Source organism: Oratosquilla oratoria, chromosome 5, assembly GCF_046742065.1.
Source record: "Oratosquilla oratoria isolate Oo_2021 chromosome 5, ASM4674206v1, whole genome shotgun sequence".
Classification (NCBI taxonomy): Eukaryota; Metazoa; Arthropoda; class Malacostraca; order Stomatopoda; family Squillidae; genus Oratosquilla; species Oratosquilla oratoria.
In genome coordinates this window covers 71164359-71229358 of record NC_134781.1, presented here as the reverse complement: position 1 = coordinate 71229358, position 65000 = coordinate 71164359, and the positions used below count along the sequence as shown (strand labels likewise).

General features: G+C 40.1%; 2 protein-coding genes across 5 annotated transcripts; both read right to left on the bottom strand.

Annotated features, from left to right (window-relative positions):
- Nucleotides 1-8809: 8809 nt before the first annotated feature.
- On the bottom strand, nucleotides 8810-26377 carry LOC143025542 (putative pyruvate dehydrogenase E1 component subunit alpha, mitochondrial). 2 transcript variants are annotated; one of them, XM_076185388.1, is made up of 8 exons: nucleotides 26217-26376; nucleotides 19076-19144; nucleotides 18011-18226; nucleotides 15345-15486; nucleotides 12715-12920; nucleotides 12247-12402; nucleotides 11064-11312; nucleotides 8810-9542 (listed from the first exon to the last, which is right to left on the bottom strand). In XM_076185388.1, the coding sequence occupies exons 1-8, from the start codon at nucleotides 26265-26267 to the stop codon at nucleotides 9354-9356; spliced, it is 1278 nt and encodes a 425-aa protein (XP_076041503.1). In that variant the 5' UTR covers nucleotides 26268-26376; the 3' UTR covers nucleotides 8810-9353. The 2 variants fall into 2 exon arrangements, with proteins under 2 accessions (XP_076041503.1, XP_076041504.1); XM_076185389.1 differs by lacking the exon at nucleotides 19076-19144 and having other exon boundaries at nucleotides 26217-26377.
- A 13900-nt stretch (nucleotides 26378-40277) lies between these two features.
- On the bottom strand, nucleotides 40278-51171 carry LOC143025541 (uncharacterized). Of its 3 annotated transcripts, none has more exons than XM_076185385.1 (5): nucleotides 50900-51171; nucleotides 49055-49177; nucleotides 46454-46571; nucleotides 44818-44931; nucleotides 40278-40509 (listed from the first exon to the last, which is right to left on the bottom strand). In XM_076185385.1, the coding sequence occupies exons 1-5, from the start codon at nucleotides 51029-51031 to the stop codon at nucleotides 40457-40459; spliced, it is 540 nt and encodes a 179-aa protein (XP_076041500.1). In that variant the 5' UTR covers nucleotides 51032-51171; the 3' UTR covers nucleotides 40278-40456. The 3 variants fall into 3 exon arrangements, with proteins under 3 accessions (XP_076041500.1, XP_076041501.1, XP_076041502.1); XM_076185386.1 differs by lacking the exon at nucleotides 50900-51171 and adding an exon at nucleotides 50387-50472; XM_076185387.1 differs by lacking the exon at nucleotides 44818-44931 and having other exon boundaries at nucleotides 50900-51123.
- Between the last annotated feature and the right edge of the window lie 13829 nt (nucleotides 51172-65000).

Genomic DNA, 65000 nt, shown 5'->3' with positions numbered 1-65000 from the left:
CCGGTGACCGAATACCATCCACTTGGGGGCTGCACTTAGAGATGGGAGTGGTGAGTTTTGAAAATGAGCAGCAGGGAGATGATTCTTTCTGAAGTTCATCTCACAGAGATGAACCCACATCATCTTTAGTCCCGCTACCTATGTAATCACAATAAGGAAACGCAAAGTTGCCCCAGAAAAGATATGTTAAGTTTGCATAGAACCTTAATGAATATATCCGGATAGATAAGGTGATATTATCACCGATGAAGAACATATTAAATCGAGTGAATCATAGTTACCATCGTACACCACAGACAACCGAAAACTCTTTCTCTTCGACATGACTCCGATCAGAACGACAATCCGAAAGCTTCTCCTCGATCCGGTGGGTGAAGACCAAGGCTTCTCAGAACTGGAGCAATCATGACGTCTGAGTGACCTCACAGGAAAAAGTCCCCCCCCCCTGCCCCCCCCCCGATCCTCCATCCCCCCTTCACCTCACACATACATAAATTTACCGGACATTTCAGACTGTGGAATGCACACACAGAGATAGAGTTGTCAGGGTATGTATAGAGACAGAGAGAGAAAGACAGACAGACAAAGAGTGAGGCAAACAGACAGACACAGAGAGAGAGGGGGAAAGAGAGAGAGAGAGAGAGAGAGAAGGGAGAAGGTCTGAGACAGAGGTAGAGGCAGAGATTGAAAGTAAGACTAAGAATGTGAGTGTGGGTGTTTGAGAAAAGGTATTTCGTCAGGATTAGCCGCCGTTTCTCTCCTTTGGGAACAACAGTACACAGAAGTCGTCGACCTGTAGAAGCGTTAAAGCCGAGGAGGCGTTATCTCACTGGGCAATTTTTCCTCCAACAGTTGGAGCAGATTTGCAGCCCGCAGCTTTCGAGAAGGAGGAGTCTGATCTGCTGAAGGAAAATTATTTTTCTCCAGGGCAGTGGACAGGGTGCAGGGATGACCCGTCATCTAGGAGGTGCTAAGATGGGAGGGAGGGTGGAGGGGTGGGGAGTGTTTCGGGGATGGAATGGGTGGGAATGATTTTATGCCTTGTCCTTTTTGGCTACCTCCCTGGTAAGGGGGAAAAAGCCTTGGTATATGTATGTATGTACATCAAATGGCATTCTATGTAAGTTTTTGAGAAAACAAAATAGTTTGCCGTAGTGATTGCACGGCGGAAAAAATTGCTGGAGGTTGCTGGTACTGCCGATTAATAGGAGGTTGGAGGAAAAATAGCCCAGTGTGATAGCGCCTTAGGGAGGAGAACTAAACGGAGTGATCGCCATTCTCTTTTGAATGGACTCCAGTCACAACAAAAATAAACAAGCAAATAAATAAATAAATAAATGAAAAATTAATAATGATGATAATAATAGTTATAATTATTTGATAATAATAATAATAATGATAATAATAATAATAAACAAATAAATAATGATAATAATAAAAACGTTGAGTGCCTCTGGGCCGTAGGGGTGTCACGAAAGTCCCTACAATATTGTCTGCATGGAATATGCACTCAACACCCACCCCATATGTGGACGTGAGAGATTGAATACGTGTGTGATAGAGCGAGTGTGAGAGTGTGGGAGAGAGCGAGTGTGAGAGAGAGCGACTGTGAGAAAGAGTGTAAGAGAGGGAGAGAGAGAATGAAAGTGTGAAAGAGGGAGAGAGAGTGTATGGGAGAGGGCGAGTGTGTGTGTGAAAGAGAGAATATATGAGAGAGGGGATGTGAGAGAGAGAGGGAGAGTGTGAGAGAGGGAGAGAGAGTGTGAGAGAGTGTGTGAGAGAGGGAGAGAGTGTGTGAGAGAAGGAGAGAGAGAGTGTGAGAGGGAGAGAGAGAGAGTGTGAGAGAAGGAGAGAGAGAGTGTGAGAGAAGGAGAGAGAGAAAGTGAGAGAGGGATATCGAGTGAAAGAGGGAGACTGCGAGAGGGAAAGAGAGTGTGTAAGAGAGGGAGAAAGAGTATGAGAAAGGGAGAAAGTGTGTGAGATGTGTATTTACCTAGTTGTATTTACCTAGTTGTATTTTACGGGAAGGGGAGCTATGCTCGTAAAGTCCCGTCTTCATATCTCATTTTATCTAAACTATTTTTAAATTCATGTATTGTTTTTGCACACACCACTTTCTCATCTAACTTGTTCCAACTGTTTATTACTCTGTGAGGAAAGCTGTTCTTTTTCAAGTCTCTTCTATAGCTGTCTTTTTTTATTTTCTTTCCGTGTCCTCTTGTATTTCTGTCATCCCATTTTATCAGACTCTCTCTGTCAGTAATTTCTATGCCTTTCATGATTCTGTAAATAGCTATCAAATCTCCTCTCTCTCTTCTTTGCTCTAGTGTCTGTAGTTCAAGTTTTTCTAGTCTCTCTTCATATGATAGTTTTGAGAGTGTTGGTGCCAGTTTTGTAATTGCTCTTTGTATTCTTTCAAGTTTTTTTATACATTTTTTTGTACTTGGTGACCATATCGTTGCTGCATATTCCAATCTTGGTCTTATCAGGGTGATTAGGATTTTCTTCACCATTTCTTCATCCAGGTATGTAAATGCAACTTTGATTGTTCTTATTAAATTATAAGTTTCTCCAAAAATCTTATTTATATGTTTCTCAGGTGACATATTATTCATAACAATGACTCCCAGGTCCTTCTCATTTTCTACTTTTTTTATTCCTTCTTCTCCCAATTTATATGCTCCTGTTATTCTGTTTTTGCTTTTTCCAAATTCCGTTATACTACACTTTTTTGTATTGAACTCCATCTCCCACTTCCTACTCCATTCCTGTACTATATTTAGATCTCTCTGTAGTGATTCACAATCTTCTTCAGTTTTCACTCTTTTCAGTAGTTTTGCATCATCTGCAAAGAAGCTCATATAGCTTTCTATTCCTTCATCCATATCATTAATATATATAGCAAACATTATTGGGGCCAGAACTGTTCCCTGCGGAACACCGCTTATTACTTCATCCCATTTTGAGTGCTGGTTTCTTATCACTACTCTCATTTTTCTTTCTTGCAAAAAGTCTTCCATCCAATTTAGTAGTTTTCCCTGTATTCCTCCTTCAGTTTCTAATTTCTTAAGCAACTTCTTATGTGGAACTTTGTCAAAAGCTTTCTTTAGGTCTAGAAATGCACAGTCCGCCCATCCATCTCTTTCTTGTATTATATCTATTAGCCTTGAATAGAAACATATTAAATTGGTGACGCATGATCGTCCTTGTCTGAATCCAAATTGCCTTGGATTTAACACTTTGTTTTTTTCTAAATATTTTACCCATCTACTTTTGATAATTCTTTCACAAATTTTTGCTATTGTACTTGTTAGAGAGACTGGTCTATAGTTTGTAGGTTCTTCTTTATTTCCTCCTTTATATATAGGTACTATATTTGCTTTTTTCCAATCTTCTGGAACTTTTCCTTCTTTCAAGGAACTGTTTAGTATGCTATGTATTTTGTCTGCCAGTTCATTCCTGCATTCTTTCAGAATCCAGTTTGCTATATCATCTGGTCCATGCGACTTTCTGACATCAAGATTACTCAAGTGTGTCAATATTTCATTCTTTGTTACTTCTATTTCTTCCATAGGGGGGACTTTCTCTTTCCATTCAATCTCTTCAGGTTGTATGTTCTCCCTTGTAAACACTGATTTAAAATGTTTGTTCATAATTTCCGCCATTTCTATTTCCTCAGTGTATTCAACTCCCTCTTGTCTTAATTTCTCCAAGTCTTGTTTGTTTTTCAGTTTATTGTTTACATATCTGTAGAATAGTTTTGGTTGCTCTTTACACTTTTCTATGACATCTTTTTCATATTTTCTCTTTTCCTCTCTGCACGTTTGTACATATTCATTTCTATAACCGGTATATATTTTCCATTTTTCAGGTCTGTCTTTTTTCCATCTGGTCCAGGCTTTGTCTCTTTTGTCTTTTAACTCCCTACAACTTTTGTTGTACCAGCATTTTACATATTCTTTTTCTTGTTTTTGTCTTGGGACATACTTTTCCACTCCTTTTTTGTAAATTTTTGTCAAAATATTCCATTTCTCTTCCACTGTTGTTTCTTCTTTGTATATTTCTTCCCAGTTTTCTTGTTGAAAGAATTCTCTTATTTTATAAAAGTTTGTTTTTTCATACATCATTCTTCCTTTTCTATATTGCTCATTTCTTTTCATATATTTTTCTTCATTAAGTTTCAGTTCTCAATCAATATGTGGTCACTTTTAATTATTGGTGTTTTATATTCAATCTTGTCCACTATTCTGGGTTCAGATGTAATTATTAAGTCTAGTCTCGATGGTTCTTCTTCATTTCTATACCTGGTGTTCTCCTGTATCCATTGTGTCATTGTATGGTCAGTAATCATCTCAAGTAGAGCGTTTCCCCATGAGCCGTCTCCACCCTTTACTGTCATTTCTTCCCAGCAGATTTCTTTGCAATTAAAGTCGCCCATTATAACTATTCTTCCTCCATCTTCCATTATTTTATTTAATGTTATCTTTGTGTCCTCTAACATACTTTTATGTTCACTCTCCTCCCATGAGGCTGTTTTCGGTGGCACATAATTTATCACAAATTTTCTGCTCTTCATATCTCTGTCTTCCACTTCTATCATAATCATCTCTACTGTATTCTTTCCATATATGACACCCTTCACGTTTATATCCTTCTTAGTCAGGAACATAACTCCACCCCCTTGCTTTTTCTCTCTGTTTTTAATCCAATAATTATATGCATCATGTCCTACACTGTTGGGTGGTAGTGGGCCTTTTAATTTTGTTTCTACAATTCCCATTATGTCCGGTTCTTTTTCTTTCAAATAATCATTCAGCTCATTCAATCCTGTTATTAATCCATCTATATTATGGATCTGGAAAAGGCTTATGATAGGGTAGACAGAAAGGCACTGTGGGAGGTACTGCAGATATATGGGATAGGAGGAAAGCTTTTGGGAGCTGTCAAGAGTTTTTATGAGAGTAGTAGAGCTTGTGTCAGGATTAGAAATGGAGAGAGTGAGTGGTTTGAAGTAAAGGTGGGACTTCGTCAAGGATGCGTTATGTCGCCCTGGCTGTTCAACTTATACATGGATGGGGTGGTGCGAGAGGTGAATGCTAGGGTAGTGGGTCAGGGATTGGAGATGGTTAAAGAAAATGGAGAAAAGTGGGAGGTGAGCCAGCTGTTGTTTGCGGACGACACTGCGCTTGTGGCAGGGTCAGAGGAGGGATTGAGGAAGCTGGTGGCAGAGTTTGGGAGAGTATGTGATAGAAGAAAGCTGAAGATAAATGTGGGTAAAAGTAAGGTGATGAGATGTACAAGGGGTGAAGGTGGCAGTAGACTGGAAGTGAACATTAAGGGAGAGCGACTGGAGGAAGTGGATAGTTTTAGATACTTGGGTGCAAGTGTAGCAGGAAAAGGTAGAGTGAAGGTGGAGGTAGAATGTAGATTGAGAGAAGCGAGTAAATGCCTTGGTGGATTAAAGAGTGTAATGAGGAATAGACATTTGGGAATGGATGCGAAGAGGAGACTGTATGAAGGAGTGATTGTGCCAACAGCACTGTATGGGGCAGAAACGTGGAACATAAGAGAAGAAGAGAGAAGGAGTTTGAATGTGTTTGAGATGAGGTGTCTGAGAAGTATGGTGGGGGTTACTAGGCTGGATAGAGTGAGAAATGAGGAGGTGAGAAGGAGAACAGGGGTGAAAAAGGATTTGGGAGATAGGGTTGATGAATATTAGGATGGTTTGGACACATGGAAAGAATGAGTGAAGAAAGACTAGTAAAAGAGGTATGGAAGGCAGATGTGGAGGGAGTGAACATGAGGGGACGTCCTAGGATGAGGTGGATGGATGGGGTGAAGGGGGCTTTGGGGAAGAGGGGAATGTCTGTTGAGGAAGGAAGGGAGAGGACGGAAGACAGAGGTGAGTGGAGAATGATTGTATATGGATGATGTTGTGATTGCATGAGGAGGAATGGGCGGGGGGGTGGGGTAGTATGTGTGAGTAAATTTTGACGCAGCCCGAAGGGATTTCTCCCCGTCCTCTCCTTATATGCAAGGGGGGACGGAGAGGGGGGGTCGCCGATTAAATGAAGCGGCCTTGCTGTGGATGTGCTGTGTCTTGTGACACTGCTTCTGACCCAGGGCGGTGGGCAGGGTGCAGGGATGACCCGTCATCCAGGAGGTGCTCAGATGAGAGGGAGGGTGGGAGGGGTGTGGAGTGTATTTAGGGATGAAATGGGTGGGAGTGTTTTTATGCCTTTCCCTTTTTGGCTACCTCCCTTGGAAGGGGGAAAAAGCCTTGGTATATGTATGTATGTATGTATGTATATTTGTGTAAGACACTCTTAGTTTTCTGCCACTTCCATTGTGTTCTCTGTTTCCCTTTTGTTTTTCTCTTGTATGTCGAACTGCCTTAGTTTCATATTCACTACTCTCCAATAGAATCTCTCTTTCTCTGACTCCGTTCTGCTCTCGTTTTTTTTCTTAGCTTCAAGTCTTTTCTGCTTTTCTTCCTCTCTTTCCTCTTTATTCATTTCCCTTTTTATCCATACCTTTTTATATTGTTCACTTGTTGCTAGTTTCCCTGTTTTGGATAAGATATTCTCTGCCGTCGTTTGTGACCTGAATTTAATCTTAATTGGTCTGGTCTTATCTGTACTATACTTTCCGAGCCTGAATTTTTCCTCAATTTCCTTCATAATTTCTGGTTCATCTTCCTGAACTAGTTTTAGTAAACTGCTTAGGTTTGCATTGTCCGCAGTGGTTCTTGAGGTTCTATCTGGGTTATGTTTCTCTTCCATTCCTAATATAATTATACATTTCTTTTTGTCAGCTAAGTCTCTTACTATATTCTCCTTCTGTCTCATCACTTTAATAACTGAGTCTTCAGTTTGTTCTCTCATTTGCTGTTTAATTATATCAGTAAATGCAACTTTACTGTTTTCTTTTATCGACTTCCATCCCTCTGTTTTCTTTACTATTCCTCTTCAATTCCTCATTCTCCACCTTTACTTCTTTTAACTGTCTTTTCAGGTTTTCTATTTCATCAGTTAAGTTTTTGTTCGCCTTCTCTAGTTCTTCCAATTTTTCAACCCTTTGTAGAATATTGTTAACATGACCGAACCTACGCTCCAAGTCCTCGATCATCTTATCGACCTTCTCTTCTAGTCTTGTCAGTCGGGGGGGGTTTGTGTCCCCCCCACCCTCTTTAAATCCCTGGAAAATATTCTCATCACTTTCTACTGTATTGCTCTTATCTACTTCTAATCTTTACATTTTTATTAGACATTTCATCGTCGTCGGGGGGCCGTTTGTTTACCTTTCACCTGTCTGCCTGGGCCAAGTCTACTCCTTCCTCATTTCCTTCCATTTCCCTCAGTAATCCCTCCCCTTCTCCTCTTTCCCTACTACCCCACAAGCAATTTCCCCCCCACCCAGTAAATACAATAGGCACTTCAATTTTCTTCAGAACGTCTTCTAAGCCGTCCGTTCGTTGAAGTGTGTGTGTGAGAGAGGGAGAGTGAGTGTGTGAGAGAGGGAGAGTGAGTGTGTGAGAGAGGGAGAATGTGTGAAAGAGGGAGAGAGATAGAGATAGAGAGAGAGAAAGAGATCACATTATGTACACACACACATTTGTCTAACTTTGTGGTTTTTCTGTCAAGCTTACTTCATATATTTCTGCTTTCCACTCTCTTCTCATTAATGTTTTCCATGTCTAAAGCATCTCAGCATTCTCTGTTTTGTCATATTCAACAACACCTTTACCCCTATGTTCTCTGCTTCCATTCCATTTCTTTACATTCTTTTAACACATTTCTCAAACATTTTATCTCAAAAATATAAACTTTTCCCTTCTGCCTCTTTTTCACAAGTCTGCTCCATATGGGTACAATCACCCCTTCCTGCAACCTTCTCTGAATTCATTCCCAAATACCTATTTCTCATAACATTTTCTATTCCAGACATTTACTTCGTTTACTCTGGACGAGTGTGGCATGGACATAAGGCAAGTGTATGCTTTGACTTTACCAACCCCTTAGTAGTGGTGACATGGTCAGTATTTTAGTGAGTTTTTCATGGCACCACTAAGGACCTAAGTCATATATACATTAGTTGTCCATGTTAAAGTAAAACCCCCTCTCATGAAAGAATGACGAGATGCTTTTCTACAATTGATCTTCCTCCTTTGTGCTGCCCCTTAAAACCTATGAGTATTCTTTACTATTTCAAATCCCCCTGTGGTATGGGGCAAGAATGCAGTCACCATGCTTGTTGTAGAGGATTAGGAGGGGAATGGATTTAGTAATTGGGGAACATTTGTGAGGTTTTAGGAGAGAAAGAGAATGCATACCTCAAGCTTTTGTATTATGATGGATATGCAAGATTTTGCTGAGGGTAAGGATGTGTTTTGGGCTTTCGTGGATCTGGAGATAACAGGGTTGCCTTGAGTTTTACATACATATATCAACAGCTCTTTCCCCTTACAAGGGAGGTAGCCAAAGTCAAAGGCACAAATCCACTCCCACCCATTTCATCCCCACATATTCCACTCCCATTCATCACCCCTCCCTCCCTCTTTTCTTGGCTCCTCCTGGATGACTGGTCACCCCTGCATCTCACCCACTGCCCTAGGTCAAAAGCAATATAGCAAGACACAGCACATCCACACCAAGGATATTTAATGGAAAACCAGTGGCCCCTTACCAACTGCCAGTGGTCTATGGACCTCCCAAAGATATTTTCAGGAAGGAAATATTGACAAGGACTGTTTCTATATTGGCTACCAGTTATAGGATGTGAAACACAGGTACTAAATAAAATAATAAAATATCCAACATTTCTTTTACTGTGATAAGTTAAGAATACTATGTACAATATAATATCACACATGCAATATATACACATTTTTCTGGTGTAGGGAGAATATACTTACAAATTTTCTTTCCAATAGTGGGTGAATTTGAAAAAATTTAGTCAATGAAGTTTTTAAATCTTAAAGCAAATCAGTATATGTTCAAAATACAAAGTATTAGGAATGATTTCATATCAAGAGTTCCATACAAAGTATACAAATGTCCATGACAAATGGTGTTATTTTCCTTATAAAATCTGACATGCTCAAAGATTTAACACATCACCAAAGAACTTCAAAATTCTATGAACTAAAACATTTTCACAATGACCCATTACTACTTGTTTGTTGTCTATATTACTGTCTACAATGATGCATACTAGGAAATGCATCGGCCCAGTGACTCATGGTAAAGAAATTGCTTTTGTTTTTTTAATACAAAATTTAAGAACTCTTTAGACATGAGCAGTAGCTTTTAGATTTCCCTTCTCCCTAACACAACATACAATCATTCCAAATCCTAATGTTGATTGAAAGGTTGAGCTATGCGCTGGTGTGTGTAGCTGTCAAACGGTGTTGTTCCACGGATGTTTTCCTCCAGTGGGTTGGAGTAGACATCTGCAGCCAGCTCCTGGACAGGGATTTCCTTGTCTGTCTTGGCAAGTTTTACATTTTCATCAACCTCTTTACGGACTTCCTGGTCAATTTTCTGCAAAGATATCAAGGAAACTTGTATATGTTTGTGTGTATATATATATATATGCATGTGTGTGTGTGTGTATGTACACACATGCACCCCCCCCCCCAAGGCTCTTTCCCACTTATCAGAATGAAGATCTACTTACATTAGGTTACTGTATGGGGTTCTGACTGTATATCTTATGTACATACATATATCAAGGGCTTTTTTCCCCCCTTACAAGGGAGGTAGCCAGTCAAAGGCATAAATTCACTCCCACACATTCGATCCCCACATATTCCACTCCCCTTTACCATCCCCCCTCCCTCCCTCATTCCTTGGCTCCTCCTGGATGATGGGCCATATCTTACGGCCATATCTTACGGCCCTATCTTATCTATATATCTTATATAGGTGATCTTTTAGGGATTCTAGTGACTTCCTTATGGGCCAAATTACTCAGCATTATATTATAATCAAAGAATTGTCTCCATTCAAAAAAGAATGCTGATCACTTTGAACTTCTACCATCCCTAGGTTCTGCTATTCTCCTTAAATCATTCTTATACTATATTACATAATCTCTTCAGTACAAGACTGTCCCCAAGGACAAAAATGCTGGTTATTGCTGACAAGACACAAACCAGGGCAAATAATTGTTGCCTCAGTTTCAACAAGTGTAAAACCCACAGCCCCACAGCAACTGGCAATAGTCCTTAGGCCCTACCACAGACCTCTCTGGGAAGAAAGTTTGGACTGTTGTACAAATTGGCTGTAAAGCATAGGAGGGGAACAGTTGCCAGTTGTTAGCTCTCCATGTAATACAGTTGAAGTTTATAGAGAGAGATCCTGGGCTCAATCCTGAGACCAAGTATCATGCAGCTCATGATGGAGGGGATTGTGTTGATAGGTTTTGAAATGGGCAACTCATCTGTCCTTGAGGGGCCACCACAAGCAGGTGGCCCACCACTGGTCCCAATCATGGCAAATGAGGTAATATGCAAGGCTTGGAGGTTTGCATGCCATAACATGTTTAAGAATATCATCTGGTTAAGTTAAGGTACTACTGAGGAAGAACAAACAAAAAACAAAGGAACTAACTTACAAATGAAACAGAGCAAGTTGTAAGGGGAGAGCAAGACTTGAGAAGGCAATGCAAGGAAATTAAAAAAGGCAAATGCTAATGTGGATGATGACTATCAACCAGGTTGAACATACATATACCAGGTTGGAAAAAAAAAAATTATTACCCATTGTTAATACATACAAGGGCTTTTTCCCCCTTACACGAGAGGTAGCCAAAGTCAAAAGGCTTAATTCCACTCTCACCCATGTTATCCCCACCTACTCCATTCCCATTCACTACCCTCCCTCACTCCATCTTATCTTGACTCCTCCTGGATGACAGGTCATTCCTGCATCTCACCCACAGCCCATTGTTAATAGCCTGAAACAGATTTTTTGACCCATAAAATTTCTGTACTAAGGGGGGAAAAAACCCTTGGTATATGTATGTATGTGTAAAATTGGCTTATCATATATACTCCTTACCTTCAGTTCTTCTGCTGTGACAAGCTGTGAAGACACTATCTTTTCTTTGAAGAGCATGATAGGGTCACGTGTTTGCCTCACCTCCTGGATCTCATCACGTGTTCGATACGAAGTGCCTGGGTCGGACATTGAGTGACCACTGTAGCGATATGTTGCTGCCTCAAGCACCAGAGGACCCTTGCCACTATAGCAGTACTCCTGGCAGTACTTGAGAGCCTCGCGTACAGCAAGAACATCCATACCATCAATCTGTGACAAATATATTTGCGTATTTATCAGCAGCTTGAAGTAGATGCATAATCATTACCCCTGACTGATGTCATGCTGTCAAATGTAGATGTTTCGGAAGTACATCTCACATATATTGTAATTTAAACCAACTTCAGTAAAATATCAAATTCCATTTTCGTGTTTTCTATAAATAAATTATCAGTATCAAACATGATTTTAAAAACATTCTCTGAATATATGGGACACATAATGTCTGAATAAATTGTTTGAGAAATATGTGCTACAAGAAAGGATAGTGGGACGCGGTCTTCAGTGTCTCCCCCTTGGTGATTGAATCTAGGGCAGTTTGATTCTGTGGCGAAACCTATTCTGTGTTGATACAGTGAGTCCTCCTTATACGGTAATTCTTTATCCGGTAAATCCACAGTTACGGTATTGGGTAATTACTACCCTCGATTCTATTTACGGTAAGAAAAATTCACAGATACGGTATCCACTCGTGTTTTGGAGGTAAAATTAGATATTTCGAAGAGGAAAGAGCAGGGAGAAGGTAAGTCTGCCATAAATCGAAACTTGGGTTCGGTATACTGTAATTTCAATTTGCGGTAAGGTTTTCAGGAACGCATATGTACTGTACAATGAGGACTCACTGTACTGTTTTAATCCAGGATGGTTTCCTAAATGCAAGCATGCCAGTGTGGTTCTTACATCTCTTGGTAGGGATTTTTCCAGGGGGTTGGGTGAAGTACAGAATTTGTGGGTCTATTTCTAAGAGCTTGTTTAGTGATCTGGGTGTGAATGTGCTTTTGGGTGGATGTACTGTGTGGTACTGGTGGTAGGTTGTTACATATATTTGAGTAAGAAGCTTTACAGCAATAATCCACTGAGAAATATTGCCTAAAGAACTCTTTTGTGTCTAAGGCTGCTTAAACTGTTTAAAACCCATACTAACCCATATTCCTGGCACGTAATCCCCACGAGTGTAGTAATCTGTGGAAGCAGATGCACGCTCAACACTAGTACCCATGCCATAGCCATTGTTTTCACACACAAATACTGCAGGAAGGTCCCACAACTTGGCAATATTGTAAGCCTCAAAGATCTGGCCCTGTAATTGAGGATTTAGTCATAATTAGGAATACTATATATCAGTTCATATATTCACTTGCTGAATATTCTTATTTCCATACCATGCAACCTTTAGACTCATTCAATCCCCACCTATTTAACTTTCATGATTTTAAAAGCAATTACATATATTTCAAGGGCACAGTTCATTAAATTCCACGCTACAAAGTCCTCTGAATGGGGGCACTGTCCTAGCCTCCCATTATGGGGGGAGTTTGTGGTGTTAAACCATAACAACATATATTCATAATTTTTACTGACATTATCTTTTTCCAAACACAACATACTGTACCTGGTTGGCTGCTCCATCTCCAAACAATGCGATGCAGAGACCTTGTTTGCCTGAATACTTAAGTGCCAAAGCAATGCCTGCCCCCAATGGAACCTGTGCACCGACAATACCATTTCCTCCATAGAAATTTTTGGAGTACATATGCATTGAACCACCTTTACCCTTGGCACACCCTGACTGTCGCCCAGTCAGTTCAGCAAGAACACCTGTCAAGAAGGAGCAACTATTAAAGAAATACATAGACATAATATCTCTTGCTTTGAGTTTTACTGACTGAAAAGGACCAATGATGAGTTATTGTTGTTGTCATTCCCTAGATTGTCTGGCAAGCAGTCATCTCCCTGAGGAATGTCATGGTTGGAACATTTTCCCACAAATCCCTTACAGAGTATATGTTGTGTTGTTGGTGTGCATAACTGTAAACATTGCAGTCTTCTATAATATGTTGTATAGTATGGGATGAAGTGTTACATCCTGGACAGTTATATGTGATGCAGTCCAGCCACCTCTGGAGACTTGGAAGGGCTAGATGGTGGCCACACTGCACCCTGGCCAGGTAGACTATGTCCTCTAGGGGGAGAAAAGATTCAGAAAGGTGAATATCAGAGGGTTGGTCAAGTACCAATGTGTTATTTGTTGATGGAGCAGTGAGCAATATGATTATGGATATGTTTCTGGAGGTAAGAGTCTGATGGTTGTGGAGGAAGAGAAGAAAGTATTTGGGTGTTGTTTTGATATTTCCTGGCATGCATGGATGTTTTGCCATATAGTGTAGTGTGTGGGCTGTGCTTGTGGAGGCTGTGGCAAATGTTTATGTGCCTCATGTCAAGGTGATGCTTGACTTTGAGGACTTTTGTTTCATAGTGTAGATTGCAACCTGCAATTTTCTTTAGGACTTTGTTCTGTGTAGTCTGTAGGGTATCGTGGTGTTTCTTAGTGAGGTTAGGGGCCCACATAGGTCTCACATAGTTATGATAAACATTTGCTAGTGGCAGCCCTGTAAGATGGACAGCATAGCTGCACATTTTCAAAACCTGTCTTCAACTCCTTTATCTCCATCAGGAAGTGAAACCCTGAGGGACTGACACTGTCTCCAGACTGTGCTCAGAATCTCCATCATCTTACTATTTCTTACACTTTTCACACAAGGAGAGCTGACCAATGACACTGACACTGTCTCCAGACTGTGCTCAGAATCTCTATCATCTTACTATTTCTTACACTTTTCACACAAGGAGAGCTGACCAATTGTATGGTGATGCGATGGTACTGAACCAAATGAGGTATGGGTAGCGAGGTCAAAAGAGGTTACATCAAGCGAACCCCTGCAGGCTAAGGGTGCTAATGCACAATAAACAAACAATGTTTTGCCTGCAATGGTAGTGACAGAGTGGAATCATCTCAACTACTAAAGATCCAAAAGGAGTGCCTGCAAGCTGCAGCTGGAAGCTTAAGGAAAGAAAATCAGATACTGCCATAGAAACTGGCAATAGGCCACCAGCAGGGGTTAGTACACAGGCCTGTGACCCACGTAATCACCCCACTCTCTTCCACTCTTTACTACATGACAAGCAGACTCACTCACCATACCTTGGACCTAATCTGCACTTCCACATTTCCCTAGATAAATCCTTTAATCTGTGGTATCTGCCTCCTGCATCCAAGCACCAATACACAAAAGGCATAAACTACATGTATCCTTTCTCCAACTGCCACTACTGCTCCCTTCCTCCTACTAGTTTCAGCTGGTGACCAAGAAACAGTCCCACACCAATACAACACAGACAAGATCAGTGCCACTTCCGTAAGAGCTGGTGGCAGGGGTGTGCTGTGGTTGTTTGGCCACAGGGAGAAGGGATTGCTCAGCCAGGTAGTCTAGGAAACAGAAACAGCAACAACAACAACAAAAACAACTTGGACAAGAATCCAAAGTTCCTTCCCACAAAGATCTGTGGGAAAGCCTAAGGACCATTGCCAGCAACAATTATCATTATTGACTGGAAACCTTCAGTCCCACAAGGCTAACACGAGTCCTCAGTCCTTGCAATATATCTTTGTTAGACATCAATCAATTGTTGCCTTTTGTTTAGTTGACTGGAAACCCATATTCCTACAGTAGTTGGCAACAGTTACCAGGCCCTGCCATGGATCTCAGGGAAAAAACCTAACAACTTTGTATATGTGTCGGGCAATTTCTATAACATCAGATGAAAGTAGAAGAAAGGGGGCAGCTGTCAACTGTCGGCTCTCCTTTAGTCTGAAGGTGGAGGAAGTACAATATGATGAAGAGTGATCTTGGGCTTATTCTGAAGACAAAGCGTCAGCCCCTTGGGGCCCTGCAAATAGAAGTAAGGAAGAGGACTTGGTTTGAAGACGGCAATAGGGAGAGAACTCTCTTTGATGTCATTCTTGCAGGACCACCTTGTGCAGGTCTTCATGACTGATCCCTACCTAGACATAGTTGGATTTAATCCTGGAGCAAACACTAAACTACCTTTAAACCAAATTGCATTTTATGAACATAACATCAAATTTATAGAAATATACATGAGAATGGTCAATGATGTCAGTAATGACAATTTTGTATCACCAATTCATTTTCAAGTATAAACCTGACCCCTTGCACATACCTCCAATTGGCACACCCATAATATAAGCCCATCCATGGTCTCTGTAAGCAGTGATAATGGAATCATCTGGGTTGAGAACTGCTCCCATGCCCACACAGATGGCCTCCTGTCCACTGTATAGATGGCAGAATCCACGAATGGCCTGAAAGAAAATTTCTTAAGTACTGTCTGCTGGGTATCATCAGTTCCCAGGACTGTGAATGGTTGAGCTACAGCTATGTGTTCCCATGGTTTTAAACCCTACCCACCAATTGATTATGTAGGCCCTTCAACATTGGTTTACAAATAAAAAGCATGTCAACATCTCTTTGAGCCCATAGCAAAGCCAGATATAGATCTGAATCAAGTCTCAGAAATGTACTACATGCCATCACTTCTAGAAGTTTCTATTCACTAACTACTCAGTTTACAAAGCTGGTTCTGCTTTACAAATGTGCAAACAAGCTTAGTACACAGGATGTGGTTTAATTCAGGGTCTGATTTCCTATGTTTTTCATCTTATATACAGGGTGTTTGGGATAAATTTCATATTCTTTGATCTTCATAACTATTTGAAGGATTTAATAGCAGTAAAGTGCAATGGATAGCTGATTCTATGTACTATTGGTGGGTATGAGAGCTAGAGAGCATGAATGACTGGAAAGCACTGGAATATTGAAAGAGAGTGACCTGCATTATGATGATTAGCGCTGGGTTCCAAAATTCGGAAATCTTAGCTGCAGCTCAGTGCTCCTTGAATACTGTGAAGGCTGTGATATGTGAGCTAGAGAACTGTGACAGATGTGGAAGCAGTGGCTATCAGGACGGATCACAGCAAGCATCCTGACTGCACAACGAAATTCGTTGAGAAGCTGCAAAAAATGGTGCGGCAAGATCCAGGCAAGGCAATGCAGACCTTGGCAAGAGAGATGGGCATTGGAGTGGCGACTATGATGAAAGTGCCGAACAAGGATCTTCACTACTCCTCATACAAGAGGCACAAGGAGGGCCACTATTCACCACCAAGGCCCAAGGAAACCACCCTACGAAAGCCAAGAAGCACCTCAACAAAGTCAAACACCCAGTCAAGCCAGGGATGCTCTGGTTCTTCTCAGATGAGAAGAACTTCTACCAGGATCAGTTCCACAACATGCAGACTAACACATGGCTAGTCTACAGTCCGCATGAAGTCTCACACTTCATGAAGACCAAGTTCTCTTAAACTGTGATGGTCTTTGGGTGTGTTTCCAGCAAAGGCCATGTCATGCCCCCTACATCTTTGAAGACGGACTCAGACTCACTTCAGATGGCTATACTGAGTTGCTGTCCACTGTTGTCAAGCGCTGAGTGGAGAGGGTGGCTGCAGGATGACCATACGATTGGCAACAGGACTCAGCTCCATGTCACACTTCCAGGAAAACCCAGAAGTAGCTGTCCGAGAACTTCTACGACTTCACCAGTCCCAACACCTGCCCCCCTATCCCCAACTTGCCTTATTGCAACCCCATGGACATGTGTGGGGCGCAGTTGAAAAAGTCACCAATCGTACTGCCTGCAACACCAAGGACAAGCTGACTGCCAGGATAAAACTGGCGTTCAGGTGTCTCTCGAAGGACACAGTGAAGGTCACATGCTGCAGGTTCAGGTCCCACCTGGAGGCCGTGATGGAGCCTCAGGGTGGCTTCTTTGAGTGAGCTGTATTTGGCAAAAGATCCTCTAAAAGAAGCAATTTGAATTTTGAGAATACATCAATTTCTGGTCAAGCTATGACGTTTTTCTTTCCTTTCTTAAAGTGTCAAATTTATCCCGAACACCATGTACATATATGTCTGATATGGCTAATTCAGTCTAATCTAGTGAGGAGACAATCAGACTGTTCTGGATATTATGTGGTATGATAATCTCCCAAGTTACAATATGTGTTCTGCTTTAACATTCTGCCTCGTGCCTTACTTCCAAACTTCAAAAACAAGGGGATGGTATAGGTACTTCTCAACTAGCATTGGACCTACATGTTCTCAAGTTTGACAGGTCCTTCCCTTTCTTTGTATACTTAAGGGTTAATATCCAAGGACCATAAAAAATTAAGACGTGCCTCCAGGGCTCACCAGTATCATTCATCTTGGGTTAGCGAGGTTAGTCACGTTTAAAACCCTTTAACAGGGATTTGTGAAAGGTGCTTACATCAACATGACCCAATGCTGTGTAATGGGTTACTTTCAATGCAGATGGCTTTGCCTGGAGAAGGCCTAGATAAATGCACTCATTATGGTGGTACTATCACTGTAGAAATAGTTGCCAAATACCTTTTAACCCATAAGAAGTGTTGCTGCACTAAGAATTTTAATGTAGCTAACACATGACCTAACTCAGCTGGGAAGTAACTCCACTTTTCACTTGGTTAAAGACTAAATCAATGAACCTAATGAAGAATAATTACCAAATTGCATTCATCTAATCATAGTATACAGAATAAGAACTATGGTTCTAAGAGCCTATTTCCATTGGTCAAATTTAACTTTACATACACTTAAATATTTCACTCTTACAAAACTGGGAAAGTACCTCACACACCAAGTGGTTCTCTCCTTTCTGTTCAATATTGTTTATTCTACACAGCAGTGAAAAAGTAAGTTATACACATTGTTTCAAAACTGACAGAATGTAACTCAGGTCACCTCACTCACCTTCTCCTTATAAAGGTTCCCAGATGCAGATTCCAATCGCCTTATAACTTGCATCTGACGGTAATATTTAAGAGCTTCATCCCGTGTGCAGGTGACAGTCGTGTTTGGGCCAGATTCAAGCTTGTGTAGCTTGTATGGTCGCACTTCATAGGTGGCCTCAGTTGCAAGAGTTTGCTGCCTGCTCCCAGATAAAGTCATAAATGGTGCAAGGAACTTCTGCAATAGGACATTGACATGATTACATATTGGTGTCAAAAGTTATCTAAGAAACTTTTTTTGACTAGATATGACTTCAAACTTAAAAACAAAGAAAACTACCAATTCTTGGGTTTGAAGAATGAATTGAAAATCTATCTTTGATGGCACTTGTATCATGATTTGACCCAGCAATACGAAATTTTGAAATTTATAAAAAATAAAATAAAATAAAAAGTCATAACCAAACTTTTATTTATGGATCACTCATTTCTATTAATCTAATTTTTTATGACCATTCTATCTTCATATTATTCAGTTCATTACAGATCCAAGACTGACATTTTTTTTAACTAAAAGGAAAAAAAGCTACACCAACAATCATTACCATAGCAAAGTATGTTGCAGCAGTTTACATTTCAAGATGTGCAAAAACTAATTTGCTTTCATTACTGTACTGCAGTTTTTACCAAAAAAAAAGTGAAAAAAAAAAAATAGTGAATCTGAACAAATATCTAAAACAACCTGATTCGGCTTTAGCCACAGGAATGTTACACTAGGAAAATAATACTGTCAACTCTTATCAATTAATATTACACTTATAACTATGGAAGTAAAATATTCCAGGAATACTATACTAGCAACTATACAAACATAAACAAGTCCCTAACCAATTATCACCATTCAACCACTTTACTAAAGAAAAGAAACCATTTAGCTGCATTCCAATGAAGAATGAAAAACATACCAAAGAAACAAAACTTGAAATGAAACCATAAATATATCCACTGAGTATCCAATCTTTACTATGATGCTACAGATATTCTCCAAACAAACAAAACATCAAAGTATTTGTGCTCAAGTCAGTACCATGGACATTTCCCAGAAGTCCGTCCACATGACAGAAGCTGTTGCCTGGGCTCGAGACAACATGCTGTACTGATCCACGCAGCAATGAATGAAGAAAAAAGTCATAAGCCAGCTACCACAGCAGATACAGGATATAATCAACCTACTTCTAAAGTGGGATGGGTAGGGGTGGGTGCATGCCTATGCTGGCTATCTCCCTTATAAGGGGGAAAGTGCCTTAGGTGTATAAATAGATAGATAGACTTCTGAATATTTCATGCCTAGAACCATAAAACATGAAATCTACAGTCCTGTTATATACAATTGTCCCATCTGCTGTACATGCATATGCATGTACTGACATGCAGCTGACACGAGTAAACTATTTTACCATGTTAGCCTGGGTGTTCCACATTGACTCCTTCACTATTACTGAATATTGTGTGTTCAATATCTAGTGTAGGTTAAGGCATGGTATCTACAGGTGTCAAAAAATATCCATCTTAAGCTGTCCCACTGTTAATCAATTATGATAAATACCAAGGCTAATAACTGATGTAAAATCTTGTATAGATATATTCAACAAAAATAAATTCAGACATAGTAAACAATTACTGAATGACTGCAATATAATAGGCCAAATATCCACATAACAATATAAAATATATGTATTTTGAGTGGATAAGGAGCAGCACCAGCTCCAGTTCATGGGCCCTCCTGTGAAAGAACTATGCACTGCACCATTACCTTTGACCCGAGCAATGGGATAGAGGCCTAGACAACCCACTCCTGAGATGTTAAGACAGAATGGGTGGTTGATTGGGTTTTTTATTTGTGTATGATATGGGTGTGCTTTGACTTAGCCACCCCTTTATATGGGAGAAAGAGCCTTTGATGTGTATATAAACATACATGCATATGTGTGTGTGTGTGTGTATATCTGTACATGTAAGTTTTGAAACCTTTAATATATGGATTCAACACTTGTGAAACATATCTGCTCCTTGAATGGCAGGTATATATCATCTTATATCAAACAAATTCAAATGAAATCCCCCAACAATTGATCAATCTGTTTCTTCCAGACCTCTCACAGGAGACCCATGGCCCCAAGGAATCCAGCCAAAACCACGTAGCCGTCCCACATGTGACTTCAGTTGTGTGGAGTTGTCTTGGTTACAGGAGCAGTGTATTATTACATGGTCTGTAACTTTTCAAGGGGAGATTATCATGTCACTATTGTGATTTACTATTGCAGCCATCCACTGCAGTCAATCATTTGCCCTGATTCTCTTGCAGGAAGCCTGCAGCCACTAGTTCTTGAGTCTTATGTAGAAAGTGATTAGTATTTCTGATGTCCAAAAACTGTACCTGCAATTGTTTTTAGTGTGTTCAGTTTCAGCTTTTTTCATTGCTGTCAGGTCTTTAATGTGTTGACTGAAGGTCACATATCAAAAAGAGGCCCAGTAGATATTACAGGTCTTCTGTCCAGTGAGAGAGGTTGGTGATTCAATCTAACTATTGAGTGGTAGTCATGGACATGCAATATTACTGATGATTTCTCTGGAGAAGCATTTTTTTTTTATTTGTCTGCCATTGTTCTAACTTTTTTAAGTAGATCTGTGTGTTTTTGGCTATCACTTTGTAGATGCTGTGCAAGGCTATTATGTTAGGTCATCTGCATATGCAAGAGCTTTGAGGTTGTATCTAGATTTGGTGTGGAGAGGTCATTTGTGAACAGATTAAATAACAATGGTTATAATGTTGCTCCTTGGGGGATGACACTGTACAATACTTTGATTCCTAATAGATGAGTGTTTCATGACACTCCACTCTACCAACTACTTTCTACTCTCCACTCTTTACTCATCTACCAAGTCTATCAATCATTTCTCATCATTTTTGTGTATACTAGCTTCTATGATCCTTTTTGACAGGATGTATTTGGGTAACATGTCTACTGGTACCGATCTTTGCTGGGTGAGGTTTGAGAGTAATGTGTTGGTGGAATGACCCTTTTTGACAAAGTACTGGCCCTTTGGGGCTGTGGATGTGCCGTGTCTTGCGACACGGCTTCTGACCCAGGGCAATGGACAGGATGCAGGGATGACCCGTCATCCAGGAGGTGCCAAGATAAGAGGGAGAGAGGAGGGGAGTGGAACATATAGGAAATGGAATGGGTGGGAGTGGTTTCTATGCTTTTTTCTTTTTGGCTACCCACTGTGTAAGGGGGAAAAAGCCTTTGGTATATGTATGTATGTACTGGCCCTTTGGGGCTGTACCTCCAGATGGAGGTCAGGGTTGGTGAGTTGCATCTGTACAGCACAATGTATTTACCTAAATGTAGTATATACAGGAAAGGAGCAATGCTCGCTGAATCCCGTCTCCTATTCTCCAGTTTTCTTTTGTGGCAATGGCATCTCCCTAGGCAATCTCAAGTTTGGTACCTACTATCTAGAAAAAGTCAATGTTCACTTACACCTTTAAAAATCTCTTACTTCCTTCCAACCTATCTCCTCATAATTGTTTTCTCTAAGAAGGATACTACAGTGATACCCTCCCACACCTACTAGCTAAGCTAAAGACAATGAAACAAACCTAGTTCCCTTCACATGCCATAAATGTCTAAGACCCATCAAATATGCATACATAGTTACCCAGTCCAACAACTGTAAATATTGGGTCCATGTGAAATGTACCACACTCCTAAACATCAATCACACAAATTAAACCTGCTGCCAACACACACACCTAAACCCAGAACCAAAAACATCCCAACATAAAACACATCCTAAATATACTACACATTAATATCAATGCAATAACAAAGCATACACAGCTGCAGCAATTATCATGCATACATACTGCACTAATACAAGAAACTAAACTCATCACATACCACACTAGCTTTCATAGACTACACTACAATCTGAGCAGACAACACAATATAGTTGATTTTTATCATTTATACACAAAAACATTTAATTCTCCAACAAAAAGAAACTAAACAATCACTCAGGAGATGCTCTAGTAGAAATAATCTCCACTCATAAATAGAGAAGACAACATCTACATACCACCTACTAAATCAACACCCCCAAAGATACGTTCTTACCTTCAACTGATCCAAGACTTAATGAATCACATATTTGGTGGAAAACTGAACAAGAACCATTCATATGACTACACACACATTCAGCAGAATAGAGAGGAAATAAAATCCTAGACCCACTTCCCAACCTAATCTAACTAATCTCCGTTGACCTCCCGAAAAAACAAGCATCCCCTCCCCAAACACAAACAACAAGCAACTCCACCAGACATTCAATTCTGGTCACCCTCACTTTATCCACATTGTGGGAATCTGTGTATGATTTCACCTTAGACCTGATGAAACCCTGGTGCATTCCATCTCAGGTTTTTGCTCAACTTGACATACAGCCCGAGTGTTGCAACCACAAGACTATGATCAGTTTTAGAGAACTCGGCACTAACAAGCCCTACAGCTCTTTAGGATTCTCTTGCAAATACTAACGAGACTGTCATCAATTGCCTGTACCATACCTCTAGCACTCCTATACAAAGTCCATCAGTGTGAGTTTTAAGTCTCTAGAACCAGGGGGCAAACTAGCCTCAACCTTCTGGACATTCCAGAATTCAGACGAGATCTATAAATCCTCCTGGTTCTACAGTCAGTAACAGCTCTGAAATTGTCCAAAACAACAAATGTTTCCCATGGTGGACACTAGTCAAGCTTGACATGAAAAATATGCTTCTCTTCAAGTTCGCATGCTTTGGTAGGAGCACACAGTATTTACCTACTTGTATTTTACGGGACAAGAGCTATGCTTGTGATGACCCATTTTCATGTCTCTCCGCATCCAGTTTATTCTTAAAATTGTGTATAGTTTTGGCATTCACTGTTTCTCTGTTCAGTTTGTTCCAGACATCAAATCACTCTATGTGGGAAGCTATTCTTTTTCTATAAGCAAGTGCAATAGGAGAGATGAAGCAGGTGTGCTTCAATCTCACCACCATCATGTGTTCATCAACTTCAATAACTCTTGTAACAGTGGGCTGCTGTCAGACAGCTATGCTAATAACTACCTACCTCCTGAAGGTGGGCCCCACTACAGTGGCCTGAACATTGAGATGTGTAATCCTTACAAGTGACCACCTTACTGCCTCCTCAACTCCGAGAGAGCCACATTATACACTACAAGTCTATTGACCTCAGCTGATAAAAATAGAAGTCAACCATACTTGGTGGGGTATTTTTTCCCCCAGTCTCCATAGGTAGGAGTCTTTCAAAACAATAATCTTAAATACATTCAAAGCCAAGTCTGACAGATGAAGACAAAGATATGTAGCTGTTTACCTATAAATTACAATTATGCAAATTTAAGCCCAAGTCACACTATAACAACTCAAGTACATTCGTTTGAGTAGAAACAACTACATTTACCATTTTTTTTATTTTTCGAATCTCCAGATGTCGTATTACCTTTGTGTCATATGTTGAGAAGCTGAATGACAAACTAAGAGAAGTTAAACCTGTACAAATATTAGACATGTTGTTGAACTGTCCTTAGTGAAGTCTAGAATACTGTAGGCAAAGTCATCCTGCAATTTTTCAAATTCACAACATATTATGAGAATCGTGATAGTGTGACTGGGGCTTGTATGGGGGAAGAAGCATATTGGTATATAGATTGATAGACAAATAACAAGACAGCTTTGAGAGAAATGAAGCTCAGGAAGGAAGCAGAGCTGACAGGAGTGACAAGTGATCTATTAACCAACCTCTATACAAAGATGCCTGCATCGGCATCTTGATTATATTTATTTTCTTGTTGTAGCTGACTGACCCCCATATTCTATGAACTGGCTTGATCATATTTCCTGTGGTTATCAATATTCTGAGTGAAATAGATCAAGTAATACAGCTGTAAGTTTATCTTTTATAACACAGGTATTGTGATGCATTATCAAATCATCATACATCAGGCAGCCAACGCTGCCAGTGCGAATCTGACTCGTACTGAAGAGATTAAAGGTCACAAGAAAGGAAGGAGTGAGAAAACTAACCTAACAACATGAATAAATGGCTAAATGGAGAATAAGTTCTGGTGGTTTGGTAAAGTAGTACTGGTACCACTCTATATGACATATGTGTACAGAAGAAGGTATGGAATGTGGAAAGTACAGAGGAAAGGCTACTATAAGAAGTTGAAAGCATAAGAAGGGAGCCTGGAATCAACATTCAGTCACAGTAGCTGGATTAGTTATTTGAAGGATATCACTGCAACTAAAGAATAATGCCATAATACATGGAAGTGTTAGCAAAGACTCAAAGATGGCAGATAACTATTAGTTTAGGTTTCACCCAGGTAGCTCAACTAGTGAAGCAAGAGACAGTACAGAAATACAACTCGGAAAGTTTTACCAGATTTCAGTGAACTTGGAAAGGGCTTTTGACCATGTACCAAGAAAAGTGTTAAGAGAAGGCCTTGAGGAGAAAGGGGGCACTTCATAAGACGGTGGTATCAGTCATGGCTCTATGTATTGGAACCATGACATGAACAAAAACATCAGCAGGAACATCACAGGAGTTTGGTATTGGAGTAAGTGTACTTCAAAAATCAGTATCAAACCCACTCCTCTTCATCACAGTAATAAATATGGCAATAGGAGGGGCCAAAAATGGTGATCCATGCAAATTAGTCCATGATGATGATGGCAGCAGAGCTGGAAGTACTGACAGCATATGGAAGACATAGAGAGAAGAAATGGAAACAAAAGTATTGAAAACAAACTTCAAGAAAACAAAGGTAATGACAAAAACAAAGTTCACTAACCACAGTATATATTAATGAAGATGACCATGTTATGGGGGGGAGTAAATTCAATAGTATGTGTATGATGCAACAAGTGCTATCACCTGAGACACAAATAATTAAATGAAAATGGTGTTCAGAACTTTCAGTGCTCAGCTTGCTAAAGAGGGGAACATACCTAAGAGACAGGAGAGAGATATGACAATTTCAAAAGGAAGAACAGAAGAAGTACACAATTTTCTTCATCTGGGAGATGTTCTACACAGCAAATTTCAAGTAGAAAACAAGAGAAGCAGTGGCAAGGAAAAATGGAGAGAGATGGCGACCTTGTTGGTGAACAGAAACATTCTGCTGAAGAGCAGAGGCAGTGTTTAAAAATAATGTTTATGAATAATGTACAAGTTAGAAGTTCAGTTATTTTATATTGTGTTGAAAAATGGGCAATGGGAGGATAAATAAAGGATATACCATGAAGTAATTGATGGATGCCGAGGTTTATGGCTGAAGCAGGATGGCTGGACAAGTTGACTAGTGGGGAAAAGGAGGAGGATAAATGGTTTGAATGAGATACGGGTAAGAATGAGACAGAGGTTATAATGGTTTGAATATGTGCGAAGGAAGAAGTGGAAGGAGTGATGAGGATGGTGAAAGAAATTGAGATACCACTACAGGAAGGAGGTTAGTCGGTAGACCAAAGAGAACATAGAGAAGTTCAATGGAGCTGGATATAAAAAAACATTAAATAAAGGATGACTGATCAAGTTGGAAGAGGTTCATCGTAAGTCCGACCCCAAGCACAAGTGATGAACTACAGGTAAAAAAAAAAAAGAGAAAGAAAATGTGTAACCGTCTTCAAAAGGCTGCCCTAGACTAGCCAGATAAAAATGAAAGATGGAATTGATCCAATGCTTTACATTTCTGAAATTTTATCTTAACATATGTAGAGCTTCATAATTGTGAAAATTAACAAACTAGTTACCATTATGGTAACTAGTTTGTTAATTTTCACAATTATGACTATGGTAACCATAGTCCATACCATGATCATGATGATGATTAGACTTACTCTTGGTCATCAATTCATTTTACAGGTTGTTTCAAGTAACTTACTCCTATGTCTATACTTACACTAGTGTTGAGTAAAAATAGGAATATATAATACTCTCTACTATACATGCAATGCCAGTACAGCAAACTAATCAATTTATGTCAATTGTCACTGTATCAAGAAAATTTGGTTGATCAGCTGTTACAAGAATGTCGTCTGCGCCATTATTAGTACTTTGATTTTCAATATGCTTTTGTGTGGCCCTATGAGCTCCTACCTGTTTTGACTGTCCTTGCCGCACAGTCGACTGAATTAGTTTGGAAAACATTTTGGGTTGATGTTAGGGTGACCTAACTATTTTTTTTTCTATTTCAACCCGGCCCGTCTCCTGTGGTCTACCAGGTCTAGTTGTACACCCTTACACGACTTTGCAATGCTTCGAGACTTGGTTGTTCGTACGAAAGATGAGGGAAGCAAGACGATACAGGCTTCGAACGTGCCTAAGAGAAAATGAAGTTGAAGAAAGAATTGCGCACGACAAGTGTTTACTGAGGAATGCTAAAAACATTTAATCTAAGTCGGTTGTAGACAAGGTAAAATTGCATTTTAGAATTAAAAATGTAAGATTAATCTATCAAGACATAGTTGTGCACATCCACGCGATAAAGCATTAGAAAATGGCGCAAATATAGAAATTACGTAATAATGTTATTTTAGTTGTGATATAGTATGAGAAAATTAAATACTATTTTCTAAAATTATAGTACATGAACGTAATATGCAATTTTCTTGGCGGAAATAAAAAACAAAAAAACTTGCTACAAGCAAATTTACTAACGAACAAAGCCGCTAGAGTACAGTCCGGACGCCATGCCAGTCTAGTCACTATCTGATGATGGCTTTCACGCTATGGATCAGGTGTTCTCCAACTACGGGTGACGTTAATAATCGCTGTTACAATAACAATAGGGTTTCCTTGGATTTTTTGAGAGAACACGGGGTTCTGCAGGAGTCTGTTAATTACCCGAGGTACAATAATAATCAGGCCGTCAGGATCCGTGACGACGACCCAGATGATCTTTAGTATTTGAGGTACCGAATTATTAAACATTAATTTGTTAGGTTACGTAGGTTAGGTTAGAATAGACTAATTTATCATCCCTTCATTTCTTCGACCTCGGCATCTATCAAAATAAACATGGCGTAACAGCCGCCGCGACTTCGTCAGAAAATAGGTTTTAGCAACTTTGCTGTTATTGATTTCCGCCAAGAAAATCGCATATTACGTTGATCTATTATAATTTACCAATTTTATAATTAATTATCTATTCCTATATCGCGCAAGTGTGCACTACTAAAATTTTACCATCTAAACTATTGCAACTATAATGCGAAGTACTATATCTAAACAACAACAGGTTATACAAAATAAAGCTGGTGGACTCGCAAAAAGAGCAGGTAAAGATGAAAGAATAACTAATAATTATCCCCACCTCTGCCAGTGGCGGCGCCAGGTGGGGGGGGGGAGGCTTTAGCCCTCCAACTGAAATGAGCAAATTGAAATTTTAAAACACTCATTGAAATAATTTTATTGAATGGAATTTTTAATTGCCAGGGCTAAATATTTGTCAGCCATCAGTGCTAGCCCTACCATTAACCCCCTCCCCTTCTGAAATGAGGATAATATATGTGTATTATCATATTACTATTAGCACCCCAAAAATTTGCTCAGCCCCCCCTTAGCCTCCCCAACTAAAAATTCCTGGCGCCGCCGCTGACCACTATAAAATCAAGAATCACACACGTGTGTGTATGGGGGAGGGGGTAGTCATAGGACTAAACAAAATGGTGCATCTCCAAGTGGTTTTTTTTTCTGGTGATATCGAATACATCTTAATTGGAAATATGTAAGAAAAATGTAGAATGGTCGAATCATGATCTTATTAAATTACAGAATGTTTGAAAATGTGCCCTAAAACTGCTGACTATGCATGCTCCTCATTTAAATCAGAGAGAAGAAATGGGTAAACTATGAATATGCAATATGAAACAGTTTGGTGAATTGTGCCATAGGATATCTGAAATATCTAGTTTCATAATTCTTCGTTCTTTTTATCTACGTTTAGTTTGTATAATTACACTGAACAACAAATTTAAAAAAAAAAAAATTACTGGAGATGTGTAAAGTGATTTAGACTAATTTGGGTACGCTGATTTCAAAAATCATAACCGTTTTGCTGTATCACATCAGGATTTTCAGTGACAGAAATATTCCCATTGCCTAGAAGTCAGGATTTCAATGAAATTTGCATATGTCTTTAACATGTCTATTTTGTACAATTGTTGTTAACTTGTGTTATATTTCTTTCTTTCAGATATAGATGAGTAGGCGTTCCTGTACCAATCATCCTGACAACTTCTGTTATGTCTGTGGTCGGTATACCAAAAAAGATCAACGGCGAAGTATATCTACAGCAGTGAAAATGAAGGCCGCCTACTTTCACTACTTCGGGTGTAAGGTGGGGGACCAAGAACAGAGCTGGGCACCACACATCTGCTGCACAAGCTGCCACACAGCCTTGACTCAGTGGTTGGTGGGCAAGCGCACGAGCATGCCATTTGCGGTGCCCATGATATGGCGTGAGCCGCAGAATCATCATGATGATTGTTATTTCTGCTGCACAAGCATCGCCGGCTTCAACAAGAAGAATAAAGGCCACATCAAGTACGCTGACTGCGTCTCTGCTCGTAAACCTGTGCCTCATGATGACGAGAACCCCGTTCCAACACCTCCAGCCGATCAGAACATAGCTGTAAGCAGTGGTGAAGAGGATGGTGATGATGAACCTTTTGAACCCGACACTCAAGAACCACACCTTCTGAACCAGGGAGACTTAAATGATCTTGTAAGAGATCTCTCGCTGTCAAAGGCAAAGGCAGAGCTGCTTGGATCAATGCTGCAGCAGTGGAATCTACTTGAACCTAAAACCAAGATATCCTTGTTCAGAGCACGTCACAGAGACATGGCTGAGTTCTTTGAGATGTAAGACACGATGACATTCTGCAGTGACATCAACGGTCTGTTGAAAGAACTTGGGTGTGATCACGATCCTGCAGACTGGCGCCTCTTCATTAACTCGGGGAAGAACAGCTTGAAGGCTGTTTTGCTCCACAATGGCAACGAGAAACCATCAGTCCCACTGGCTCACGCGTTCGGCATGACAGAGACCTATGAGACTATGCGGCAGCTGCTTGATTCCATCAAGTACAATGACTTCACCTGGCACATCTGCGGAGACTTGAATGTGGTGGCGCTGTTGTTAGGGCTGCAGTCAGGCTACACGAAATACATGTGCTTCCTTTGTCTCTGGGATAGTAGAGACGACAAGAATCACTGGACGAAGAAAGATTGGGAAGAGCGAAAGGAGCATGTACCTGGTCGACACAACGTGAAGCATGTCGCCCTTGTCGACCCAGCCAAGATTTTCTTTCCACCACTCCACATAAAGCTCGGCTTGATAAAAAAGTTTTGTACGGGCAATGGATCTGAATGGGCGTGGGTTTTTATACCTCAAGGAGAAGTTTGGCAAAAACACCTTGTCGGAGGCCAAGATCAAGGCTGGTGTCTTTGTTGGACCGCAAATCCGACAAGATTATGAAGGACGAAACTTTTCCGACAACTCTAAACCCCAAAGAGCTGGCAGTGTGGAGGAGCTTCAAAGCTGTGACGGACAACTTCTTGGGGAACGAGCGCGCGGACAACTATGAAGAAATAGTGCAGCAGCTGCTGGAGTCCTTCAGGAAACTTGGCTCCAGGATGTCCCTGAAAATCCATTTCCTACACCAGCACCTGAACTTCTTCCCTGACAACTTGGGAGCTGTCTTGGACGAGCACGGCGAGCGATTCTACCAAGAGATTTCACTCATGGAGACGCGTTACCAAGGGCGGCACAACCCGAACATGATGGGCGACTTCTGCTGGTTCCTGCATCGTGAAACTGACACAGAGCAGCACAAACGCAAAGCCAAATGCCTAAAGCATTTTTAATTACATTCTAGCGGAGTTTTTTTGTAATTTCTATAATTTTGAAGCATTCATGATGAAATAAATGAATAAATGAATTTTTGTAAATTTTATTGAAATCCTGACTTCTAGGCAATGGGAATATTTCTGTCACTGAAAATCCTGACGTGATACAGCAAAACGGTTATGATTTTTTAAATCAGCGTACCCAAATTAGTCTAAATCACTTTACACATCTCCAGTAAAAAAAAATTTTTTGTTCTGTGTTATGTTTCTGCACTGCCCGTATCGCTAAATTATTCTTTGTGGTAGCTTGCATATTTTCTTTCCTGTATATAGAAGATAAATATGGGTATAAGTAAGGTGATGAGGTGTACAAGGGGAGAATATGACAGCAAATTGGAAGTGCGTAATAAGGGAGAGAGACTACAGGACGTGCATAGCCTTAGATACTTCGTGCGAATGTGGCGGGAAAGGGAGGAGTAGAGGTAGAACGTAGATTAAGAAAAGTGAGTAAGTGCCTTGGTGGATGAAAAAGTGTAATGAGGAATAGACATTTGGGAATGGATATTAAGAGAAGATTGTATGAAGAAGTGGTTGTGTCGACAGCACCACTATGGCAGAAACATAGAACATAAGAGAGGAAGAGTTTAAATGTGTTTGAGATGAAATGCCTGAGAAGTATAGTAGGGATTACTGAGTTGGATAGAGTGAGAAACGAGGAGGTGGGGAGGAGAACGAGGTTGGCAAGGGAGTTGGGAGATAGGGTCGATGAAAGAGTATTGGGATGGTTTGGACACATGGAAATAATGAGTGAAGAAAGATTAGTAAAAGAGGTGTGGAAGGCAGAGATGGAAGGAGTGAACCTGAGGGGGCGACCAAGAATGAGATACCTGGATGGGGTAAAAGGGGTATTGGGAAAGAGGGGAATGTCTGTTGAGGAAGAAAGGGAGATGATAAGGGTGAATGGAGAATTATTGTGTAAGGATGATGGTATGCTGAATGGAAAGGAGTGGGTGATGGGGGAGGGAGTATGTTTAAATTATATTTTGATGCATCCCGAGATTTCTCCCCGTCTTCTCTAATTCTGCGTAAGGGGACGGAGAGGGGGGTCGCCGATTAAACGAAGCGGCCATGCTGTGGATGTGCTGTGTCTTGCTACATTGCTTCTGACCCAGGGCAGTGGGCGAGATGCAGGGATGACCCGTCATCTAGGAGGAGCCAAGATAAGAGGGAGGGAGAGGTGAGAATGGGAATGGGGAAAACCCATTGGTATATGAATGTATGTATTGATCAACTCCAGGTAAGAAAAGGAACAGAAATTCTGAGTAAAGTTGTTTATGTCGTTGTCACTGATGTATTTTATGTCGTTGTTGTCTTATCAACATCGTTTTCTTCGTTGTTGTTTAGTCCTTAGTATTAGAGAGGAACATCCCTTTCTTGGGTTTCTGCCACATTCCTCTGCTCTATACTGTTTTGTATAACCGAAATATGGAATTTGAGTAGAAAGTTTTCAATGCACAGATAGTGAAAGAATATTTTGTGAGAGACGGATATTTGAAGACAGGAAGACATTGTAGTCTTCCCAGAAAAAATCATTCTGCACGTTTCATTTCTCTCTCTACATTACATAACATGCAGCAAGTGAGTAGAACATATGATAATACATATTTAATTCAAACCACTTAATTGATATAACATCGTGACTGAAGCTAAATAATATGGTCTGGTAAAATGAAAGTGTATAGCCCATTAGTCATCAATTCGGTGTTAGTTAAGACCGATATATTGTGAAATGAGTAGAACATATAATATTACATATTGGACTCAAACCACTTAATTGATATAACATCATGACCGAAGCTAAATAAAATGGTCTGGTAGAATGAAAGTGTATAGCCCATTAGTCATCAATTCGGTGTTAGTTAAGAATGATATATTGTGAATTTATATCAGCCTTAGTTCTATTTAGCATTCGGCAATTCAGAATAAATTAGATTTGACAACTAGCTGTTTTAGAGACCAAGGCAACTACTGTAGATACTTGAGTTCACAGTGAAAAAAATTGTGACTGGCTATCGTAGAGGGGTGGCGCTACTTTCAACCAATAGTATTCAAGATTCACCTTTGTCGTGTTTGCATATTTCCCAAACTCGAGTTGGGGTGCATTTCATAAGTAGTTATTATATTTAACAAGTAAGTTTATTTGGCAAAGAATCAATATACATGAAATGCAGATAATGACTAGAACACAGAGCTCGAAATAACAATTACAATTGCCGAGAATAACACAAAAAACATGTAAGCTTATTTCCATTGTGGTCCTCCGTATTATTATAGTAAGTGCAACCATTGCCAACCAGTAGTAATTAAGATTCACCTCTGGAGTGTTTACATATTTTCCAAAATCAAGTTGGGGTTCAGTTCATAAGCAGTTATCATATAGTGTGTGTATGCGAAATGCAGGGAATATTTGATGTGTTGCCGCACCAAACCATCAAAATATCGTGAGGTGATTTTGTGTAACTATAGATATGTTGACTTAGAAATAGTATCTAGACATTTTATGACTGAAAAAGTGTTGTTAAGTGTTATCTGGACCCACGTCTAGTCATGAATGTTCTCCAGCCACCAACGGAAGTACGGTAGGTGGGTGTAGAACTACAACACAAACAATAGGCTATCCAGTGGCAACTGTGGCATGCAGAGGGAGGGAGGTGCCCTCCTCGGGCATCCAAACGGGTAGAGTCGTTCAATCATAATTTTAGGGAAAGGAACTTTATTAAAGTTGGTTAATTTATTTTTAAATCGAACAAAATATTTATTTTACGTTTAATCCATGTTATACATTCAACATATTTTCTCGTTTCTCAGTAAATTAAAATACAGGAACTTATTATGCGATATTCTTTGCGGGAATAAATAACAAAAAGCCTTGCATATCTACTAACGAACGAAGCCGCTAGGATACGGTACGGACGCCATGCTGTCGTCTGTCCAGTCCAGTCACGTCAGTTAGACGATGGCTTTCACGTTGTGGACCGGGTATTCTCCAACTACAGGTGACGTTGATAAGCACTGTTATGCCGCGTCCACACGGTCGAGCTGTGCCTGGCAGACTTTACCCTTACCGGGCAAAGTCCGCAGACTCTGCCCGCGAAGTACACGGCTGACGATGGTGGTTGGAGGTTAGTTGGCCGCAAGCAGGGGTTGGGAGGGAGTGGTTCAGTGCGGTACGATAACCATGGTTCCCGCCATACTTGGAAAGAAGGTAGCACTTTACAGCATTATAATTGCTGCCTGCATTAAAAAGAAAAACAAGAAACCACGGAGACATGTCTGGTGCCGGGAGCTCAGTGACAATCCTACGTGAATTGCAGGATGAAAATGAACAATTGCTTTGCAATTACATGAGAATGAACATAAGCAGCTTTTCTGTTCTCCTTTCGAAAGTGGAGCCATATATACAAAGGAAAGAGACAAATATAAGGAAAAGCAAAGCACCAATACCACATCTTGTCGAGGCCAATACGCACTAGTACTAGGTGCGGACATGGTGGTAAGGTAACTTCGGTCTGTACTCTGAATCTGAATCTGAATCTCTAGGAAAGACCACCCGCTTGCGCGGGATCGGGTTTTGTGGGAGGGGAAGAATGTCTGTAAGAAAATGAAAAGATAGTAGCGTATAAAAGAGGGCTATTGCCACCGGGCGATTTGCGAGCGATTAGGGGTTTATTGGTGGTCGCGGCACGGGAGAAATGGACCGGGAGCTTGGACGGAGGTGCTGACGCCGGGGTTAGGATTAGGATCACCAACGAAAGTTTAGAAAATGGTAGGAGGCGTAGTAGTAGAGAAAGGTGGAAAAACGGAAAAATCTTTAGTGGGAGGTAAACTGAAATGAGAAGATGTAGTAGAAGAGAAAGTTAGAAAGGAAGCGAATTTTAGTCGAAGAAAAAGTAAGTGTCTGTACTGAGCGGGTTTGCTAACTTTGCTCGCACCTCACCTCGTGCGTTTGGCAACGATGTCAGCCCTCCATCCACTGCCCGCAAATGGCGGCGGGAACGGACAGTTTGATGGTTTGCCCGATGAAATTGCCCGTTGTCGAGCAAATCCCTCGTGCCCGGCGGACAGTGCTCGACCGTGTGGACGTGGCATTACTAAGGCAAATGGCTTCCTTGGACTTTGTGAGAATACGGGGTTCTGCCGTCGTCTGTTAATTGCCCGGGGTACAATAATGTTAAGGCCGTCAGCATCCGTGACGACGACGACCCGGATGATCTTTAGAATTTGAAGTACCGAATGACTCTAGGTTAGGTTACGTAGGTTAGCTAGGTTAGGTTGGAATAGACGAATTTATCATCCTTCCATTTCTTCGACCTCGGCATCAATCTAAACAAACATGGCGTGTCATTCAACCGCCGCGACTTCGTTCGGTAGTAAAATTGGTTTTAGCTACTTATTTGTTGTTGATTTCCGCCAAGAAAATCGCATATTACGTTGATGTATTATAATTTACAAAATTAATAATTAATTTTCTATTGCTATATCGCGTAAGTGTGCACAACTAAAATTTTACCTAATCTTTGAAGTATACAATCATGGAGTTGGCATTACCAGTATTATCCACGCCACTAGCTACACTGTATAGTGTTTGACACTAAGGACAAGTTAATTCCTTTTACAAGTGCCGTTCGAGTATGGACTGCAAGTTTTAAGTGGCCAATATGTTAGGGACTTGGCCTCTTAATGCTGCCAATACCGTGTGAAGACTGCCTTAATCCACAGTTCTACACACATTGTCGGTCTACACTTGAACAAACTTCTACACTTCTAGGTTGCATGCATCACCAAGGCCAAGCGTTCCTGGGGTGAGTGTTGCTTCTTTTTTCTTTAATACCTCTACACATCTCTCGGACATTGTGAATGTTTGTGACCGGAGTCGAGGTCGTTTGACACTGTTTTCGTCTTGGAGTGTAATATACGAAGTCGTCGTGCAGGTTGACACCGATAACTTCGAGGCTTGGAGTATGTTCGTGTTGATTTTCATGCGAGTCGTCGAATGATTTTGTTGTTACACTTTTTTCCGTAAACAACCTATTATTCATAGGCCTTTCGATACTTTTCCTCAAGAAGATGCGTTCTCACCTTGATCAGTGATACAGTCGAACCTTACATGCACAAGACCGTTTCGAATGCTGACACAATTTTTGACCTCCAGGATGAATGGCGGACTTGAAATTTGAAAAATTAAGAGTTTGGTCTCAAATTACGGTGTTCACCAAGGTGGACGGCTGTCGTGTTCCCGTTATTTTCACGCCTCTGCATTATCATGAATAGAATTTTATGGTCGTGTCAACCTCGCCAATACGCTAGATCGGAGGTAAATTTACCCCTTGGAGGTAAAAAAGAAAATACATGGCAACGGGTAAATAATTGATGTACCTGACAATTGAATAACAATTCAATTAAACAATTAAATCTAATTTTGTAAATTGTGTGTGTATGAGAATGTGTGTGTGTGTTACCCATAACCAACGTTTCCATCCATAGATACAATGTCGTGCCGAAGATACGTAATGATTTCGGCCCAATGTTTTCCGGGCTGAAATCACCTCAATGTTGGGCCGAGTTCACTAGCTTAGGCTGGCTTTTCATGTGAGCGTTCCATGATGTGTGGTAAATACAACTCACTGAATCAATCAAGTGGCGGCATGCTTTATAGTGAATAGTATTCACAGCGTAACCAGGGGAGGTTTTTAATTACTGGCGGTGTTCTATAATTTGTGTAAATAGTATTTTGTATAAAAGGGGGAGGGCAAAACTGGCAACCAGTCACTCTCAATCCAGCTTCTGGAGAGAAAACAAATCAGCGACTCAATCGATTTCAAGTAAAGTTTCAAGTTCAAGAATGCCACGTCACTCCAAGTTTAAGAAGCGCCAGTTCCTCCCATGCGGAATTTGCGGGAAACAACTGTGTTGGATGTGGATCCTGCAAGAGGTGGACCCATTTTTCATGTGCAGGAATCCGTCATGATCAAGTTTAGACCAAAAAACGACGGCACTTGGTTTTCGCAAACACCACCCAACTCACTCTCTCAAGTCAAGCCAAAACGTGGTATATCGATTCAACGTTCAACCTCGGTAATTACTGTAACGCCCCCTTCAAGCAGCTATTTACTATACACGCATTCGTTCGCGGTGAAGATCACAAGAAACAGCTACATCTTCTATTTGTTTTTATGTCTGGCAAAAGCTAAAAGGATTATAAAAACCTTATGAAAAAAAATTCTGGAGATCCTGCCCACCTATCCAAAAGTGAAACTGATTGTCGTTGACTTCGAGGCAGCCATGTAGCGGGCCTTTTCTGACGTTTTAAACGGGGTGGAAGTGAAAGGTTGTGTTTTTCATTGGATACAAACCGTTTGGCAAAAAGGTTCAAGAACTCGGCCTGCAGTCAGCATACATGAAGGACGACACCACACAGAAATACGAGTGTTGTCCCTGCTCGAACACTTGGAGGTGTCACTAAGTGTTACATCAATAACACTTCTACAGTGATGTCCGTGCTCTAAAACCTGGAGGTGCCAATATAACACTTGGTTTTTAGTGTACAAAATTGGAATATAGGCCATGCTTTTTTAGAATGATTAAAACATGTTGGCCACAATTCGTCTAGGGTGCAGGCCAGTGTTTATCTTCATTGTTTTGGAGACGGACATCCGTCGACATCCACGTGCCTCACCTGATAGTTATCTGGCGCATGAGTACCCTCCCCCGCCCCCACCGCCGGGCCCCAGCCTTGATCAAGTATAACTGTTTCTCACAAGGATTTAGTCTAAGGTTGGGTTGTTCAAAAAACTAATACTGGCATTAGTTTATCTTGATGTTAAATGCCATGGTAACACTGTGTTACCATGACGTTTAATGTCAAGATAGAATTAACGCCAAGATAGTGCAAAAAATTATTTTGAACAACCCAGCCCAGTTCTCGATACTTACTGGATACTTGATGTGACGATTCGATGCTGAGCTCCGTATTGCATGACGCTCTGCTCAGCTGAAAACGATTATACTAGCAACCAAAATCCGTCCTCATTGACATGCTGTCCGTGTCATAGCACTCAGTGAACAAATATGCCTTTAGTTCCTTCTTGAAGGTTATGTAGTTCTCGGATATCCTTACGCATTCAGGTAATTTGTTATATAATCTTGGAACACTATTCACAAAGGCTTTATGACCCATTTCGGTGTTGAATCTTGGCTCATTTAGCCTGTCTAATTGAACATTATGCCTTAACGTGAAGTCGGAAGCTGTACTGAAGTCACTAAGCAATTCTTTGAGGTAGACTGGTTTTCCAAATTTAATCGCTTGATATACTAGCGTGCATATTTTATAAATGATCCTCGCCTTAATAGGCAACCAGTGTAAGCTTATCAGTACGGGAGTTATTCTCTCGCGCCTCTTTAAATCCACTATCATCCTCGCAGCTCTGTTCATAACTAGTTGTAGTTTCCTCAATAAGTGGTTAGGCAGTCCATAATACAGCAAGTTGCAATAATCAAGCCTACTTATCACATAGTTATGAACAAGCATTTTGACAGTTTCTTTATCAAGATATTTCCTTACAAAGGTTATGTTTCTCAGGTGATAACTAGCCATTCTAACCACATGATGCACCTGACTTGCGAGATTTGCATTTCTGTCTATGATCACTCCTAGATTCTTAATACTGTATTGTCTCCCAGTCATCGAGACACCATTTATGTGCAACCTTGAAATGTTTAGCCTTACCAAATCAATTTCTTTCCCAACTATCAGGCACTCTGTCTTGTTTTCATTAAGTTTTAGTTGTTTGAATTTCATCCAGTTTCTAATGTCATACATTAAATCATTCAGCACTGTCTCTATGCTATGCACATTGTTCACTGTCATATAGAATTGTGTATCATCCACAGTTTAAAACTGACCCCGTGTCTATTCAGTAGATCAGAGAGCCGTCTAGTATATATGCAAAACAAAATTGGACCAAGGACACTTCCCTGCGGAACCCCTCTCACTAGCTCCTTTGGGCTTGAAAGCGATTCACCAACTTGTACTTGATATGTTCTGTTCTCAAGGAAACTTTTGAAATACCTCGGTGCCCTCCCTTCTATACCTATGTTCCTACAGTCTTGCAATAATATAGAATGCACCACTGTATCAAAAGCAGCACTAAGATCAAGTAGAATCAATACACCACATTTTCCTTCATCCATTAACATTCGCATATCATTTACTACCGAACACAGCGCTGTTTCTGTAGAATGTAGTTTACGGTAGGCGGATTGACTCTCAGGAAGAGCATGTACTAATTCAAGGTGAGTATTCAGTTGTTCGAGGATAACATTTTCAATAATTTTTGACAGGAATGTCAGATTTGAGACGGGCCAGTAGGAATTTAAGGATTGGCTATCAAGACTACCCTTCACTATCAGCTTAACAATCGCTCTTTTCTCAGAGAATGGAAAAGTATTTTTTTCAATGCTAAGATTAACTAAATCTTTGATAACACAAAGTCTTCAAAATTCTCACTACACTCAATGTCACTTATCGGGATGGGATCATTGCTACAATATATCAACCGTGCTCTACGCATTATGGATTTCACCACACCCAGATTTACTGGTCTAAAAGATAGCAGTCTTGGTTCATTTATGTCTCTAGTCACAGGTAGTGACTCATTTGTATCATCCTGAAAATTCGCCACTATATTTTTCACCTTATTGTCAAAGAATTCTACGAATTTATCTGCAAGGGCAGTCTGTATAACCCTCTGGTAATTTGACTTTCTTTTTTGTACCAGTGAGATTATCTAATATTGTATATAACTTATGAATGTCATTTCGTGCTTCAATAGTCTTAGACCTATAAAAGTTACGTTTCCTTTCTATGATCAGCCTTCTCTCAACATCATTAGTGAACATGCAGGAGGGGAGCACACTCACCAGCGTCAAACTTGCCCTTGGAGGTCAGGTGATTATATTCCAGAGGAGGCTCACTAACACATGTATAGCCTAGCCTAAGCATGCATCCTCTGACCACCAGTAACTTTAGCCTGTTAGTGTTATAAAAACTCTAAATCAATCTTCCATCCGACCACACAGTTCAATTTCCAACTCTGTCAATAAAAACAGTGCACCAAGCCTTCAAACTTAAAAGGTTATTTTCGCTGGACTGAAATCACCTGATCCCTACGTCACTGCGGTGATAATAATGAGGGGTTTAAAGACAACAGTGGAATTAAAGGATAGTAACTATGAATGATCATTATTAATATTATTATTATTTTTTTGAATGGCTATATGACTGGTCCGCAGGGGTGTCACTAAATCCCTAAAACACTGACTGCAACTTGTGCAGTTATTGCTCTACATGGGGAACACAGATCATGCAAGATTCTTTGAAAGCCATCTTGTTTTTTAGAGGGGATAAGAGACCAGCCGTTTCCTACAAGGAATTTCATGTGGAGGGGGTCAGTATTTCTTTTATCTTGAGCTTTAGAAAATATTTCTTAATCAACAATTAGGCAAACTCAGACATAAGATTCATTAAATCAATAAAGAACATTCTTTAATAGACAGAATATGAGAATTGGGTCTTTCATTTCCCATAATAGTGTTTCCTTGTTGAGTTTGGGGCCAAGTATGAGAACATGACTGCTAGATTGGACAATGTCACCTTTATACTTCAAAATGAAAAATAATTTCTTGAAAACGAATAGCAGTGATACAACTCCAATGATAAAGGAAAATTAATTATCTGCACTCTGTCATCACACGAAATAAATGTATATGAAATATATTCTATGTTACATGAATTTGAATTAGCTCACATTATATATACATACCGTATATTTTTCCCATTTGATAGGTGAAAGGGAATTATGGTCAAGTCATGGCGTACATTTCACTCTACTTCTATACAGGAGAAAATTATGAATAGAAAATGGTCCCTAGATCCCTCATTTTGCTGCAATTAACTGGTTTTAATGACACACAGGGGAACATGTTGGCACGTATTGAAAAATGAAAAGGTGGAGTGACAGAGGTAGTAAAGGATAAATTTAAGGATGTTATCACAAAAGAGGGATATTAAAAGATAAACTTTATCAAAATTCATCTTTGAGTGGATATAAGTCTCCAGTTGTAAAACAGTGTTCTATGACTTGGATATACAGTGGGGTTGTTCAAATCCCAAATGTACCTACTGCATAACAGTTATGTAGTCAATACCAAGCAGGGGATAATTTTAGGTATGGTCAATAAAAGTCTCAATGTATTGAGATGCAATATGTATTACAATAGTAATAAAAAAATATCTATTTAATAAATTATATATATATATTTTTTCCAATCTCATTTTCCTTATAAAGAGGAGAAAAAAGCCCTTGCTCCTTTCACTCCAATCACGTGTCCTCTACCTTTTCAGTACCATACATGAGTAAATTTCAGTTTCATTCCATTTCCAACTCTTCTTCTTCATATACTTCAGAATCTTTAAGCATTCCTGAAATTGATAAAAATATACTTCAGAGATATTTTACTTTTATGGTACAATACTATATAATACTGTAGTTCTCACATATTCTATAGATATACATACACGCACACGTCGGACTAACAGCGAAGATTAGAACTCCGGAAAGAAACACAATTTTCGTGGATTACAGCGATGAGGGAGTACCTGTGTTGTATTAGTAGGGAAGGGGAAAGCTTGTGGTGTAGTGGGCAGGTGAAGAAAAAGGAGAAGGGAGACATTATTGAGGAAAATGGAAGGAAATGAGGAAGGGGATGAACAAGCCCCTGACATCAGAAGGGGTGTCAAAAAAAGTTGTGCAGAACACACAGATGAGGTAGAACAGGGGAGCAGAGACATCAAGAGCAGAAATATAGATAATAGCAGCTCAATGGAAAGAGAAGATAACCACTTTTATGGATTAAATGAGGGAGGAGATGACAACCTCCCCCAACTAGTAAATCTAGAGGAGAAACTAAAAAAAATGAATGAAGCATGGGAGGTTAGGTTTAACCAATTAAATTAGTTACACAGAGTTGATAAACTGGAAGAACTAAAGAAGAATCAAAACCTGACTAAAGAAATAGAAGAATTAAAAAGACAGTTAAAAGAAGTAAAGGATGAGAATGAGGAATTAAAGAAGAATAAAAATAAAGAGTCCATAGCAAAAAGAGGTACAAGGTTGGAGAAAAGTCCAAGAGAATAACAAAATTGAATTTAGAGATATAATGACTAAACAGATGAGAGAACAAACTAAGGACAGTTATTAAAGCGATGAGAAATAGAATATAGTGAGAGACTTAGCGGATAAAAAGAAATGTATAATTATATTAGGGATAGAAGAAAAGCATAATCCAAATAGGACTACAAGAGTAAAGGAGAAGGAAAAAGTTAACAGGATATTAAAAGTAGTTAAAGATGAACAAGAAACAGGGAAAGAAATTGAAGAAATATATAGAATAGGGAAATACAATATAGATAAGACCAGACCAATTAAGGTTAAATTCAGGTCACAAACGACAGCAGAGAATATCTTATCAAAAACAGGGAAACTAGCAAAAAGTGATCTGTATAAACAGGTATGGATAAAAAGAGAGATGAATAAAAAGGAGAGGAAGAGAAAACAAAAAGAATAGAAGCTAAGGAAAAAAGGAGAACAGAACAAAGAGAATTTCTATTGGAGAGTAGTGGATATGAAAGTGAGGAAATGGTTCATAGCAGAGAAAAACGGAAGAGAAACAGAAAACAGGATGGAAGTAGCAGAAAATTAAAAGTGTCTTACACAAATATAGATGGCTTAATAACAGGCTTGAATGAACTGAATGATTATCTGAAGGAAAAAGAACCGGACATATTGGGAATTGTAGAGACAAAATTGAAAGGTCCACTACCACCCAACAGTGTAGGACATGGTGCATATAATTATTGGATTAGAAACAGAGAGGTAAAACAAGGGGGTGGAGTTATGTTCCTGACTAAGAAGGATATAAATGTGAGGAATGTCATATATGGAAATAATAGAGTAGAGATGATTATGATGGAAGTGGAGGACAGGGATGGGAAGAGCAGGAAGTTTGTAGTAAATTATGTGCCTCCTAAAACGGCTTCGTGGGAAGAGAGAACACAAAAATATGTTACAAGACACATGGATCACACTAAATAAGATAATGGAAGATAGAGGAAGAATAGTTATAATGGGTGACTTTAATTGTACTACTTGATATGATTATAAAACTTACAATGACACAATGGATACAAGAGAATACTAGGTATAGAAATGAGGAAGAGCCATCAAGACTGGACCTAATAATCACGTCAGAACCCGAAATAGTGGACAAGATTGAATATAAGATGCCAATAAGTAAAAGTGACCACATATTGGTTGAACTGGAACTAAATGAGGAAAAATACATGGGAAAAAATTAACAATATAGAAAGGGAAGATTGATGTCTGGATTTTTTTTTTTTTTTATGAAATAAGAGAATTCTTTCAAAAAGCAGACTGGGAAAGGATACACAAGGAGGAAACAACAGTAGAAGAGAAATGGAATATTTTGACAAAAATTTATAAAGGAGTGGAAAAGTATGTTCCACGACAAAAACAAGAAAAAGGATATGTAAAGTGTTGGTACAACAAAAGATGTAGGGGGTTAAAAGACAAAAGGGATAAAGCTTGGTTAAAATGGAAGAAAGACAAAAGACTTGAAAAATGGAAAATATATACTAGTTATAGAAATCAATATGTACAAGTGTGCAGAGAAGAAAAGAGAAAATACGAAAAAGATGTCATAGAAAAATGTAAAGATCATCCAAAACTATTTTAGAGATTTGTAAACAACAAACTAAAAAACAAACAAGAATTAGAGAAACTACGACAAGGAGGAGTTGAATACACAGAGGAAATAGAAATGGCAGAAATTATGAACAAGCATTTTAAATCGGTGTTTACGAGGGAGAACATACAACTTGGAGATATTGAGTGGGAGGAGAAAGTCCCCCCTATGAAAGAGATAGAAGTAACAACGAAAGAAATAATGAATCACTTGAGCAATCTCAATGTCAGAAAATCGAATGGACCAGATGAAATGGCAAACTGAATTTTGAGAGAATGCAGGAACAAACTAACAGACAAAGTACATAGTCTAATAAGCAGTTCATTGAAAGAAGGAAAAGTTCCAGAAGATTGGAAAAGAGCAAATCTAGTACCAATATATAAAGGGGGAAACAAGGAAGACCCTACTAACTATAAACCAGTCTCTTACAAGTACGGTAGCTAAAATTTGTGAAAGAATGATCCAAATTTGATGGGTAAGGAATTTGGAAAAAACAAGGTACTAAATCCAATGCAGTTTGGATTTAGACAAGGATGATCATGCATCACAAACTTAATGTGTTTCTATTCAGTAGAAAATGAGAAGGACCTGGGAGTCATTATTATGAATAATATGTCCTCTGAGAAACATATAAACAAAATTTTTGGAGAAACTTATAATTTAATAAGAACAATCAAAGTGGCATTTACATACCTGGATAAAGAAATGGTGAAGAAAATACTAGTCACTGATAAATTCAAGATTGGAGTATGCAGCGACAACGTGGTCACCAAGTACAAAAAAAAATGTATAACAAAACTTGAAAGAATACAAAGAGCAATTACGAAATTGGCACCAACACTCTCAGAACTATCATATGAGGAGAGGTTAGCAAAACTTGAGCTACAGACATTAGAGCAAAGAAGAGAGAGAGGAGACTTGATAACTATCTATAGAATAATGAAAGGCATAGAAACTATTGATAGAGAGGATCTAATAAAATGGGATAGTAGAGATACAAGAGGACACGGAAAGAAAATCAAGAAAGACAGTTATAGAAGAGACCTGAAAAAGAACAGCTTTCCCCAAAGGGTAATAGACGTTTGGAACAAGTTAAATGAAAATGTGGTGTATGCAAAAACAATACATGAATTGAAAGAGTCTAGATAAAATTAAATATGAAGATGTGACACCACGAGCACAGCTCCCCTTCCCGTAAAATACTACTAGGTAAATACAAATAGGTAAAATACACACACACATATATAAATTGAAAGAGATGGAATAATCTGAAAGAGAAAACAGTGAGTGCTAAAACTATACATGACTTTAAGAAAAAACTGGATGCGGAAAGATACAACTGGGGGTCTCTATGAGCATGGCTCTTCTCCTGCAAAATACAACTAGGTAAATATATAAATATATATAATACAATGCACCCACATTGTATACATGCACACACACACACATCAAATACCACAAGTAAGGCAAATCAAATTAAATAATTTTCTATATATAGTACCAATGACTTAAAATAAATGTATCCCTTGATTTTATGGACAAAATGGGGGACACTGTTCCAACATGTAACAAATTCAATATATTTATGTTGAATATCAGACTTACTAAGGATTGTAAAGATGGGCTCTTCATATACCATCATTGTATAGATAGGAAGATAGGGGGGGGGGTCACCGATAACGTGAAGCAGCCTTGCTGTGGATATAGTGTCTTGCTGCATTGCATTTGACCCAGGGCAGTTGGTGAATGCAGGGATGGAGGGGGTGGTGGAAGGGAGTGAAATGGGTGGGAATAGGTACATGCCTATGACTTGGCTACCTCCCTTATAAAGGGGAAAAATCTCTTGGCATATAGATAGGTAGTGGACCTGAGTCACAGGCTTTTGTCTGCTGCTTCAAAATTTTGTTAAGTGGGGGTCCACTAAATTGAGGGCTATGTAATAATCATTGCTTTAAATTTCACTAACTCAGAATCTGCAGTCTCATAGTGGCTTGCAACAATCCATGAGATCCTATAAATCCCTCTGGGAAGAAACAGTGGATTGTTGTCTGTGTATGAAGGGGTGGTTGAGTCGCCATCACTGTATGGGGCAGAAACATGGAACAAAAAGAGAGGAAGAGTTTAAATGTGTTTGAGATGAAATTCCTGAGAAGTATGGTAGGGGTTACTAGGATGGATAGTGAGAAACAAAATGAGGAGGAGAGCAGGGGTGGAAAAGGAGTTGGGAGATAGGACTGATGAAAAAGTACTGGGATGGTTTGGACACGTGGAAAGAATGAGTGAAGTAAGATTAGTAAAAGGGGTGTGGAAGGCAGAGGTGGATGGAGTGAACATGAGGGGACAACCAAGGATGAGATGGATGGATGGGATAAAAGGGACATTGGGAAAGAGGGGAATGTCTGTTGGGGAAGGAAGGGAGAAGACAGAAGATAGGGGTGAGTGTCGAATGGTTGTGTATGGATGATGCTGTGATGCATGGAAGGGAGTGGGTGGAGGTTAGGGAGTATGTGTAAATGATATTCTGATGCAGCTCAAAGGGATTTCTCCTCTTCTCTTTTTCTGCATAAGGGGCCGGAGACGGGGGTCACCAATTAAATGGTTTTGCTGTAGATGTGCTACATCTTTCTGCATTGCTTCTGACCCAGGGCAGTGGGCAAGATGCAGGGATGACCCCTCATCCAGGAACCAAGAAAAGAGGGAGGGATGGGTGGTGAATGGGAGTGGAGTATTTGGAGATGAAATGGGTGGGAGTGGATTTATGCCTTTGATGTTGGCTACCTCCCTTGCAAGAGGAGAAAAGCCCTTGGTATATGTATGTATTATTTTCTACTATACTTCATACATTTTGTTTTACCACCTAAGGAATTAATGTACCTACCCCATTTTTTGCTGTTTATTTGATTACTGATTTCTTTACTTAAATATACTTTTTTTTATAAGTGCATTATAATAGGAGAAGCACAGTTACTGGTTGTCAGCTGTCCTTGTGTGAAAAAGTGAAGGAAATACACTCAAAGTTATGAGAAAGATATCCTAGGCCTGGTTCAGAGACAACTGTCAGCCCCATTGGTCTGTACCTCTTCCTTGAGGTGAGGACATTGACAGGTTCTGATTCTCTTTGACATCTGTCTTGCAGTCCCACCACTTTCAGGCACCTTACAATTTTCAACTTTATTATCCCTCCATTCTGCTATTCTCCTTAAATCTCTCCTCAACCATATCTATGGATTCACCTCTTTGGTGTCATATTATTCCCAAGGATAAATGTTGGTTATTGCTGACAAATGACCAATGCACTTGCAGGTACCCATCACTCATCCCTGCAGTCAGCAATGGCCACTGGCAATGAAAAAAATGGGATTGCAACCATATATGGTATAATTACAACACTAAGTCATTACACAATATTCCCCACACATTCCAGGGATACAGCTGTTGTATCTCCAAAGAATGTTGTACATGTTGACACTGTGTCATATATTCTTACAGTCCCTGAACTTCATTACAATAAACTGTCAATTCTTACAATAACAATGAAATAGGAAATATTTATGACTACTTGCTGATTTATGAGTCAAAATGTAATTACAATAACTACTTACTCTGTATCAATGGTGCTGCCTCTAGATTCAATGTTGTTTGGTTTACACCAAGTTCATCTGATAAATGCTCTGTGCCAAAATGGTTGGGATGTTCAAGAGGGTCTGTGTTGTACGCAATCTATGGAAGAAGTACATGATTATTCCTCACTAAAATACGAGGGATTAATTCTTAACTATGATAATAATACATACATATACCAAGGGTTTTCCCCCCCTTACAAGGGAGGTAGCCAAAGTCAAAGACATAAATCTACTCTCACCCATTTCATTCCCATATATTCCACTTCCATTCACCACCCCTCCCTCCTTCTTTTCTTGGCTCCTCCTAGATGACAGGTCATTCCTGCATCTCTCCCACTGCCCTGGCTCAGAAGCAATGCAGCAAGACACAACACATCCTCAGCAAGGCCACTTCATTTGATGATAATATAATAATACATAATACCAAAAAGCCTTTACCCGTTTTAATGGGGGTGGGGGTGGCTGAGCCAAAGTATGTATCTGCCCTACATCCATCTAAATTCCATTTGTTGCCTCTCCCATCCTACTACCTTCTGGATGAAGGATCATCTCTGTCCCCTGCCACACCTCTTGGGTCTAAAGCAATGCAGCAAAATGCAGCACCTCCATAGTATGGCCTAACAGCTGGGTTTGGTTTATCCTCGCTACTTCATTATATGGTAAACAAGAATATCCCCTCAAGCTGCATTATTTCTTTATCTATTTAAACCTTAGGGTACTTGCCTTTTGACTTGGCTCTCTTGTAAGGGGGAAAAAGCCTTTGGTACATAGATTTACAACCCCTTCCCATTCACACCTATCTTTTTCACTCTGTCTTCCTTGCTCAACAGGCATTTCTTATGCATCCAATGACCCTTTCTACTTCATTCTTGGTCTTCCCCCTTCAGTTCACTCCACCCACCTCTACTTCTACTCAGATCACAAAACAAGCACTCCACAATAGATTGCCAAATTCTACATTTTGCCAGAAAATGACCCAACAGAAAAATCACTTACAAGAAAGAATGGCATTGATATACTTACATTCTGGTCACCACCTTGCATTACAAGAGTACCAATAGAGAAATGTTGGTAACATACCCGTTGTCCCAGATGCAACCACTATATAGAAGACTCAAAGCACATCATATTACACTGCCCTACACTAACACCTTCCAGAGAGCAACAGAAAATCTCTTCACCGAGTGACTTACAGGCCTAGTTTCCTGGGAGCTGCAAGTCTTTTGCAAGAACAACCCAGTACAACAAACTGATTCATTGACATAGCTAACATGCCTTTGCAAGCCACTAGAATCAAGACATCTGCAGGTAGTCTGTGCATCTTCTCCAATAATCAGTCATTAGACCTTAAATGTACACCAGTCAAACAATGCCACTGTCTCTCCTACAAAATATTCAGTCTCTGAAATTACCACTTAAGCAATGACTCAATATTATTTGGGAGGGTGTATAAGTTGAAGATAAATCTGGGTGAAAGTAAGGTGATGAGATGTACAAGGGGAGAGGATGGTAACAAATTGGAAATGAATATTACGGGAGAGAGACTGGAGAAAGTGGGTAGCTTTAGATACTTGGGGACTAATGTGGTGGGAAAGGGAGGAGTGGAGGTAGAAGGTAGAATGAGAGAAGCGAGTAAATGCCTTGGTGGATTCAAAAGTGCAATGAGAAATAAACATTTGGTAATGGGTGCTAAGAGGAGATTGTATTAAAGAGTGATTGTGCCGGGAGCACTGTATGGGGCAGAAACATGGAACATAAAAAGACGAAGAGAGGAAGAGTTTAAATATGTTTGAGATGAAATCCCTGAGAAGTATGGTAGGGGTTACTATACTAGATAGAGTGAGAAAAGGTGAGGAGAAAAACAGGGGTGGAAAAAAGTGTTGGGAGATAGGGTTGATGAAAGAGTACTGGGATGGTTTGGACACATGGAAAGAATGAATGAAGCAAGCTTAGTAAAAGAAGTGTGGAAGGCAGAGGTGGATGGAGTGAACATGAGGGAGCAATCAAAGATGAGATGGACAGATGGGGTGAAAGGGGTTTTGGGAAAGAGGGGAATGCCTATTGAGGAAGGAGGAAGGAAGGGAGAAGACAGAAGATAGGGGTGAGTGGAGAATGATTGTGTATGGATGATGCTGTGTTACATGAAAGGGAGTGGGTGGGGGATGGGGGGGTGTATGTGTGAATGATATTCTGATGCAGCCCAAAAGGATTTCTCCCCATCTTCTCTTTTTCTGCATGAGGGGAGGGAGGACACTGATTAAATGAAGCAGTCTTGCTGTGGATGTGCTGTGTCTTGCTGCATTGCTTCTGACCCAGGGCAGAGGACAAGATGCTCGGATAACCAGTCATCCAGGTGGAGTCAAGAAAAGAGGGAAGGAGGGGTGGAGTATGTGGGGATGAAATGGGTGGGAGTGGATTTACATCTTTGACTTTGGCTACCTCCCTTGTAAGGGGGAAAAAGCCCTTGATATGTGTATGTATAATTTATACCACAATAAAACAATGGATATACATTCTAATGATTAGGCCAATGAATTTTCCACAATAATGCATGCATTCCTGAAATTTAATTGTACATACCTGGTGCATTACTGTACTAGATGCTGGGGGAGAGTAATTACTGCCACTGTACGATGTATTGCTATGTGACTGCATTGCGTATCGAGCCTGATTGACTTTACTTGAGAGTGTGAGTTCTTCAATCTGACAATAAAAAAGTATCAGTGTAACAAATTCTACATAAGATCATTTGATAAGATTCCTAAAAACAATACAGCAAAACTATTCTTTGTGCTCACTAACATGTACTGTATGGTACCTGTCATTAGTTTCATGTACAAGTTTGTAAGGAGCTCTGCCCTCAAAGCTACATAAAATGGCTTTGGCCGGGAAACAAAGATCTTGGGCAGAGCCCCTCACTAAGCTTGATTAGGTTAGATTATGCAAGTTATATATATATATATATATATATATATATATATATATATATATATATATATATATATATATATATATATAATATATACACAAATCAAGTTAACCCCTTCCATATGAATGCCTTGGTAGGCATCACAAGGCACAAGTGGGTACATGAGGATGCTAGCATTGGTGTCTTGATTACATTCACTTTGTTGTTGTAGGTGAGTGACCCCCATATTCTGTGAACTGGCTTGATCATATTTCCTGTGGTTATTAATATTCAGTGAAAGAAAATGAGTAATATAGCTGTAATTTCATATTTTATACACGAGTATTATGATGCAGCATCAAGCAGCTGATGCTGCCTACAAGAATTTGACTCGTACTAAAGAGGTTAACTGCGTCTGGTTAGATTATGATACCTTGCAAGAAATAATGCTTGACCATATTTATTCATTCATTTTTATCTATTCATTCATTTGCTTAGTCTTTTAAACAGTGTTCATTTTCATGTTTTCCCCCCAAATCAAAACCATTAATTCCAATACCTCCCCCAGTCATTGCATGGAGGGGGGGGTGAGATGAAAGCCCAATTCCAAAACAAATCTTCTGCAGAAGAAACAAAAATAAAAATCAAATGCAATATTGGACAAAAACAAAAAACTACTAATAATAAATGGAATACAGGAAACAATTTTCAAATATTCATTAGTATTTCTATAAAGCAATACAGTAACTGAATTTCTCTGGTCACATGGAATAGTTCCAAGGATTGACAAGTAATCCAATTGTATTCATGATTGTGTTTTGAGAAAAGAGCAAGAAATTGGAAATACTGGTGCAAATTTGCAATGAAAGGTAAAGTGTGGGAGGGTATGTGGGTACAGCAAACACTTACTGTTCTTTATATTCATTCTTTATCAATATGAGATAATCTTTTATAATAATTCCCATCTGATACACCCCTAGTTCCTAAAACCAATTTAACACTACCTGTAGTTTTAAGTTTGCTGGCCACCTTGGACCATTGCCAACTAGGCCCATCAGCTGCTTGAGATGTCAGACGCCATCTTTTTTTTTTATAGAATATAGATGCAGAAATTGAAGAAATTAAAGTATGATAAATTCGCCTACTCTAACCTAATCTACCGGGTACCTAACTGTGGTGAGTCAACATGGTTGAGGAGATGGGTCAAGTTGACAATGGGCAGAGTTGACCCCACCCCAACATGTATGCTGTTCCCTGACCATGAAATAATGATTTGGTAATTAATTTGGTAAAGTTAGGCTACGTCATGACACTGACATTGGTCAGGATGGGAATCACACTCTCATGATATTAACCATAACTTCACTATATAATGAAGTTAACCATTCGTAAGACTAAATTTATGTCATATAAATCATCACTACAAATATGACGTGACATTTTATACTATTTAATGATTTAGATCCAAAATTTTATGTTTTTAGTTCATTATTTATACTAACTTTAGACTTACTTACCTTGAGTCGATTTAAACTTTCTTCATATTTTGCAATTAGTTCCTTTAAACTCTTCTCTTCACAATGTAATATTTTCAACTCCCTTCTTTTTATCATTTCTAACAAGCCGGCATTTTTAGTACTGATATTCATTGTTGAAATGTTATTTTCTTATCACCAGAATTGCTTTTGTTATCATCAGAATTGCTTCTCGAACTCTGTTATTGTTATATTGTACGCAACGGATAAACATGAAATCATCGTATCGTATACGGAAAACTATCTTATTGAATTTCACCACTACTATTTTTTTCTTCTTCTTTTACGACATCCATCCTCGTGAAACTGTGTCGTGAAAACAGTCAGGATTTATCTGCCACAGACACAGTTCATTGGCCTCTCTCTCGCCAATGACTGTGGTCGACTACCCTTTTGTATTTTGTATGATTTCACATGAAGACTAGTACAGATATTCGTTTATCCTACTTTCTACTACAATCTGCTCAAAATAGTGGTCTTGTATGTGCGCTGATTTAGGAGGTGGGGACCTCGTACTTCTCAGGCCTAAGAGAGCTGATCTGTAGAATTAGAATGATAGTCTACATCTCATCCACGCTACAATGCTGCTCTTTGGCTGTTGTTTCTTTTTTGCCATCACCCCTGCTAGACGAGCGTAGAATGCCTTTCCCTTGGACCCATCCCGACTGGAGTCGTAAAAGTTCTTGGAGTGAATGAGTCCTGGTCCACATTCTGTGTATGCTCCTCGTACATCCTGCTTTTCTCAATCTCATTCTCTACTACTACTACTACTACTGCTACTACTACTACTACTACTACTACTATATATGTTTAGGAACGACCTCCATCCTCGTGGAACTGAGTGGTGAAAGCAGTCAGGATCTGTCTCCCACAGACACAGTTCATTGCCCCATCTCTCGCCAATGACTCTGGTCTACTACTACTACTACTACTGCTTTTTTTTTTTTTTTTTTTTTTTTACAACTACCTCCATCCTCGTGGAACTGTGTGGTGGAAGCAGCAGGGTCTGTCTCCCACAGACACAGTTCATTGGCCCCTCTCCCGCCAATGACTGTGGTCGACGACCCTTTTATTTATCTATTTTATTTATTTAATTATTTTTAATAATGCCTAATACAAAAGTTCATTTATCCTATTGTCAACCATCGTCTGCTCAAAATCTAGGTTTTGTATATGTGCTGATTTGGGCGGTGGGGACCTGGTACCTCTCAGGCATAGGAGGGCTGATCTTAGGAGTGAGAATGACAGTCTACATCTCATCCATGAAACAATGCTGCTTTTTGGTTGTTGTTTCTTTTCAGCCATTACCTCAGCCAGCCGAGCGTAGAATGCCTTTGCTCTAGGACTACTACTACTACTACTACTGCTGCTGCTGTTGCTGCTGCTGCTACCACTACTACTACTACTGCTACTACTACTACTACTACCACTACTACTATTATAAATGGTTGGTTTTTGGTTGTTAATGGCTGGTTCATTTGCACTTTTATCCGTTTGGATAATCTCGTACCACTGTCGTGAGTTATTTTATACTTCATAAACTGACTTAGTTGATTGAGGCGTTAGTGTTTTGTCGCTCAGGATTTGGTGTAGAGTCTGAGGGAGAAGGTGACAGTCGGTAGATGTTGTGTAAATTTAATATATCATCAGTAGATTAAGGTGAACTCTGTTCACTTTAGCTCAGGTCTGGCTTTGTGCACTGGTAATGGAGAACGACCAAGAGTCCTATTTGATTACATGTGTTTGTGTGGTACAACCCCTATTTATATATTTTGCTACAGGGAGAGGGACAACCTTCTACACGTCTGCCTCTCGGACCGGGTGTGGGTGGGGTTGGAGATGTTGTCCCATCATCAGCGAGGCCCTTATTCCCTTCACTCAAAGGACATTGACAACCAAAGAAGACCATCAACGCCAGAAGACATCATGGGAGGAGGGAACCCACAGTGGAATGCCATCCGATCGGGGAAGTAGTGGACAGGATGCCGGTCTTAAGGTCCACAGACGACCTGCTGGGTGGTCAACCCTTTGTCTTCTAAATGTTTCCCCGATCGTAATGGAATCATCTGCGGTAGCCAGAATAAACACAAGACGTCGAAGCGTTAGATTATATAGATTTAATTCTGTGACCTTTTAAAGGATGTCCCTCAGCTGAATGCAATTCCCTGGCGAAAGCCCGAGTGAATGTTGTAATTTTTTGAGTTATGACGTTTTCCGAATCGAATAAAATCGTCGCAGTTCAGATTAGAATCCGATGCGAATGACTTGTTGAAGCAAAAGAAAGTACAAGCATGGAAATCATTGTGGGCAACTTGTTTATTTTCTCCAGTAAACTCCTGTGATGTCGTCGTAACATTTATGTACATTGGCAGTTTATGATTTATTTAGAATCAGTTTTCCTTGGTTTCTGCATTAGGGGTGCATTAAAAATCTTCCATCCAAAGATATCCCGCCCCCATTTGGGGCCCCAGCACTCGGAATCCAAGATGGCGTTCAGTTTCCGCAAGAAAAGGGAAAGGCAACAAGACGGGAACTCCCAGTTGACCTGATGGTGCATCCGTGTCTGCTAGAGTGAAATCGGAAATGTTTGTAAGTTTCCAGAAACAATGGAACATATGCCTGACGCTTAAGTCGTGCTGCTTTTGGTATATGAACAGACTCTAGCCTTTTGATTTTAATTCAGTCTTAAGTTTGATGGGTAGATACGAACTAAACCTTTTCGCAAGGGTGGCTCTCTTTAGATATGTTGTCCTGGTTAATGTTAGGCTAAAGGGAAAGGTCCTTAGGATGGTAGAAGTAAGGCATAGAACAGGGGACACCAAACTTTTTTTTTCACGTGGACATAATAAATGAAAGAATGGCTATCGCGGCCACACAGTCATTTCGTTCAATATAATACAACGAATATACAAAAACAAAATACATGTACAATGAGGTGATGAGCCGGATATGGCCTGAGGGCCGTAGATCGGTGACCTCTGGAAAAGAATCTCAGGAAATGTGGGAAAACAGCAACGACATACAAATTGATGAACTCCTTTTCGGAAGCACGTTTTTCTTGAAGACGAAGAACCACTATCAAAGCACTTCTGTTTCAGTGTCTTCTTATTGTAATTACGTCGGCACAATGCAACACACTTGATGATTGTTCGTATAAAGATAAGCATACAATATATAACAAAACATAATTTATTTCAGTATTCATCCACTGATATAAGATCCACATAATATATGTGCATATAAGTACGTATGATGCGGCCACAATATGCGACTGCCCAGGGTATGACTAGAGATGAATGAGCGAGGCAGTCTCCCCGCCCCCCATCGAGGGGGCGGGGAGGAATGGGAGGGTGGTGGTGGGGAGAGACTCAGAAGAGGTGTAAGGAGACGAAATGTTCTCTGTTCTTGAAAACGGGACCCCAGCAGCCATTCTCGTTGCTGACAGGACTCGTCGACTTCTGCTTCGAATCGCTAGTCTGCTTGCTGCTGCTGCTACTGCTGCTGCTGCTGGCCCGGTCGGCGCTGGATTCTGCTTCCAAGAGAAGTTGCTGCAGCTTTTGGAAGGACTTTTTTCTGCAACAAGAAAACACACCACGTTAACACATCGTTCCTCCTGCACCAGATGTCGTGTGGTATGAAGCAACAAGGGCACTTGGTTCTCTATCTCTTATGTCTATGGCGACTCTTACCTGGCTCCCAGACTGCGCACGGTCGTGCATGACTCGCTGGCAATGCACGAGCTGTGTGACTCTTCGATAACCATCTTGACAAAGATTGCGTAGCAAAAGGGTTGCTGTTTGAGCGCACTTGAGAATAGTAGATCACTTGGTAAGGTGAGTTTGCTTTGCTTTTACAGGCGTAAATGTTGACGGAAGGAAGCTTCCGAGGCTTTATATATCCGCGTCCTTCGGTGTCCAATGGCTTCTTGCCATGTCTTCGCCAGCAAGTCAGTTTGTGTCCCTCGAAACTTGCCACTTGTCTCAAGGAACGGACACGAGGATGACGCTTCTCTACTCAGAATGATACTCGCGAGGGAAGGGCATCTGGAGATGGTCCGGCAGTCTCGATTTGAAGTGAAAATAATGATTTCAGAGCGAGGCACCATCGGTCCCCGAGCCTCTCGCCGTCTCCATTACGCATGGGAACCTGTTTGGTGACGTCAAGGAGATGCTCGACACGGGACCACGTCGTGTTCTTGGGCACGTAGGCTGGCAACCTCATCACGTTTCCGTCTGTGACCTCAGGAGAAGGGAAGTGGTGCGTCTTAGGTAAACATAACAGATGGAGGTGCTGAGTGCTGAGGCCGAGAAAGAGAGTTCTCTCTTTCCACAGGTCGAAAGACTGTCTCAGTGTGCTGATCTTCGACACTGGTTCCAGAGGCCGCAGATGGTAGACGCCTGCGACAAGATGGCGATCGGTAATCCATGGTGGAAATCTGCGTAAACTGACCATGAAAATGAAGAGAGTGACAGCCATATAGGCGGTTAGTAAAGAATTAAAGAAGTTATATCAAACTTTTGAAACAAAAGCCTGACAGTGCCCCCAAGTCATCAGGAACCACGATCACGCCATTGTCCTCACAACTCTCTTCTTTGATATTTTATTTCGACTTACGAGAATAGTTTCCCATACATATACCCTTCTTGATAAAAAAGAAGACTATCTCGATTAACCCGTTCAAGAATTTTGTCGGATTTAAAGAACATGATTTTGCTTTCCATCAGGCGTTTTTATCTATCTATGATAAACTTTCATTCTTGAAAGGGTAGAATATTGTGTCAACAATAACCAGCGTTTCTATCCTTGAGGAAAAAACCACACCTAATCATATAGGTAATCAAAGGGTTAAGGACGATAAGGATAAGAAGAAGATTAGAAGGATAAGAGGTTCACAGTGAATAGCATTTATTTTTTAAGTGGAGATTTGTTTCTAATGATAATTATAATAATTAAAAAGCTGCGTATCTCTGATCCGTAGGGGTGCAACTAAAATTAATCATATTCGAGTAGTCTATGTTATCCAATGTCAAATTATTCCATTCGGCTTAGACACACTTAAACTTCGAAATTTATTTTAATGGTTCTCACACCTGTAGTAGTTTCATTTCCTATCACTCCAAACCTTAATAGAAAACCAATGTCTACAGATAGTTCTCTCTGATTTAGATTCCTGAAATTCTGAAACCTGTAATACAGTAAACCCTCGATGCAACGGACGATATGGAGACAGGGGTCTGTCGTTATATCCGAAGATCCGTTATACCCGATAGAAATACCGGACAGATCCGTTATATCCCGAAGTTTGTCCGTATTAGAAATTAGTAGGATTAGAAATTACGGGTATTCCGGAAAACTCCTGTTTAGGGGAAAAAATAAAATCATTATGAAAGAGCCTCTATTATTCAGAATATCCGAGCTTTTGGAATTTTTCGACCAACGTGGATAAATTATCTGTGTTTACTTTCAACAAGCGTGATGTTTACATGGTTCTTGAGCTCTTCGGGCCGCTATAGGGCACTGAGATAAACCCTCCCCCTCCCCCTCCCCCCACTCCCCTCCATGGACACTTTCACCCGTTCCGTAGTCTGCTACTGCCTTACTTCCCTATGCCATAAAAAACGGACTTAATCATGCCGTTATGTAGATACATAGAAAAAGGATAAATAAACATATAAACAAATACATCAAGAGAGATAAAAAAAGTGAATGTATCAAACAAATAAACAAATGAATAAAAAGATTAATGAACAGGTTAACATAAATAAATAAATGACAATACTTATAATAACGATAAGAGTTATAATAATAATGATAGTCACAATATCCCACTGTGGGTCTCGACCCACAGTTTGAAAACCAGGGGACCGCCATGTCGCAATGACCCAAGGGAGACAAGGACGTCCGTATGTCAGTAGCAACATCACTAGATGCAATGAAAACAAAAACAAAAAACGCATCGCTTCTGTCTCGCTTCCTCTCTGCTGTGACGTCACGGAGCCGGTTTAATGACGTCAGAGGCCTCCCCAAAAACAAATACATTTTGCGGTCGGGTGTTGATATTGCGCATTTGTTTTTGCGTCGCAGACTTAGGTTCTTACTGCGTGCTTGGCTGAGGCTTGACTTCTAGGATGTATGACCTTTCTTCTGTCCGACTTCGACCCGAAAAAAACGACGCCACAATTCAGGACACAACAGCAGCATCACTCTAACCATTCCACGTGTTTCACTTGTCACCAGTAGATTTCATTCATCAGGAGTCTCTCCCTCCTGTGCAGTCAGAGTTGAATGTAACAGAACCCTGACGAAATGTTAATAGATCTACAGGAAGTGTTGTTTAATAGCGACCCCCATTAATGAATGACTTAGTATTCGAGACACTACTCTGTCCAAAGTCTGTCAACCTCATCATCACGTCAGAAAGCGAGAGAGCGAAACAGAGAGAGACCGAAAGAGAGAGAGAGAGAGAGGCAGAGAATTACCACGACTACCACCTGTGCGTAAACGGAAGTGTGCTGGTCTCGCTTTAGCTTAATTGTGGATTCGAATCCCGCGCTTCTCTCCGATCCCTAGCAGCGACTGTACCCTGCCCCCAAATAACCCAAACGTATATAAAAGTTGTCTCCGGAAGGCTCCACTGATTATTAAAAGAAATGAGTCGAAGTGAAGGTCAATGGCACCATCGTCGTTTCTGGTAACTTGGGGACATGCTGACCTCCCGTTAAGCTTTTACTTTTTTTTTTTTTTTTTTTTTCGTTCTTTATTTCGGAAAATGCCGAACAGCCCTGATTATTTTTTCTGTCATACACGTTATATCTACACCTTCACTATATATATAATGTATATACACACTAAAAACCCACTGTTGATTGGATTTAAGAAAAGAAAGGAAATAACGATTTCCGTATATTTCGAAATCGTTATTTCCTTTCTTTTCTTAAATCCAATCAACAGAGGGTTTTTAGTGTATTTATTAATGTGTTACGACATTACTGGACAGATATATATATGTATGTGTATATATTATATATATGTATATATGTATATATATATATATATATATATATATATATATATATATATATATATATATATATGACAGTAATGTTTGCAGAAACCACTTGGAAAATAAAAGAATTGAATACCGAACAATTCGTCTATTCAAGACATCATCAGGGTACAAAGAATGTACCCTGATGATGTCTTGAAAACGTTCGGTATTCATTTCTTTTATTTTCCAAGTGGTTTCTGCAAGTATTGTTGTCACGTGTGCTTAGTGATTTGTTTTGCATATACATACATATATATATATATATATATATATATATATACTGGTATATATATATATAGTGCGTGTGTGTGTGTACACATAAATACTTGTCGGAAATTACTCCTTACACATTCAATCATTCCTTAAGGTATTATTTTGAAAAACGAAATTGGGAAAATGTTGGATTAAGTTAGGTGAACCTAAGTTGGACTGTGTTAGGTTAGATGAGCTTAGGTGAGGTGAGGTTAGGGTAGGATTGTTATTATTATTATTATTTTTTTTTTGGTTAGGCAAGATTAGGTTACGTTTTGTTATGTTCAATTAGGTTACGCCATTGTTTTTGGTTAGGCAAGATTAGGTTACGTTTTGTTATGTTCAATTAGGTTACGCCAGAGTCATGGCTACAAGGGGCAATTCACGATGTAATGAGAACTTTCCAACAATCAATTGTAGGTGAAAAAATATGAATATATATATATATATATATATATATATATATATATATATATATGTGTGTGTGTGTGTGTGTGTGTGTGTGTGTGTGTGTGTGTGTGTGTGGTGAATGTGATAAGAAAAAGAATAACATAAAAAAACATAGTCCAACATTTTCCCCATTATAATTTTAAAGTTATTCTTTTGGGCTGAGGCATTAAGAAATAATTTACGGCATAAAGAATAACTTGGGGGTGATTCTTTATAAAAAATGAATAAACCATGTGTACACACACACACACACACACACACACACACACACACACACACACACACACACACACACACACACACACACACACACACACACACACACACACACACACATATAGGAAAGGGAGGAGTGGGGGGTGGAGGTAGAATGTAGATTGAGAGAAGCGAGTAAATGCCTTGGTGGATTAAAAAGTGTAATGAGAAATAGACATCTGGGAATGGATGCTAAGAGGAGGTTATATGAAGGAGTGATTGTGCCAGCAGCAATGTACGGGGCAGAAACAGGGAACATGAGAGAGAAGAGAGGAGTTTGAATGTGTTTGAGATTAAATGTCTGAGAAGTATGATAGGGGTTATTAGGCTAGATAGAGTGAGAAATGAGGGGGTGAGGAGGAGAACAGGGGTGGAAAGGGAGCTGGGAGATAGGGTTGATGAAAGAGTATTAGGATGGTTTGGACACATGGAAAGAACGAGTGAAGAAAGATTAGTAAAAGAAGTGTGGAAGGCGGAGGTGGAAGGAGTAAATATGAGGGGGCGTCCTAGGATGAGATGGATGGATGGGGTGAAAGGGGCTTTACAAAAGAGAGGAATGTCTTTAGAGGAAGGACGGGAGAGGACAGAAGATAGAGGTGAATGGGGAAGGGTTGTGTATAGATGAGGCTGTGATGCATGAGGGGGAGTGGGTGGGGGATGGGGGGTGAGAAAGTGTGTATGAGAAAAAAAAAATTGACGCAGCCCGAAGGGATTTCTCCCCATCTTCTTTTCTGCATTAGGGGACGGAGAGGGGGTGGTCGCCGAATCTATGAAGCGGCCTTGCTGTGGATGTGCTGTGTCTTGCGACACTGCTTCTGACCCAGGGCAGTGGACAGGATGCAGGGATGACCCGTTATCCAGGAGGTGCCAAGATAGGAGGGTGGAGGGGAGTGGAATATATGGGAAATGAAATGGGTGGGAGTTATTTCTATGCCTTTTTCTTTTTGGCTACCCCCCGTGTAAGGGGGAAAAAAGCCTTTGGTATATGTATGTATGTATATATATATATATATATATATATATATATATGTGTGTGTGTGTGTGTGTGTGTGTGTGTGTGTGTGAATGTGTTGTATATGATAAAAAAAAATACCCGAGCTATTCGTCATTTAAAAAAAAATTGCCTTTATTTTCTCTGAGCAATTTATCAACCGTTTCGCTAAGTTATCATTATTTTTAATGCAAGATCACTATACACAATTTTCCACTATGGATTAGCGATCGCTATCTTGTCACAGGCGTCTAACATCTGCGGCCTCTGGAACCAGTGTCGAAGATCACCACACTGACACAGTCTTTCGACCTGTGGAAAGAGAGAACTCTCTCTCTTTCTCGGCCTCAGCACTCAGCACCTCCATCTGTTTTGTTTACCTAAGACGCACCACTTCTCTTCTCCTAAGGTCACAGGCATCGTGGTTGCAGTCTCGCAGACTTACAGCCTACGTGCCCAGGAACACGACGTGGTCCCGTGTCGAACATCTCCTTGACAGCACCAAACAGGTTCCCATGTGTCATGGAGACGGCGAGAGGCTCGGAGACCGACGCTGTCTCGCTCTGAAATCATTATTTCTACTTCAAATCGAGACTGCCGGACCATCTCCAGATGCCCTTCCCTCGCGAGTATCATTCTGAATGGAGAAGAGTCATCCTTGTGTCCGTTCCTTGAGACAAGTGGCAAATTTCGAGGAACACAAACTGACTTGCTGGCGAAGACATGGCAAGAAGCCATTGGACCCCGAGGGAAGCGGATATATAAAGCCTCGGAAGCTTCCTTCCGTCAACATTTACGCCTGTGAAAGCAAAGCAAACTCACCTTACAAAGTGATCTACTATTCTCAAGTGCGCTCAAACAGCAACTCTTTTGCTACGCAATCTTTGTCAAGATGGTTATCGAAGAGTCACACAGCTCGTGCATTGCCAGCCAGTCATGCACGACCGTGCGCAGTCTGGGAGCCAGGTAAGAGTCGCCATAGACATAAGAGATAGAGAACCAAGTGCCCTTGTTGCTTCATACCACACGACATCCGGTGCAGGAGGAACGATGTGTTAACGTGGTGTGTTTTCTTGTTGCAGAAAAAAGTCCTTCCAAAAGCTGCAGCAACTCTTCTTGGAGGCAGAATCCAGCGCCGACCAGGCCAGCAGCAGCAGCAGTAGCAGCAGCAGCAAGCAGACTAGCGATTCGAAGCAGAAGTCGACGAGTCCTGCCAGCAACGAGAATGGCTGCTGGGGTCCCGTTTTCAAGAACAGAGAACATTTCGTCTCCTTACACCTCTTCTGAGTCTCTCCCCACCACCACCCTCCCATCCCTCCCCGCCCCCTCGATGGGGGGCGGGGAGACTGCCTCGCTCATTCATCTCTAGTCATACCCTGAGCAGTCGCATATTGTGGCCGCATCATACGTACTTATATGCACATATATTATGTGGATCTTATATCAGTGGATGAATACTGAAATAAATTATGTTTTGTTATATATTGTATGCTTATCTTTATACGGATACTTATCAAATGCGACTTTCTCATCTATTGTGGGTACTAAATGTCGTCTTGGACAAGATGGAGGGCGGGATATCTTTGGAGGGAAGATAGTAATGCACACCACATGCAGGAAACCAAGGGAAACGTGTTCTAAATAGATTATGCACTGTCAAGATACATAAATGTTGCAATGGAATGTGTCCATGGATTTTATTGAAGAAAAACAAATTAATATATACCCTGAAGGACAACACCTTTCTAGAGGTCACAGGAATGAACCTCTTTTAATTAACCTTTTGACGTCTTTTGTTTATTCTGGCTACCAACAGGCGATTCAATTCACTTCGGGGAAACACTTTTAGAAGACGAAGGGTCGATAACCATGCAGGTAGTCGGTAGTCCTTAAGAGCGGGCACCTGTCTACTTTCACGTACTGCAGGCGTTCCACTGTGGGTTTGTTATTCCTGTGATGTCTTCTGACGTTGATGGTCCTCGTTGGTTGTCAACGTCCTCTAAGTGAAGGTGACTGGGGCATCGCTGATGACGTAACACCTGGTCCCAATCCTTCCCGGCCTGAGAGGCAGACGTGTGGAAGGTTGTCCCTCCTCGTAGTAAGGGATTTAGTAGGCGTGGGGCCACAGAAACACCTGAAGTCAAACAAGACTCTTAGTTGTCCTCTACTGCCATGCATAAAACCAGAACGAAGCTAAAGAAAACGGAATCCACCTACGTAGACTCTGCCGTGGCCACCCTAAATCACTTTTGATAGACCAACAGTTTGACAGAGGAGGCGTTATCATAAACTTATGACATATGTCCCGCCTGATAGGCCACCTCACACACAACCAAAGTCATGTTTACCGACCATTCAGGTTTGACAGTACACAGACACGGTCACAACGTAGCTGGCATTGAGGACGAATAGAGCCTGAAAGGGATAACTGACATCTAGAGGACGTGCATGTTGGCAAGCCAACAAGGTTGTTGGGATGGCCTCAATAAGTAATGATAATAATAATAATAAAGAAAATACAGGTCCCACATACCTCTCTCGGCAGGTGTAACTTAAACGTTTTGGATTTGGTGCAACACAATACTTCATCGTACATTTCTGCATTTATGTAATATTGTTTACTTATTTGCTATCCCATTTAATCGACGCTCTTCATCTTCCAGTTCACAAGCACACCTCCTTATATTTTTGTTTATCTGGTATGTTGCTGTTTCGTGTTATCGTGCAGAGTAAGTTGCTTAATCAAAATTTATTCTGTGGTGATCGAACACCTGTAGGCTGACCGTATGTACTGTAGCAGCTTCTCTGTTCTACTGGTGAACTTTATTTGAGGCGGCATTTGTTGCGCCACTGAGCTTTGTGTGCATTGCAAGTTGCTTCAACACCATCATCATCATCTAGTCTTTCTTGGTCGAGGTCAAATGACATGTGTTGAAGGCTGAAGGTCTTGAAAACACGAAAGGCTACGAATGCAAAGCCGATACCAAGAGCTTGGTTTATCACATTGGGTAATGCATTGGTTCCTCCTTTTAATAGAACATATATCTCATTTGATTCTTGTGGATTGGCTTGAGCTGTTTGGATGTGAGAAACTGGGCAGAGTCCATCAGAATGTGACGCTTTTCTATGGTTACAACAAAAACAGTTTGGCAGAAGAGGAGTTACGACCAACTACAATAGCAAATCTGGGAGGAAAAAGACTTCATTCGTATACGGGATGGTATCCTGCAGAACAAGAAACGTAACATTGTTAGTACACAACTACCACATTTTGCATTATGAATATGCTCTGCGTATGTCATATAGGATGTTCCATTATCAATATATAAATACTATACATGATCAAAAATGCATTACTAATATATACTATATACCGTCAAAAATAACCGGAAGAATTATATTTGGGCAAATGTAAATAATTGTGAACACATTGTGTGATAAGTAGATAGACCCTTTATTGTTATTGAAAAATGCCCTATTTGTGTAATGGTGATGTCATCTTGTGAGATGGTGTGCAATGTCATTTTTGATGACCTAAGGTCAGTGACGTCTTATGGTATTCACAGATCGAATACAACCTACCTTCACATCTCAAATCAAACCTTATGGTATGTAAAAACACTGGTAGAGAAGTCGTACTTTCATTATGCACAATTATTTTTATTTGAACAGTTACTTGCTCCCATAACCCATTTCCATAACAGGAAAAAAGAAATGGAAAAAGAGAAAAAGGGGAGGAGGAAGAAGAAAGAAGAAGAGTAGGAGGACGAAGAAAAATTTTGCACGATGCCGACACGTGATTTGGAGTGCAAAAGCGACATGACGTCATAGAACTGGTTGCATGGCGTCACAAGCCAGTCGGAGAGGAGTGGAGGCCAGAAAGAATATTATGTTAGATCTCTCATTCAATATTCAGCAATTCGGTAATACAATTACGTCACCGTATAAAGGCATCCATACCTTGCTTACATCACTATTATTTGAAAACAAACCACCATTTAGTACTCACTTAACAAATTGGTATTCTGTATTCCATAAGTAAACAAACTATTTCTAAGGCGTTTTAGACTGTTGGCCAGTGGTAACTGCGTCAAAACAGTCGCAGATGTCAAGGTAGGTCAAGAAGTTGTTCACCTGACAGTTAAAGGTGGGTTGGGTTGGGAGCGACTCGGCAGGTCTATTATTTCAATGTCGCTAACATAGGCTCCCTGCATTGTCCTGGCATGCACTTCGTTGTTCAAACACTATAGAGGATCCAGGTTGTTTTTTCTCCAAGTTAGAGGTCTCTCTCGTCCTTATATCACGCAGAGAGTGAAGGTTTAGCTCTCATGCTGCCCAGGACTTTCCAGTTTGACCAACCAGGCTGTACCCTCGCCACCACCTCCCTCAGATCGACTAAAACTTCAAGTCTCATCAGGTTTTCCATAGAATATCGCATTGGTAATTCAACAATGCAACATATACGTTACATATAACACGAAACTTGTTAATGCCATATGTAATATATATGTTTTACATGCAGCTTGCAAAATATTACATGAAATGTTTTACATGGAACATCCTACACGCAAATTGCTCCTAGGCTCACGTCGTTGAAGTCTCTTAGACACGGTGTGACGGACAGAGAAACGGACCCACGCACCAGTGGCGGATCCAGGGTCAAAATTCGGCGGAGGGACTAACCTGAATTTTGTAAACATAGATGATGCTTTTAAAGAGATGTATTCTGTAGCACGAATACAATGTTCTTTAATATAAATTTGTGTATATGTTCTCACTTAATTTTTTTTCAGAATATTCGGGAAAAGTAACACCAAATCTTACGTTTTAAAGGTTTACCCTCAGTGATGTGTCGAATATACTTCTGCCAATGTAATACTGCTTTCTACCATGTACTGGCGTACACGCAGCATTTTTTTTTTTATCTCTACAATAAGGTAATATAAGAACAAATTTGGGGGGTGGGGGGCTTATTCGTCATTGCAGCGTACATTCGGACAAACACGGCTCTTATTATGATATAAAATAATTATAATCTCAATAAATTATAATTTCATTATTATTATTTTTATCTATTTATTTATTTA

Bases quoted from the DNA above. Each gene is read 5' to 3' on its own strand.
- LOC143025542 (XM_076185388.1), bottom strand. From the start codon at position 26,267: ATGTTTTCCAAACTAATTCAGTCGACTGTGCGGCAAGGACAGTCAAAA. The intron at 15,487-18,010 runs GTGAGTGAGGTG...ATTTTCTTTCAG, and splicing joins GGAACCTTTATAAGGAGAAG to GCCATTCGTGGATTCTGCCA. The intron at 9,543-11,063 runs GTAAGGAGTATA...ATATCTTTGCAG, and splicing joins TCACAGCAGAAGAACTGAAG to AAAATTGACCAGGAAGTCCG.
- LOC143025541 (XM_076185385.1), bottom strand. From the start codon at position 51,031: ATGAATATCAGTACTAAAAATGCCGGCTTGTTAGAAATGATAAAAAGA. The intron at 46,572-49,054 runs GTATGTACAATT...CTTCTTCCATAG, and splicing joins CTAGTACAGTAATGCACCAG to ATTGCGTACAACACAGACCC. The intron at 40,510-44,817 runs GTTAGTGAAATT...TATCAATTTCAG, and splicing joins TATGAGACTGCAGATTCTGA to GAATGCTTAAAGATTCTGAA.